The sequence below is a fragment of the Glycine max genome, chromosome 7 (assembly GCF_000004515.6).
Source record: "Glycine max cultivar Williams 82 chromosome 7, Glycine_max_v4.0, whole genome shotgun sequence".
In the NCBI taxonomy this organism is placed as follows: domain Eukaryota; kingdom Viridiplantae; phylum Streptophyta; class Magnoliopsida; order Fabales; family Fabaceae; genus Glycine; species Glycine max.
The window spans coordinates 40559139-40611604 of record NC_038243.2 but is presented as its reverse complement, the minus strand read 5'-3'; the positions used below and the strand labels follow the sequence as shown (position 1 = coordinate 40611604).

At 32.4% G+C, this 52466-nt stretch overlaps 4 protein-coding genes and 2 pseudogenes across 6 annotated transcripts; 3 read left to right on the top strand and 3 right to left on the bottom strand.

Moving 5' to 3' along the window:
- Positions 1-3119: 3119 nt before the first annotated feature.
- On the top strand, positions 3120-5422 carry LOC100811705 (X8 domain-containing protein). The gene is made up of 4 exons (NM_001255703.2): positions 3120-3297; positions 3688-3927; positions 4024-4060; positions 4879-5422. Exons 1-4 carry the CDS (start codon positions 3246-3248, stop codon positions 5099-5101), a joined length of 552 nt encoding a protein of 183 aa, NP_001242632.2. The 5' UTR covers positions 3120-3245; the 3' UTR covers positions 5102-5422.
- Positions 5423-8709: 3287 nt separating this feature from the next.
- On the bottom strand, positions 8710-14585 carry LOC100797859 (uncharacterized; annotated as a pseudogene).
- A 4247-nt stretch (positions 14586-18832) lies between these two features.
- Positions 18833-22580, top strand: LOC100797312 (erlin-2-B). Of its 2 annotated transcripts, none has more exons than XM_041017395.1 (9): positions 18833-18945; positions 20300-20423; positions 20502-20569; positions 20658-20717; positions 20816-20974; positions 21301-21447; positions 21754-21968; positions 22084-22192; positions 22267-22580. In XM_041017395.1, exons 1-9 carry the CDS (start codon positions 18844-18846, stop codon positions 22357-22359), a joined length of 1077 nt encoding a protein of 358 aa, XP_040873329.1. In that variant the 5' UTR covers positions 18833-18843; the 3' UTR covers positions 22360-22580. The 2 variants fall into 2 exon arrangements, with proteins under 2 accessions (XP_040873329.1, XP_003528559.1); XM_003528511.5 differs by lacking the exon at positions 18833-18945 and adding an exon at positions 19065-19314.
- A 2768-nt stretch (positions 22581-25348) lies between these two features.
- On the bottom strand, positions 25349-29667 carry LOC100811177 (nuclear transport factor 2-like; annotated as a pseudogene). Its single transcript, XR_415288.3, has 9 exons — positions 29509-29667; positions 28711-28886; positions 27836-28142; positions 27463-27701; positions 27224-27374; positions 26985-27106; positions 26825-26890; positions 26154-26208; positions 25349-25866 (listed from the first exon to the last, which is right to left on the bottom strand). The product of XR_415288.3 is annotated as a nuclear transport factor 2-like (transcript).
- Positions 29668-36316: 6649 nt separating this feature from the next.
- On the bottom strand, positions 36317-38816 carry LOC100810636 (L-ascorbate oxidase homolog). Its single transcript, XM_003529409.5, has 3 exons — positions 38531-38816; positions 37025-38134; positions 36317-36903 (listed from the first exon to the last, which is right to left on the bottom strand). The coding sequence occupies exons 1-3, from the start codon at positions 38779-38781 to the stop codon at positions 36606-36608; spliced, it is 1659 nt and encodes a 552-aa protein (XP_003529457.1). The 5' UTR covers positions 38782-38816; the 3' UTR covers positions 36317-36605.
- Positions 38817-45671: 6855 nt separating this feature from the next.
- LOC100810107 (L-ascorbate oxidase homolog) lies at positions 45672-48057 on the top strand. The gene is made up of 3 exons (XM_003529408.5): positions 45672-46354; positions 46444-47450; positions 47550-48057. The coding sequence occupies exons 1-3, from the start codon at positions 46010-46012 to the stop codon at positions 47848-47850; spliced, it is 1653 nt and encodes a 550-aa protein (XP_003529456.1). The 5' UTR covers positions 45672-46009; the 3' UTR covers positions 47851-48057.
- Positions 48058-52466: the final 4409 nt, after the last annotated feature.

The following is a 52466-nucleotide window of genomic DNA, read 5'->3' as shown; positions in this document are numbered from 1 at the left end:
TCGATTACACAAGTGTTTATAGCTTGCAGAAAAGTTTCTTGTATCGGTTTAATCAATTACAAGGTAATCGTAGTCGATTACATAGTTCACATGAGACAATGATTGGTTTTTTAGGAGTATATGCTTTAATCGATTAAAAGGGGATTGTAATTAATTTTCTCTTAAAAGTGTTTCAAAAGTGATCTAGAACACTTTAATCAATTACATCAAGAATCTAATCAGTTACATTGTTCTTGAAAGTTTTTCAAATTTTGAGAATAACACTTTAATCGATTGAAATGATAATATAATTGATTACTTTTTTGAAATAATCGATTGCATTGTATATTTAATCGATGACAGGGCAGTTATAATTATTTTCTCTATAAATAGTTGCCTTGTGTTTTCACTTTGGTGTGTGCAAAAAGTGTGAAGTTAGTATGAGCTGAAGTAAGTAATACAAAGAGAAAAGATAAAGCGCTTAGATACGGTGTGACTCACAACTTCTAAACTTTGATTATAAAGATCATAATGTGAAAAAATGGGTTATAAATTTCTCTTGAGTTCAAGAAGACACTCATTCGTTCAAGCAAGGTTCTTGCATACGATTGATTAGGTTGTGTCTTTCTATAACTCTATTTTTCATGTACATTGTTAGTATATACATGAATTTTTGAAGGAATGTTAGAATAGGTTTTCTAGTTTGAACTAAGGATACGTTTCTAGTAGGCTCTTATTCACAGAGGACCCTAGGGTTGGGTACCTTAGTCTCTTTTTTATGGTAAGAACTGAGATTGTTTGTGATTGCTGGTAAGAATTTTATATGCATAGTAAAAAATCTAATTCAAATTAAATTAGATAACTGGATTAACTTCTCTAGAAATAGAGAGTGAACCAATATAAAATTTGATATACATCTTCTATCGGATTAAATAACATGATTAACATTTGTTTATTAATTATTTAATTTCAATATATACACTATTAAACTTGGAAAATATAAAGAAAGAAGGAAATTTGTAATTAAATAATTAAATTTACATTTAATAATTTAATTATTTAAAAAAATTTATAATGAATTTTTAAAATTTTAAACTTTAAAATTATTAGTAATTATAAAATCTTATTAGTGGATTAACTTTTTGAAATTACAAATAGTTAAATTAGTAATTATAAAATCTTATAAATTACTTTTTTTTATTATTGGGCCTAAGGCAAAGACCTAATTAGCCTTACTATAAACACGACATTTTTCTATACCTAAGGTTAAGATTTGAACCCTAACATATTAAATTCAAGGACACAAGTTTTTAATACTTGTGTTAACCATTGTTGGTTCTAGAGAGTTACAATTAATGTAGGGTCGGCTTGAAGGGTTGTCTAAAGGTGTGATGACACTAAGCCAGTGACCAAAAAGGGTCCAATTTTTTTTAAAAATTATAGTTTTGTAATTATTTTTCTATATTTTTTTATAAATAAATTGAAGTTGCTATTTATTTTATGTCTCATTTTTTATTCAAATTAAATGTGGCATGTTATTAAAAAGTGTCACTCTTTTAATGAATTTTCCTAAAGTTTTACAATTGTAGATTCACATTGATTGAATTTTCAACTCTATGATATACTAACATATTGAAGAAATACAAACAAAAATTAAAATTATAAAAGAAAAAAAAATTAAAATTTATTTCAAAAATATAATATCGTCTCTTTTAAAATATTCTTACCTTATGTACAAACACGAATCAAGAGAGTTAAATCCATCCCTAATTTGTCCTTTTGACATGCCTACATTATATATAAATATTTATGTGTATATAATTTCTTTGAGAGATATAAATTAAAGAATAAACAATAACATAAGAGTAAGTTAAATAAAAAAATGATATATATTTTTCAAATTTATTAAAATCATTTTATTTGTTAGTGAAATAAAATATATTTTTTATGATATTATGTATCTATTTTTAAATACTTAAATATAAGAAGATCTTAATTAATATTTCGTGGTAGACTGATAAAATTTCAGTATCAATCCTTAGTTAATGTTAAGGAATAGAAAAAAATTGTATGATTTTATGAAATTTTAGGAGTGATTAATGTACAGCTGCTGAGGTGATGTTGCCAAGCCAAGCCAACGCACAACTTGAAGAAAGGATATTATGCAATATGCCCTACCCTTGTGATCATAAGTCTCACATGGCATTTGTTCTGTACATTACCATTGCCATTACCCCTTCCACGTTGCCAACTTAAACAATATTGGCTTTAGGTAGTGTTTGATTTAAGGGAATAAATTTAAAATGAAAATGATTTGAGTTGAATTGAGATAAAAGTGTGATAGAAAAGGATATTTGGTGGGAATGAAAGGTAGATGAAACTTTTGAAGAAAAAAAAAAGATGGATCTCGTTTATTTTTTTAACTTTCATGTCAAAATGTAATGAAAGTAAAAAATGGTGAGAAAGAACACTATAATACTAATATATTTGTCGAAATTAATCTTGAAAAGATTCTTATGATGATAACATAATTGATTATATTTATAACATAATTGATTACGTGGTCACTAGTTCAGATTTTGTTTTCATGTGATCTTGGATGAAATTGAATAAATAATTATGTAATTTGCATAATCAACTATTAGCGTTTAATTAATTAAAAGATAAATAAAATTATAACATCTTTTAAGAGAAAACATGCATTCTTTTAATAAAATGAAAATGATATATGTTTCATTTCTACTTTTTTTTTTTACTTCTTTCATTATTTATCTACTATTTTAATTTAAATTTTTCATTTCTTTTACACTTTGTTTCCTTTCAATCAAATAAGTTAACTTTTTTACTCTCTTTAGTCTTATTTCATTCCTCCCACTTTCATCTCAATTTATCGCAATTCATCCCTCTTAGCCAACGATTAACTTTCAACCACACGTGTATCGTACCGTTCAAAAAATATGACAAAGACAGGGCCATTCAACAACTTACAACTCCAAAAAGCTTATGTGGTATGTACACAATTCCCCATAACAGCCCCCCCTATGTTTGTAGCATATATAATATAATTTAATAACGTAAATTAATTTAATATTGGAGTAAAACACAAGCGAGTTAAATAGAGTCAGAGACAAAGACTAGTCCTTTCTTGTCCTAGAAAATACGCATTATTCTCCTAACGCTTATTCTTTTCAGCTCTCTGCCTCCGACAGAAATAGTTTCATCAGGCTCATTTAATTTACCTCAAAATAAAACAATTTTATCTTGTTATGGCTCTTTTGGTGTATCTTGTGCTTTTCCTAGCCCTCACTGATCATTCAAGTAAGTACCCTGCACTGATTTGTGTGTTTTATCTCTCAAGTTTCAACATTTAATTCAAAAAGTTTTCTTTTTTAAAATTATGATAACTCACCCTTTAATTTTCTGAGGTGGGTTCATATGATTAGTTGTGGTTCCTAGTTCCATGCTTTAATTTTGGGTCTTTTCTATAAAGGGTCGTCTTTTTCTACTGTTCTGCTGAAAGATGAAAGATTTTATAGTGATTTTAAAGGAAATTCTGAATGATATATATGTTTTTTTTAATGTAATTCTGATCTCTTTTGCATAGAAAAACATGCTTGTCATGTTGTTTTACTGATAAGATAGGATTATGGTGTGAACTAGCTAATTTTTTTTTTCCGTTTCTTGTTTATTTGATTTGATTTGCAATAGGTGCTCTTTATTGTTTATGCAAAGATGGTGTGAGTGATCAAACCCTTCAGAAAGCAATAGATTATGCTTGTGGAAGTGGAGCTGACTGTACCCCTATTCTCCAAAATGGAGCTTGTTACCAACCCAACACTGTGAAGGATCACTGTAACTATGCAGTTAATAGCTATTACCAGAGAAAGGGCAATGCTCCGGGAACCTGTGATTTTGCAGGTGCTGCCACAACCAATGCAAATCCACCTAGTAAGTATAACTCCAAACCTATCTATTTTTTGGTACATATTCTAGAATTTCACTTTTACTAATCTTCTTCTCTTTCTTGTGTGTTTTTTTCTACAGCTGCATCATCTGGATGCGTCTACCCCTCAAGTCCTAGGTATGTTTCTTGATTATCATGGGTCTTATTTGATTTTGTATTGGTTTACTAGTTATGCATATTCAATGAATTTTTAGCCTATTGAGTGTGAGGTTGGAATCTTGAGGAAAATTCCTCCTCTCTGCTGGACATTTTATTCTTCCATCCTCAAATAAATCATTTTTCTTGTACAAAAATGTAAATGTCATTTTTTACCCAGTTTTTCTATTCTTTTATAGTCTTTTTTCAAGTTTCCACTTTTTTCTTTGAGGTGATGGAAAGCATTGGTAATTTTCAGCATTATACCCTATTTTACTTAATGTCTAATTTTCACTTAGCATAATCTAAACGAAAATTTGAAAAACTGGGATTCATTTGATTTAATTTCAAAACTGGCAATGTAGCTCTGAAACTAGTTTGTTTTATACACAAAGCTAAAGCCCCATTTTCATTTGGGTTCATGTACTCACCTTCCTGAAGGGGAAATGCTGAATTACATTCTTACAGAGAAGTTATCTTATTACTAGCAATGTCACACATGCTAATTCTGTTGAAATATGAGCTGGCATTATTTGGATGTTTCACAAACATTTCCTATGTCTGTACTTATGTATAATATGTAATTTAATCAATGAAATTGGTTATTCATCCTAATTTTCTTCAAGACCTATTACATATATTGATTGTTTTATCGGCAAATGTTAGTTTGACAGCTTTAGAAATGTCAGTAGAGGGATTCAAACCCGCGACCTCTTCCTTCACCCTTAAGTTTCATTGCCAACCACCAAGCCAACCTTATATTCCCATATATTGATCTTTTTGTTTTGGCTTTCTTGCAGCAATACAGGAACAACACCATCTATTGGTTCACCACCAGGCACAACACCATCAACAGGTGGTACAACTCCAGGGACAAGTACAACACCCACCACATTTGGAATGAGTCCAACATCTACAACTGGTATCAACAATGACAATGGAGCTAATTCAAAAGGCACCGACGATACTAAGTTGCTATTGCTCTTTTTTGTTGTAACCCTTTGGTTAGCAATCAGGATCTAGACTAAAAGGTACAGTGCCACCACTGGACTAGGAAAAAAACTCGTGCGGGGGTTTTCATGTAATTTTACTTCTGGGAATCATCCACAAACAATTCAAGCAAAACCGTTTTTGTTTTTTGTTTTTCTTTCCTCTTCCTTGTGAAAAAAGAGTAGGGAATTTGGTTTTCTTGTTTAGTGGTGATATATTTTGAGTATGAATACTAATGGGGGATTTGGAGGAAGTAGAATTTGATTGATCATTTTCCTCTTGGCTTTTCTCCATTTGTACATCTAAGACTATGACAGACACTATTTTTTAATTTAATGAAATCCGGCTACCCCATATATATACTCTTATTTTATTCATCATTCAGTTTCATGTTAGCTGGCTACTGTACGTCTCTCAAATATTTCTTTTTTCCCTTTTTTAACTCTTCCCTTCTTGATTTGAATTTGATGCCATTTTTCATTCATTATTTCCCATTCATTTTCTCTAGTTTTAGTCCTTTTTAATTTCATGTTGGGTGCGCAAAGACTAACTAAAAGCTCTTGTGCTATACTATTTGAAGTTGTTTCATTTTAGCAATTTAGGACCTCACAGAATGTGTTTGGATTAACTTTGAACTCTAGCAAAATCAGTTCCAAAATCAAGTTGAAGGTCAAAGCAGCATATAGTTGATTCGATTTTTTTTTAAAATTTTCCACCATGATTTTGAGGGTCAAAATTGATTCTCCTATATATCCAAACACATTATATATATGTTTGGATATGCTAGAATTAATATTGATTTCAAAATATGGTAAAAAATTAAAAAAAGTTAAAACAATTATTGTTGTTTAGACCTTCAGCAAACAAATATATATATATATATATTATAAGTATTCTATCATTTTTCGTTTTTAGAAGAATTTTAGAAATAATTAATTGAATTTTATTTGATTTTGGAACTGATTTTGATAGAGTTGAAAGTTAATTCAAACACACACTAATATGATTTTTAATGTTATTTTGTGGTATATGCGTTGAATGTTGCAATGTATTTTGCTTAATCGCCATTTCCCCCTCAAAATGTAAAGGGAAACTTTATTATATTATATTTCATTTCAATAATTTATGAATTATTTACTTGCCTAATATTTTTAAATTACTATTAAGCTTTATATCTAAGGAAAAAAAAAAAATTGGTGCCGTGGTACTCTTTTTACTTTAAGAGGCTACAAGAACCAGTGCATTAAAGAAAAGTAAATGTGGTTCAAAGGTCACTTGTGAATTTTGTATCACTTTCTCTTTCCGCTGTGGCGTTTCATTCATGCTGTGGAACAATTTTTCCTTTGGACGTAATTGCCTATAAAAGTCAATAAAAACTGAGAATAATTTTAGTTTGACATCATGCCATGCATAGCCGACAAATCTGAAATAAAAAAAAAAAAAAAATCTGACATGCTTTCATCGGCATTTTTTTAATTGCAAAAGACATAGGGAAGAATTGTTAAAATATACTTAATATTAAATGTTGTCTCTAAAATAATAAATAAATAAATATTTAAATTAAATAATGAACAACCATAGCTTGCTTCTTGTTCACGATTTTGTTAAAAAGCTAATCCAAAAAGTTGATACTTAAAATTTCAGAAATTTGGTCCACTTAGTTTGTTTTGTCTATTAATGGGAAAATAGATTTTAATTTTCATGTACCAAGGTTAAAAATCATAATTATTATAAAATTCAATAATTTTTTGTTTTGTTTTTTTGTTATAGGAGGGACATAATAATTTCTTATTGATTGATAATGGGAAAATGGTTTATATTATCAACGAATATACTTTTTTCTAAAAAAAACATTAGCCTAATCGTTTCATGATTTTTTTCCCTATAGATACTGTGCATGATTCCTCCAATAAATTTGAGTTTGTACTTATTTATGCTTAGAATGATTCCTTTGAATTTCCAACCTGTTTGAGACTATGTGCCTGTTTGTTTTTTCTTGGCCTTCAGGAATTGATTCTTAGTTTAGAATTAATTTTCGATATATTTTCATATGTTTGATTTTAAGTTGGAGAAAAATTTAGAATTGATTCTAAAATGAAATAATTTTGAGTGATTTTTGCGTTAAATTCAAATTTTGTATTAAATTTTACTCATAACTTAATTTTATAATAAAACATCCAAACATAAACAATATCACTTTAAAATCAATTTTAATTAAAATTAATTTTATGAACATTCATCCAAACACATATTACACATATTATGTAACTTAACATCCTAGCCAAAAAATAACTAAGGGAACATTTTACAGAAGAGAAACACATATACCTGGAAATCATAAATTTTGAAAATCATATTTTCAAGGAATGAATAAAAATTTGTTTAATTGATCATTGAAAATCTCTGGATAATTTTTTTAAAAATCAAAGAGTTACACATATTTTTATTAATTATTTTTAATTATTTATCATGTTATATAATTTAATAAAAAGTAATATGATGTTTTTACTCAGTAAAAGAAAAAAAAAACATATTTCCATCTCGAGAGAATAAAATTCTCATCTCTCCCATGAAAAAATTTCTAGAAAAGAAATTGATTAAAAAATATTTATAAAATTTCCTCAAAAACATCCTTTGTTAGAAATATTATTTTAAAAAAATGCATATTAAACATGTGATTTTCACGAAATAAAAAATTTATTTCCTACTAAACACTCCCTAAAGGTAGACAAGACAAGCATGATTCACAGCAATTTGTAAAGTTTGCTAGGTTACCCATCTCAATAATCATGTTGCCATCGTCACAAATATATTCTCAATGACGGATTGCTTTCGAGGGTCCTTTCGTCCAAATTAATGACATAAAAAATGGGAGTGTCATTCTCAACAAACTCTTGAAAAACAATTATTAAGAATTAAATCCGAACAATACGTGTCAATTGAAAGTTGATATTCCTCAATGTGAACTATCTCCGAATAATACTTTTGCATTGAAAGTTGATATTCTTTCAATATGGCATATGTTAGTATTTTGGGTCAACAAGTAAAACTCATCAACATTCAAAAGAATCGATGAATGCACAGCATATCAAATTATGAGGCTACCCCTCTATATGAGGCTACCCCTCTATACTTAGCTATATAATTGATGGCTCCTTTTTACTGTTCTGCTGTCTTCTCTGATAGAAAATCACAAAAAGATGTTAAACTTTTATACTTTTTTTTAACCACCTTAATCAAAGTCTCTCACTCTTCAGGACCCCAAAATATTTTCATAAGTTTTGATTCTTTGAATGGATTATAAAATTAATCTTCAATCCAGAACTTAATCACTCATAAAATTCCTTGTTCCTTCTTAAAAATGTATTATGTGGATATTGAACTCAAATTCTCCCACAACTTTAAAATTTATCACCAACTAAATTACTCCTATTAACACATGATATTGATTATTGATATGATACCACGGACACATCATACAACATATTTTAAAAAGTATAGGATACAATATGTCTATAATACAATATATATAAACATAAACACAAATCTTAAATCAAAAGACAGAATTGATGTTTCAAAAGTGAGCATGAATCATTCAAGACATAATAAAATGCTATGGTATAACTGTTTTTGTGATTTCTATTTTGTATTGGAGTAAATTAAGTAGAGAACAATAACAGTGAAAAAAAATTAAAAAATGCAACTAGAAATATTTAAAGTGTCTAACATGGATAGTGTCCAACACAACTATAACATGGACACTGCATGCTTCCTTGTCATACTGGTTAAACACATTCAGTTCCTGTCTTGGTTTTGCTCTGAACAAATTCAACAATGAATTTGACCACCGAGTCGGGTCTTTCAACATGAGGAAGGTGACCACAATCGGATATTTGGCGTATAATGGCATCAGGCAATTCACAATGCAGTCGCTGAAAGAGTAAAAGTTCATAAGTCAACTGCAGTCATAGTATTAGCAGGCAATATAAGAGAATCATATTTCAAAATCAAGATTTCCCAGCATGTCAAGTTGGATAAGCAGAGATCCAAGTTGGGTAGTGTGTACCTATAATGCTTGGTCATGAGGTTTAAGAACTGATTTGATAACCTATAATGTTTGGACTCAGCAACATCAACTCTCAACGAAAGCACCAATGATACGTATTGTATCAAATGGATGCTGCAAAAGAAAGAAAATAATAGAAAGACACAGGTAGAAGATGAGAGCAAGCTCCCCCATATCAGAGTATATCCTCTAGACTCCAAATGTTTTTCCAAATCATCCATGAGGCTAACGAAAAGAACTCCCCCCAGCATAACAGACTCCTACTCGCCCAATCTCTCTCCTCTAACTAACTTAGGGCACAATTGCCCTTTTATGCCTACAAGTGTAATAAAACTTAAAAGGCTTAATTTGTTCGGATAGGTTCCTATCAGACACACTAGCAGTTCAGAAGGGGTGAAGGAGGAAAGAGACGCAGAGTACGTCAAAGGAATGCAGTACCTCATGGAATTATCAAAACGTATATGCTTCATAGGCATCTTATTTCAAAGTATTCATCCATATTAAAAGGGTATCTATAGTTTAGATGCCTTCAAAACAGTATAATAAAATAACAATTTTCAACATGTAATGCTGGAAATACCTTTTTTATCTGGGAGGCAACATTATAACCACCACCAGTCATAAAATCAACTGTAGCGTCTTCCCACCAAGGCAATAAACAATGCAAACGTCCAATCTATATAAGATTATACAAAGACCTGTTATCCTAACTTCATTCTACAACATCTAAAGATGACAATGTATGGGTGCCATTCAGTGTGATGCACTTTATATAGCTATTACATCCAATAAACCATATACAATACTCCTAACAATTTTAAAACAAATATATTATGTCTGGACTCTGGCTACCTATAAACAATAATATGGTTCAGCTTGTGATGCTGAGGTGTCAAAGTGTGCATGTGCCAAGTGGTGTATTATGGACTTGAAAGTAAATACAGAACATGTACACCATATTATCTAAAGTGATAATGTTAGGATCTGGAAACTCACATTAGTCCCATCAAGGCTGGTACTAAAAGTGAATTTAGTGAAGCTCAGATAGTTAGCTTATAAGCGTAATGGAATGCTCTTCAATACATATACCTGATTCAAAATAGAGCCAATGGTGAGCACAACTTCCAACTGGATCTAACAGCGACTGATGTAACAAATTTTAAACATAAATAAAAATGATAATATATTAACGCCCACTCAAGATAAAGCTTGTTAAAGACAAAACTTCTCAAAGAAATTAACCTAAATATAACAGGACATCCATAAACCATAGTTTGAAAGAGAATTCAAGGATGTTGGAGACACTACAGAGGCATATGCAAGAATGTTGGTTCATAAAGCTCATATGCTCCAACTTGAAAGAGTGTAAAAATAAAATCAATGAACAATGTACAAATAATGGTACTAAACTACTAATCAATTCCTATCTAGTAAAAGGGAGATCTGTATTGATAGTAGATATAAAAAAAAGTATTGCAATCATGTAAGAGCAATGTTTGCTCCCAACCAAGTTATAAGCTAAGAAGCCGATAAAAGAATGTGTCCTACCCCTCCCCCCACACGCACAGTATTTCTTTGTATATCATATCTAAATATTTTTTTCTCTCTAACTAACTTTCCTCCACTTACCTATAGGCCTATGCGCAATTGTTTCCTGCACTTTTCATATTGCTTCCGGAATGCAGGAAGCAATTCCAAAAGTGCAGAAAAAAACACCCACCTATGAGTTTAAACTTGTAGGGCTTTTTTAGGCCCAACCTTAACCTTCTGTGTGTCCAAAGTACAATCAATGCTATCCCCGCTAAAACAACTACCTCTACCTCAGATTTGATAAGGAGAGTAGAATCTGTCTATTCAAATCTGATTATTCACTTTCTTGCTTATTTTTAATTCATTGGGCTCCATTTCTGTGAGTAGAACTTAGTCTATACGAGTTCCTCCTTGAGATTGATTATAATTTCAGCATATTTCAATTTGAAATTAAGTTAACAGCTCTTCATTTTAGGTCAAAATATGAAATGGCTCAAAGAGGTCAAGAGCCATCCAAGCTCAATTCATTATGTTATATTGACTTACAAGATGGCAGAACAAAAATAGTTACTTGAAGGTTTACCAAGAACCAAAATAAAATGAAAAATAAATTAAATTGAATTTCATTTTAGTTGGGTAAAATGAATTATGTCAAATAAATTTCTCTAGAAAGAATATGAAATGATATTCTAGATAATTAAATATACACATGAATTTATTCAGTTTGGGCTAGAGAACATTGGTAAAGATAGAGACATGATTTTCTAGAAAATTGCATGTATATGTGCCCATGGTCTAATCCTTTATTAAGTTGGATATCTTCTCACCCCAGCATAGGCTGCAGCTCTGGGTAAGGTTGCTAGGTTTCCTGTTCCTTCTGCATACACACTAGCATCAATCAAAACAAGCTTTTCTACCTGAAAAAATGAACGGCATATAAATGACCAGATCACAACAGAATCACTTGATAGAATTGTTTTTTAATAAAAAATTCCTCGCAAAATAGGTTAAATATTCAGAAATTAAATTATTGTATAGCACGTGCAGCTTCTGGATACCGCAAAGTCACTGGCAACTGCAGAGTCAAGGTTTGGGCCTACCAATATCATTGCCCCTTTGATGTGAGACTTCCAAAACTGGTAGATAAATCCAATTAACCCTCAACACATACTGAAACAATAGGAAGTAAAACAAAAGAGGTGCAAAAGAAATTTGTCAATCTGCGGAGAAAACCATTTCTTCAGAAGATAGACTGATGAACAACAAGTCAAAGCATATTGTATAAATGATTTCTTACTCCAATTCATAAAGTTTGAAGAAGAAGAAAAAAAAAGGATAACAATTTAACAAGTCTACTTTTTAGAGTTATACTACTTTACAATAGCCACACTGGCAACAAAGCTGACAAAAAATATCATTACAAAGCCCAGGATTCAAGACATGCATTAATTAAAACTCAAGTACCTGATAACAGCTACCGCGTCACATGAAGAAGGAAGTTTTTCTGATGGATATAAGAGGAAAAAGAGAAGAATGCATGATTAAAGTGAAGAAAGAAAGGAATGAACATGACATAGGAGAAGTAATAAAGCATACCTAGATCAGAGAAATCCCAACCAAGAATGTCAACTGCCCATGTCTCAAAACCAGCTTCCTCAAGCAATGAATATGTGTATCTCCATTCTAAACATGAGCTGAACAATGAGAAGAAGTGAAATGAAATCTAAAGGTAACTTGAGCATAAAAATGTACAAACTAATTCTGTCTCTTGCATGTTTTGAGCACCTGTCAAAACCATGTAGAAGGACAACTGGATTCACCATGTTCTGCATCAACGGCTTCACACAACTACTCATGATAGGATTTTCAGAGAACCTAACCTGATTGGGTCATATGGAATTATGGAAATAAATAATGAGCATTTAAAAATTAGTAGAGTAGGTTTACACATATCACCATGGGGTGACCATGAATCCATGATCACCACTTATAGGATCAAAAATGTTTTTCTCAAATATTGAGCAATTTTCTCAATTGAACAAGCCTAAATAACTTGCCAAACTTTTCTGCTACACTTGGAAATTTGGAAGATAAACTATATTTTGAAGGCAGAGAAGAATTAAAGAGAGTTCATACGTGTTAGGAAGCAAAACTTCATCTAATTCTACAGGTTTAATAAGTTAGGACTGGTTACAAAATCTTAGGATCCTGGAGACCTAGCATGTGAAATAAGAAGACATTCTCCAATGATGAAATAAACTTGTCTATGTCTCATGTGAGACATAAAAGAAAATAAATAATCCACAAAAAAGAATTATTTAGAAAAATCATTGCTGCTATTCAATTTAAGAGTTGGTTGGTAGGGAGGGAAATAGAAACAACAACCGTCTAAAGGAACATATTACAATGGGTAGCCTGTTAAGAGCTGGATTAGAAAATAACAAAAATTAGAAGAATGAAAAGTCTTTATTGAAGATAACACCCTCACTCTTTCTCCGGAACAGAGAATTCCAACAGAAAACAGAAAGGTGAGATAAAAGGTAACACAAACATTACAGGAACTTCTAAAGGCCTGGTCTCTCCTCACTTCTATGAGAGAGTTTCTACAAATTAGCTTATGCATAAGCTTTTTTTTTTTTCATTTTTTCTTCTTACTTTCCTTTGCTAAATTGCTAGTAGTGTTGATTGAGAAGTTTATTCAAACAGACCTTGACTCTTCTTTCTGCCACTTCTTTATTTATAATAGACTCTTCTCTCTCAGTCTCTCCTCCTTAAGTTATAACAGACTATTACTCTCTCACTTCCTTATTCATAGCAGTATATAACTTCCATCTCACCGTCAAAAGAAAAAAATAAAACAACTTCATCACTAATTCTCCCTATTACAAAACCTCATTAACAGGGGCAGGCCCACATGAATTTGACCTAATTCTATTTCTCCTACTGTACACCTTAACTGGAGGCCTAACATAGCCATCACCAGTCTCAGGTCTCCAAGATCTTTGATTGTGATAAATACCCATTGAATTAAAAATCCTATCTTTGGGTCTTCAAATTTAATTCAGCCCAAGACCTTATGCTTGGATATCTAATGATGAGTGAAAAATAGAACGAAATGTAAGCAATTATCATACCATTATTTGAATATTTTATAATGAAATGAAGGAAAGTTTCCATTGATTAGAAAGTGAACATATGGTAAGGAGATAAAGGTATTAGATGGAAAGAGAGGAAATTACATTACATTCCATCCTATTTTAAGCCATCCAAAATTCCAAATTAATGTCAATGCGTTCCATTAATCCAAACACACCTGGTTCAATTTCATTAGGGGATAACTCAACATGTTAGCATAATGCACCTAACTACAGGCCCTGATAAATTAGCTTATCAGTAGAAACTTTTTCATATAACTTATATAAAAAGATGGTTTTTAACTTATGCATAAGTTAAATTTAGCTTATGAAAAAACTCTTATTTTTTTCTTCTCCTAGAAGTATTTTTGAATAAATTTATCCAAATAGACTCAAAAAGCTAATGAATGAAGAAATTCTGTGCATTTCAAGAGACCAGAGTGCTTCCACTCCCAGTCCACAAAAACCCATTGGATGAAATTGAAAAATTATATTAAAGAAAAAACTATATAGTGTACTAGTAACAGCAGAAGTAAATAAGAAGGACCACACATGCATAACAATAACATAATGTAAGTATTACAGAAACTGAAAGTCTGTGAATCCGCATAGCAAGGCTTCGAGCAAAAGGGTCTTCAATTCTGTGGACTTCTTTGGGAAGAAATGAAGGGAAGGCATCAGCTTCGGACACAACCTTCAGTTTGACTTTGAGTTTGACGGTACTGAAGGGAAGAGGCAAGCGCGTTTGTGAAACTAACTGAGACTGAGGTGGCAATAGTAATAGCATTGTAACTCTAATAAACAACTGAAATTGAAACCGATGAGTGAGAGGGAGAGGCTAAGGTGAAGGTGGCATGTGTGAGAGTGAGACAGTGGATATTTCAGCCCTATCCCATGTTCTTCCAGGTAACTGCCACTGTGCCACTCAATGTTCATCGCCACTTTTAGCAACAACTTAGACGCCAATTTGCTCGCGTGACATTAACACGCACCTTTTTTAGTTTACCACCGTAAAATACTAAATAGAGTCTTTCACTTCACTCCCTGATGGAGTCCAAAATATTCCAATAGTAATAAACTTTCATGCTTTGACACTGGTAGTGAACTTGTGATAAAGTGCATTTAAAGTTGTTAACTAGTATCTTCATTTTCTGATGAAACATGTTCACGTTGGAGAATACCAAGGAGAGAGGGCGGAGGACTCTAGCTAAAAGTCACCATCAAGTTTCTCCTTAATTCTGTTTAATCATGAACATGAAATGAGCCATGCAACTCACCTCTATTTATGCACGGGTCCTCCATGTGTAGTTCTCTCATTGGTCCCTTTTTACCATACCATTGTGTGGATTCAGTCTTGTCCTCTCATACGTAGTACAGGTTGTATGGTGGTGTGTGTCTGACATGTTACATCGCGGTGATCCTCTGATCCTTTCACCACATCCATGGGATGCCTTTTGGTACAATACTTTCTATCGTTTCCCTTTCTCAGTCACAGGGTTAGTCGGCTGTCGCGTTGACTTCCCAATACCATCAAGCCTCTCCCGGGCAGTGCTTGATCCTACAAGTGGTGGATCCATAGCCCTGATGTACAAGAACAAGTCGTCCTCCCACTATAGTTGGATATTTCCCAGGTACCAATCCTGAACAGTGTACCACCCTTCCAACATTGAGTCTGGTGGCTTAAATGCTTAAAAGTGACTCAATTTTCCCTCTTGGTTCAACTTGTAGTCGATAAGCATTTAAGACTTCAATTAATATTTTAGGCTTGAGATTTATTATGTAGAGAATGCCTTAAATCATTCTTCCTAGGATTTGTCGAAGGCCAATGAAGTAGGGAAATTATCAATCTTAAAAGAACAATGTTCTCCTCTTCTTGAAAGACATGTTTGTTGTACCTATTGTGGACAACACCTTTTCTAAGCAAAAGTGTTTGACCTTTACTGAAGTGTGACTCAACCAAGATAAGAGGAGTGATGTTTCAACATGAAATGAACATGCATTTAATGCTTCAAGGGATACATCTTCAAATGCAAGCTCACCTCGAAGAGAAGAAGATTGTTTAGAGACAATGGACACTTTTTAAAGATAATTTTTTATAAAAGTAGACTTTATTAGAATTATATTGTTTAAAATCAATTTTTTAACATTTTAATACTTTATTAATAATATTGTTTTAAAACAAAAATAAATTCTGTTTTTCCTTTATAATTTTTCTTAAACATTCATTTTTAAAATTTATGCAAGAAAAATTTAGATATATATGTCTCTCACTTACATGATTACAAAGCATATGATGCAAATCATATCTTCTAACTATAATTGATAAAATTTAGACTCTATTTATTGGGGTTTCACTGCTATACAACAGAGTGCGTATAATTTTGATTTTTCTTATCAACTTTTGTTTTTTTTAGAAATAAACTTTTGTTTAGTAACAAAATATTTTAACTATAAATTAAAATAAACAATGTAATAGTTTATTGAAATAAATAGTTTGACATTCAACAAACTAATAAAAGATAAGAGCATTTTTCCAGACAGAAAATAAAAGATGATGAGGGATTTTTAGTTGAATGAAATGATAAAATAAAATTTCAAATAAAATAGATAAAATTGAGAAGAAAAAAACCAGTAGCTTATAACTTATTTTTCATAAGTTATTTCAAAGCAGTTAATGAAAATAAGTTATTTAAAGTAGCTTATGAAAAACAAGTTATTAAAATAAGCTTGTGTACCAAACATACTAGTAGTAGCTTGTAACTTTTTTAGTTATTAGCTTATATAAGATATTTTCGATAAAATTAGCTAAAAGCTTAAGCTAACCAGAAATTGAAAATTTAAAAGCTGAAAATGTAGCATAATAAATTATAATTATTCGATAAAATTAATTGTTAAAGTAACTCAAAAATATAAAATGACAAGAAAAAACATAACCGTAACTTATAAACTTTCAACTAACTTATCAACTAATTTTATTAAACATATTTTTTTCAATGTAAAATATAATACACAAAAAATTTATTTAAAGAATAAATTACAAGTACACTCCTTATTATTTTTTTAGATTGCACATAATTTTTTGTCATCGGTTCAATTAGTATTTTCTTTTATAATTCATATTTCATATTGGGTTTATATTATAGTAATCATATTATAATTAGGTTTTGGAAATGTACTCGTCAAAGAAAGAAAGAATAGATTCCTGATTAGTTTTTTCATAATTTTAATTTTTTTATTCATATAAATTATTACTTTTTTATATTTTACAAAACTTCATGTCTTTTTTATTAAGAAATTAAATGTGGTTAATCAAATTCCCCCATCCCCTCCCCCTCTCTTTTTTATTTTTTAGCTACATATTATATGTAATAAAATATTATATGGTAGAAAGATTTTAATTTGGAAAAAATCTAGTAAGTTGTAGGATTCTTGGCGAACAAGTTAAGAAAATTATTTTATTTCTATTTTAACACAAACTTTTGCTGTAAAAAAGAATAGGATCAAATTTTGGAAAAGACAAATAACCCCTAGAGTACCTTTTCCATATTTTAATATATTTGCTTAAATATAATTTTGATCTCCTATTTTGTTCCATATATATACAACTTTGTGCCAACATTTAAAAATAGAAACTTTTGGTTTCTGTTTTAAAAAATATGTGATTTTAGTCCATTATTTCAAAATAGAGATATTTAATTCTCCTATTTTACAATATTTTTAATTTTTTCTATATTTTTTTTTATTTTGATTCAACTGAATCATAAAAAATCAAACATATTCATTTAAGGTATCATCAAAAAATAATTTAGTTAATTATAATATAAGAAATAAAAGAAATGAAACATAGATAAAATTAAAGATTGAATCAAAATTGTTGATTTTTAAAAAAATATGAGGATCAAATTTATGAATTTTTTAAAATAGAAATACCAAATGTCTCTATTTTAAAATATGAAAACTAAAATCATAAGTTTTTTAAAACACAGTGACCAACTATCTTTTTTAAAATGAAAGAACTAATATTATAGATTGAATAAAATAGAAATACGAAAATTGCATTTCAACCTAATATATTTTGTTTACTGGAACTTTCCTTTAAAGATCACATGACCTAATATTTTTTTAAACAATTAAATAGTGTAAAAATAATATTTTTCAAATAATTAAAAAGAGTTAGTGTAAAGCAGAAAAAAAAAGGGATATCAAAAGAAATTTGACAAATCCTCAATACTAGTCAATGTAATTTACTCCGATAAAAGAATTTAAAACAATTATATTTTGTTGAGTTTATAAATTAAAATATTTTTTATATATTTCGCAATTAAATTAGTTATATTTATATTTTAATAAATATATCTTATGAATTTAATTGTAATATATCATCAATATAAAAATCCCATTACCATATAACTTTTTTTATATTATCAACCAATAAAAGTATTTTTGACATAACATTTAAAATAATTATTATAAATTATAACGTTTAATAAAGTTATCACATATTAGAGAAGGTGTGAAAAAAAATGCTCGTGTGTAATAATCATCTTGTAAATTTTTTTTAAAAATTAATTATAATTTTAGGTTTTTAATGTAATATTAATTTTTTTACTTATATTTCTTATAATATTAATTAAGTGAGCTACAAAATTAAAATAAAATAACTTAACGATGATAATGTTGATTTTATAAAATTGTTATTCTATTTATTGATTGGTTTGTATTAATACGTGTAAAATAACCTAAGATTACGACAATTATAATAAAACGAAAAATATAACTTATATTTAAATTTTATGTCATATACTCCTTTCATCTCAAAATAATTGTTATTCTAAATTATTCTACACACATTAAAAATAAGCAATAAATAAATAAATGATAATTTTATAAAATTATCATATTATTAATTTATTTATAGATTTTATTGAACATTATTAATATTACAAGAAACATAAATAAAAAATTCAATAATATTATACTAAAAACCTAAAATGAGAATTGTTATGAAAAATAATCTCTTCCACAAAATTATAATGGGATACAGTATGTTTAATTCAACAGTGGTAGTTCAAAAGTTGGTTTTCGAATTTCCGGTCTTAGAAGCTGGAGCGATCAGCGGGTACAGAATCTGGTTTTCCATTGAAACAGTAAGATTATTCTACATTCAGTCTAGATCAGTTGATATGATGTGTTACATATTATAAATTTTTTTACTATATTATAAATTTTTTGTACTATCTTCGTCTTTGATTCTGAATACAAAAAAAAATTACTCTACACTGTCTTGCAAGCCAAATTCATTTTCGTATCCCAAACAAACCGCAAAGCATAAAGGACATACTCGTAACTCTACTATAAAAAATTTATAAAAAGAGAAAAAAAAATTCTCCACCGCCATGGATTTGCAGCAACGAACAACGGCTTCTCCTCTGTCGCCGCCGCCGCCGGCGCGACAAAGCCACGATTCCACCTCCATTCTCTTCACCTTCCTCTCGTTCTTCGCCATTGTCGCTCTGGTACCTGTCCCTCAATCTCGGCTTCTTTTCCCGCTTCTCGATAAACGACAACAACGCCTCAGTTCATTGCACCTTCGTTATTTCGTGTCGTTTGGTAACAGATAGTGTCGTAGAACTGCAATGGCGTTGCGCTGAATCTCATTCGTGTATTTAATCCTTTATCGATTGATTGATTAATCACTTGCCTCAGTTTTTTGATTGTGATGTTTTGTTTAACTTGTATCAATGTGTTTGGAATATTTATAAAATTTTTGTTTTGTCGTTTTTTATTTTGTTTGTGTCATTGCTAAAAGTGTAACGAGCATTCATTTCGTGGATTAATATTAATGAAACAAGCAAAGTGGAGTTGTACGTACTTGTATCAGTTGTTACGTGAAATGCGATATTCTAATTCTTTTCTTTGATCAATTTTGGATAAATTGATTATAGGCCTCATTTGTAATGTGATCAGTAATCACAAACATTCGCTTGCCTGAGATAACCTTTTTGTATTAGTTATGAATTTCACATACATGAGGTGAATGCTTGGAATATAAGCATTTAATTATCTGCTTACACTTTTTAGATTGAGAAATGGTGGAAAGTTTTAAATTACTGAAGTTAAAGGATAATGAATAGGTTTGGTTTTTAAGGGTTTGTCATGTCTCGAACCTAAGGCCAATAATATGATAATGAATAGGGTATTGGTCTTGATTCGATGTTGCTTTGGCAATAATTCTTGCTTACTACTTTTTGTGACGATCAGTTCATAGAATAAAGGTGTTCTTCTTACTATTTTCATCTTTGACTTGATTATCAATGTTGATTATGTTGGAAATTATACTGAAGCAGGCTTTCCAAAAATTTAGTTTTTTATAATGATCCATGTAGCTGAACCACATACTGAGATAATGTTTAGTTGTTGTACTAGTGCTTACCATTGGCAAATATTTAAATTGATTCTTCTCCAACTTTGAAGCTTAAAAACATGTGATATCATCTACAGGTTTTGCTTCCTTCAGCGTCACCATCCTTCCAAAATAGCTTATCCATTCTGCACCAAGTCCCTGAAGGCCATGTGGGGGTATATTGGAGAGGAGGTGCCCTTCTGAAAACAATTACAGAGCCAGGTGCTAAATACTCCTTTGATTTCTTCAATGTATACAAGCAAAAGCGTTTGCTTCATGTTCTTCGTATTAATTTTCCAGGCTTCCATCTAAAGATGCCTTTTATAACTCAGTATGAACCTGTTCAAGTTACACTTCAAACAGATATGGTAACTTCATTAGAGCAAGTTCAGGATGGGAATTTCAGTTTCTTTTGGCTCCGTAATTCTTATTTTTGAATTATGGTGACTATTGCAGGTGATAGATATACCCTGTGGTACTAAAGGTGGTGTTATGATCAGTTTTGGGAAGATTGAGGTAATAGCAAATATTTTTTATGTAATCTCAGATTTACTAGTGTTTTCTTTTTCACATCTTCAATAATTTCATAGCAGTGATGCATATTCTTCTTTTAGGTTGTGAATCAACTCCATAAGGAATTTGTCTTTGAGACATTGCTCAACTATGGTGTACATTATGATAAGACATGGATATATGACAAGATTCATCATGAGATTAATCAGTTCTGCAGTTCTCATTCTCTGCAACAAGTCTATATTGATGTCTTTGATCAGGTTATATTTTATATTTTTTTGAAGTACAATTTTGCAGCCATAGTTTATTTTATACTGGTAACTCCCATTTATTAAGAATAAAATGATAGTTGGACTTTTTGAAACAGTTTGATGTATGCTTGGTAACTTTTAGCTTCTATTGTCATCCACTGAAAAGGAGTTTATGCAAGTCACAAGCTTTTATTGTTTCATTTCATACCTTATGATTCTTTTCCTCCATTGTACCAGATGATTTACCCCAATATGCATCTTTTGGCTTCTGGTTTTTCTCCTTTCTTGTTGTCTCAATAAATATGTTAACAATGCTATCATTGGGGTCCTTGCAGATTGATGAAAAGATGAAAGATGCTCTTCAAGTTGACTGCACTCGCTATGCTCCAGGAATTGAGATCTTAAGTGTCCGTGTCACAAAGCCAACTATTCCAGAAAGCATAAGACGCAATTTCGAACAAATGGAAGAGGAGCGTACTAAGGTATATTTCCATTAAGAAGAGCTGTCATGTTAATATGTGTGGAGCTACATATGTAAAACTTAGTTGAGAATTTTATTTGAAGGAACCAGGGTTATTAAACATGGGTGAGCACATGCACATATCAGTGCATTTTTCACCCTTATGATTGATTTGCATTGTCATTTCTCTGAGATGTGTGCCTTTTGTTGAGTCCCATAAATGCTTCTAGCAGGATTTTGTGTGCTAGACTCTCCATTTTATTTTAGTTTTAGTTCTTCTCTTTTCTAAATGATGTTTAAGCAAGGTGCTTTGGATGTTTTGGGATAGGTCTTAATAGCTATTGAGAAACAGAAAGTATCCGAGAAGGAGGCAGAGACTATGAAGAAGATGGCCATTAGTGAGGCCGAGAAGAATGCCAATGTTAGCAAGATCCTTATGGAGCAAAAATTATTGGAAAAGGATAGTGCTAGACGACAAGAAGAAATAGAGAATGCAATGTACCTGGCACGTGAAAAGAGCCTGGCAGATGCAGACTTCTACCGGTGAGATTTTCCTATTCCGAATGTCTTTGCTAGATGCAAGTTTACGAATAAGATATTATAATATATGGTCTTGGAAAAAAGAAAAGATTGATTTTATTGTTTTTGCAATTTCAAGTGTAATAAAGGAAGCTGAAGCAAACAGGTTGAAGCTCACCCCTGAATTTCTTCAGCTTAAATTTATTCAGGCCATTGCTAATAATACGAAGATTTTCTTTGGAGATAAGGTATTCCCTTCCTCTCCTATGTTAATATTTATCTGTCCTTGTGCACAGACCTGACATTTCAGCTTGGTCTCCAGGTTCCTAATATGATTTTGGATCAGAGGCTGCTTGGGAACTTACTTCATGATGTTTCTAGAGGGAGAACTACAACGGCCAAAGCAGATATCTGAATTATTCTTAGATGTCAGAGGTCTGAGCTCAGATGACTCAAAATGCATTACCAATATTTTGGAGGAGTTATATCTTCGTAGTTATCTTTACACAATGAGAATGAAACAAGTTTACAAATTTCCTTGTGTGGGGAGCATGTAGATAATAGGTGGTCCCTTTTGATGTAGTGGAAACTGGAACACTCATTACACAATCAGAGATCAACTGTTACATCTAGGCATAAAGGACGCAACATATCAGCTTCTTGTTAAGTCGTTACATTTTCCTCTTATACGTATTATATTTGTAATGGATTTAGATAAAACGCTATGCGTTGAAAAATTATTTACCTTCAGATCAAAATTACGACTTTACAAAGAAACTGGGATTGCTTTAAGGTGGTGAGGGTGCATTTGGATTTGTTTGTGGAACTGTTTGTGTTTCCATTTGAGACAAAATGCATTTTGTTAATTATTAATAAAAATAAAATAAAACTGAATGTGTTGATGTGTTTTGAAATGTTGAGAGTTATATTGTACAAGCAATAGACTTAAAAGGGGAGTCTAATCACATTTAAGAGGCAATGTTCCCTCAATCAAAAGGTTTTAAGCACTCTGTTTGTCATATCTCATTGTGTCTTGTCACACTAAGTAGACTTAACAACAACCATGATTGTTGATCCTAGATGTAAATACAAATATCCTACGATCCTCTGCATTTCACATTAAGATGTGGCTATAAATAGCTATCAACCCACTATAGTTAGTACAGCCACGGGCCCTTAGGTTAATCGCTTTCCCTTACAAAAATTGGGACTTCTCCCCCATGCAAGTACTTCTTCCTTTTCATTTTTGCTACTTTACCAAAATCCTTTTCTAACTTGAGCATTGAAGTCTTTTGCAAATGTCACTAGTTTTTTTCACACTCCATTACGCTAAACTATAGCTATAATAGCAAACCATAAGGAGAACCACTTTATATGAGCATGAATAACATTGTTTTAGGCTAACTTAAATCAACTGTCGTAACTTTGAGACCAGGACTTCATAAATGCGCAAACCCAACACAAACCACCAATAAATATTCCATATGATTATAACTATGCAAGCTAATTATGCGTAAGTAAGATGTTTTCATTACTCCAGTCATTTACTTTAATAGTGAGAACTCATTCCAACTTTTCTTCTTTAATAGATAGTACCACAGCGGACATGCATTTGAATATGGCCGGTGGTGAAGGAGTAGCTTTGAAAAGCACTACAAAGCTCAAATTAATAGGTATCCCAAGATGGAGGCTAGCCTTTTGTTATCCTTTAGTAATCATATGTAACTACTTGTTTGGCAGAAGATTCTATTTGACTATGTTGGCTAATTTCTCTTTTATTGAGGGGAGTTTTGTATAATTTAAGTCAAAATTAAGCCTTGTCTAAAAGGTTGGACCGAAATAATCGCCTCACAACTTGGTATCCTACGAGCTGTGTGGACATCAAGGTAAAGTTTCCTTAGGAAATTTTTCTTTTTTAAAAAATTAAAAGAAGTAATTCATACTTTATTGGTTAAAAGTATCTAAAAGAATGTATGCACCTGTAATGTTGTAGCACCTATTCCCCTAACCTTTTAGGATGTGTTTGGTTGAGAACACAGAAGAGAAATAGAGAATAAATTATGTGGGTCTCATTCCTCCTATATTTTCCTACACTCAATTTTAAAAAGAAATTTTATTTTTCTTTTTTATTTCTATCTTTTAAACCAAACACATCCTTAGCTTTGTAACTTACATGCAAACATTCAATGGGGGCAAGGGGGGAGATCCTTAATATTGAACATACATATACTATTTTGATAATTGGTCTTAAGAATGTCATCCTTTCCACCACACATGGTAGTTCTCATTTCTCATTTCTTTAATGATGTTGGAAAATAAGAAAGCTAAGTTACATTGTTGGAATGCTTAATTGGATTTCTCAAAGTAATGGTGAGTTGCTTAATTTGATTTCTATTTAGACTTGCTACTTAATGATTTAGAGTCATAAAATTTGATTCCCTTTCAAGTTGACACCTAATATGCAGGATCAATTCCAAATTTTCTTCAATTCTTTCACTTGTGATCTAATTAGTTATACTTTAATATACTTCAAAGATATTCATAATCTTTTTCACTTAGTTTTACACTAAAGTGTTAATTAACTATTATTACTAAAAGAAAAAAATAGTATATTTAAAACAATTGTGTAGTCTTTTTTTCGGCAAGAGTATATTCAATCAGTCACCCAAAAATTTTATATCTCTAACAGCGCTTCCAATGGAACATACTCACAATTTAACTTAAGTAACATTTCAAGCATTTTAAGATCTGCAAAATTAAGTTAAGTACCCACTTTAACAACCTTAATACATTAGAGTGGTGAATTTCGGTGTAGAATGCTTAAATCTATGACATTATTGACTACAAAATTAAGACAAACAACTAATCTAGTCAACTATGCATTACCAAACAAATATTTCTCTTATAGATCAGTCAGATTCAAACCCTTAAGGGACCTGAGCTTATTGCCACTCACCACTTGGCCAATAGTGTAGTGTATTAATGTACAATACGATGTTATACTTTTTTCGTGATACTTGTAAAACTTTCACGAGGAAAACATAAGTTTTTATCTTACATGCATAAGATTTTAATTTGGATTTCTTAATATTTAAATCAAAGTTTTTCATTTTAATTTAAGAGGTAAGATTAATCATTTTAATTCTCACAAAATAAAAATTCTCACAATAGTTGTCCACCATGCATCTACAAAATTATGCAAACCACGCCAGTGCAAAACTAAGAATTTTTGGAGTGAATTAAAATTAGTATATTTAAATTTCTATGTTAAGTGAAATTTGGTATTAAAATATATAAATATTTCCAAAAAAAATACAATGTAACAATTCTCAACACCCAATAAACATCTAATTGACAGATGTAAAAAACAAAAACCCACTTGCAAAAGACAAACAAGAAGCATATGACTTCTAAAAAAATGGCATAATTGTGGGCAGTTCCAAAACAATTATTCCGGAATATTAGATACAAAATGTGATTTAAAGGAATATAGGGAATGATGTGATTTAACCAAAAAAACTCTGAAGCAAAAGGATCATGACAGCTATAAAGGAATAGAGAAAAAAAACTCTTAATGCAGTTGCAAACCAGAATCCCTAGATGCCGCTATCTATAAGAAAAATGCCGTTGTCACTCAATTCCCAACAAAATGAATCACTTTACTGAACTTTCACTGGTTGACAGTGACTTTTGCTCCTCCATTCTGATAACTCCTTGGAACAGCTTCTCCATTGCTACGCCCACCATTGTTGCCACCACGAGGCCGGCCAGAGAACTCGCTTCGCTTCTCGAAACTATCATTTCCTGTTTCCATAACCGCCACCATGGCCACCACCGAAGTTGCCACGGCCCCTGAAGTTATCGTTTCTGTCATTCCGGTAACTGCCCCTTCCTGATGAATGCCTCCCCCTATCATTATTTGCTGCAACAAACAACAATACACTGTATCAGTCCAAAATTTGACACTAAGAAAGTGTTATGAGCACCGAGAGCATATGACATGTCTGCATTATCACACAAGAACCTATCTCCCAAGCAAGTTTACCTAACATTTTCATTTATTTTATAGAATTTACACGGGATGCCAGCAACTGTTATACAGCATATCTGGAGCATAAATTGGTTTGACATTGAAATCGCAGAAAACAATAAACAAAACTTGCCAACTTAATTTCAAAAAGTTTATATTCACAATACAATATGACTTACCTCGTCGCTCTTCAATTGAAAGTCTACGTCCATCCAAGGTAACAGGAGGAGAAGCCTGAAATAGAAATATGGCAGAATGGCAGATAAATGTAGGACTCAAATAAAACAAAAGTAACCAAAAACATGCAAAACTAGCCAACAAAAAGTTTAAGCACATGAGCTATATCGAAAACCGATAAAATTCTTCTATAGAAAAAGCAACCACAGCAACACATCCCAAGCCCAAGGATTAGGGGGAAAGAGCATTGGTTGTCATATCAACACTAGTATTTATAGGGCCCAAGCTACCACGACTGTTGACACCAAACCACATCTAGAAACCCACAATTTTTTCCATATCTATTTCACTATAATTACTTGAAGAGAGCTCATCAAAGTATAACACTATTGCAAAAAAAAAAAAACACTGAAGAAAGAGGTCATGGGACGAACTATAAAACACTTGTAATGATGTTTTTGCCTAAGAAACAACTAAAAGATTGCAGAATGTCAAAGGAATTTCAAAAAGAAAAACAATTTAGTCATATGCAATGTATCACACCTCCATATGAACAATTGCTGCACAAAAGGCAACATCATGTCATCATCATCGAGAAACTCAAATGATTGAACAAAAAGAAAACAAAATCAAATTAGAAATCCAAAGAGGGAGATATAAGGCATGTCAATACCTCAAGTGCACTTTGCATTGAAGTAGCAGATTCAAATTCCACAAAACCAAAACAAGATTGTTGTTGCTGGAAAGAAGAGAAAAGCATTGTATCAATACTTGAAGTTGTTAAAGTACATTATATATAAACAAAATTGCAGAAATGCTTGTAACAGACTAACCTTGTTACTTCTAACTTGAATGCCATCCCGTTTAATGGGCCCAAATTTCTGGAAAACACGTTCCAGCTGTTCAACTGTTGCATTCATGGGCAAATTTGCAACAAATATTGCATAAGCCTTACCTGTGGAAAATAAATTACTGAAGTTACAACAAAACATCCAGATCAAATGAGACAATTTATAATAAACTTTGTTCATAATTAACCATTCTAGTCCCAAGGACTAGAATGGGAACCCACCTCCAATCTCATTATTCTTTTCTGGTGGACTGTCAGTGCTAGGAGCTGGTGCTTCTGGTGCAGGTATACTAGAAACACGTGGTTGTTCAAGAAGTTTCACAGGGGAAACCCTCACATGGAAGGGAGCAGCATTTTCTTTTAGTGCATTCACCTGACACAAATAAATGCAAATAGTCACATATGGTCAGACACTTAAAAAAAATACATTGAAGGCATGTAAACAAATGAATAAAACTTACAATGGATGCAAAAGACTTCTTTGGAGTATCCTCCAGTGAATTATTAGAAGCAGCTTTCTCAGCGTGTGAATGATGTTCCTGATGACTGCATTCTTTAACATGATCAACAGGCACCACCTTTTCAGTAACTGATAAATTTCCATTCTCTAGTGGTTGACTCACTTCTTTACTGACACCAATGTCAGCATCAACAACATCAGTTTGACTAGCGGGAACATCTTCAGCAACATGAATGGCCTCTGTATTCATAATCAAAGTAAAAATTTCAAAACTCACACTTACAAGTTACAACAAGAAAAGCAAAATGTTAGAGGAAGAAAATGAAAAACAACAGGAATACGATCATATATAACCAGCAGATGTAAAGATTTACCAGGCTCGGGGACAAAAGCATCTGTTGGAGCACTTTCATCAGCAGCATCGTTTGCAGGCACAGACTCAATATCAACTGACTTATACTCATCAACATATCTGAAAACATCATTCAAAACAAAGTAGCCTTTGTCCTGGGGAGCTAGGAAAAAGGACTGAGTAAACTTCCTTTTCAGATTGTCACTTCCAGTTAAGCAGCCAGTCACTACAACAATTACCCCATCCTTGTAAGAAGGCTGTGCATCAGCACTCAGAATTTCCACCCTAAAGCTTGTGTAATCCAGAGAGAGTATCTTTTTATTAATTTCCTGCACCAAAGCAAAAGGTAAGATCGTTGATTTCAGCAGATAATAAAACACAAAAGACTTGGACTTGTGCACCCAAATAAACTCAGATAGACATGAGCTTCAGCAGTTAAAAAAGGAATTGCTGTAGACATGATTTCAAATGCTTCAAAGAATGAATGTTAGCTACTCTTGTTGTCTTTTACAAGAAAAGATGTAAAATTAACACTGGACTGGGGGCAATAGTAAGTTACACTCACCAAAGAATGTTTCCTGTTGACCATGCATGCTATTAACTAATAATTAATAATATACTAAAAAATTTCAAAAATAAGTCACCACCCTTCTCTCATGAAAAGCACATAAACCAGGGTGATTTCCATATATTTTGAATTGAATCATGTTTAAACCAATAACCACTTTTTAAGAAATAAAAAAAATGCAAATGGCTACCCTCAGCATTAACAATTCAGGACATGAGAAATTAAAAGAGCAGTTCAAAACAAACTTCGTTTAATACTACCTAAATCTGCAATCATGTAACTCCAAATGCCATTGTGATAATCAATACTCCATCGTCGCTTGTACTTACCAAAGTAGTAGTCACCATAGTCATGGTACCATCTTCTTCAGGTCGGCTTAGGATGCTAGACTCGTGGTAAAATCTGTGAACTTGGTCTGGCTTTTGATGCAGTATGGAGTAATACTGCTCAACAAAAGCATTGCCAACCGTCTGAGGGGTTGGTGATCCTTCCGACACTGCCATCTCTGCAACACGACAACAACACAAAAATCAGTCTTAATAACGGCACATACACGGTCATTCCCAAAAAAACCCAATTAAAGAAAACAAAAACAATCATTGAAAGAATATACACACAACCAAAATGCAATAAACCATAGCCCTCCCTTAATAAAAACCAACACCTTCAATAACCAGCCATTTGTCAACAAAGCATTCCAACACCCAATCTTGCCTTTGAAACAACCCAACATCTAGAATAATAATAATAATAATAATAATAATAATAATAATAATAATAATAATAATAATAATAATAAACTAAAAAAACATTATTTTAATTTATTTGAACCTTTTTAGTTTCAAAACCCTAAATCCCATACCTAACAGATTAACAAACAAACCCTAAATCCCATACCTAACAGATTAACAAACAAACCCTAATCAGCCATCACTGAAACCGTATAACAATAAAAACAATACAGACAGAGGTAGAAAAACAAGCAAAAGATTAATCAGCGAGAGAAAGTAAAAATCGATCAAATAAGAATTAGAAAACGATATGCTGAAACTTAAATTAGAGAAAAAAAATTAGAAATTTATTTAAAACGAAAAGAAAAGAAAAGAAAGAGGCTTTGAGGTAGCTACCTCCGAGGCAGCGATGAAAGGCTCAGAGGGAGAGAAAGAAAAGAAAAATGGTTTGCGTGAGAGTGGAGGCGGTTGAATTGAGTGAGATCTTTGTCGATGGCGAAGGCGAAAATATTGACTATATATAGCCCAACTTTTTTTACCGCTATGTTTTTGTTAGAAAATTAAAATAAAATGAAAGAAATAGATAAAAAGAAAAAAAGCCTTGAACTAAATAACAAGAATAACATAGCAAAATAACTTTAATTAAAATCAACAACCCACCCTATCATATAATAAACACAAAAAAAATAGGAGAATAAATAATTAGTCTGAATTGAAGCGTGCAAACATTATTCTTAAAAAGAAAACATTCTCACTGCACATTGGTAGTAAAATTTGCGCTCCTCTCCCACCCAATATACAACAACATGTTGACTCCAATAGTGTGCAGCGAAAGTAGTTTTATAAAGAGAGGGAAGATAAAAACTTCACGGAAGAAGAAACGAGATTGTTTGCTTGTGTGTCTTCTAAAGAAAATGAAAGATATATATATATGCATAGACCCTCTTATACAACAATCTCATATTTGGAATCAAATCCAACTTACCGATATCAAAACAAATGTAACAACTAATATATGTGAAAACAAACTTAACAAATTGCATTAACATATTAAAGCAAAATCTTAGAAAAGATAAGAAATCTAATTTTACGTAACAGATTCTAAAATAAATATTTTATTTTATAAAATAAAATTAATATAAGTAATATATATTTATAAATTTTAAATTATAAAACAAATATTTACTAATATTCTCCCACATAATTTAAAATTTAAAATATTTTTTTAAAAAAAATAATTTGTATAGAAACATAAAAAAAAGAGCATGTGATATTGTATTTCAATATAAGGAACCTTTTGGATTTGAGCCTTATACCTAGTATTTATGAACTTCCACCCGAAAAAAATGTAGTGACTTGAACTACACATTTTTTAACCGGACTTTAGTACACAACTCCTACAATATTGACGTTCAATTAGGTTCTAATCAGTAGTGGCACGTTACACGGTCTTGCACATGTATCTTGTTTCGTGAATATCACTTAGAGATTAGCCCATATCTCATAATGGTGGCCCCACCATCACACAAACTAGGTGAATCCTCAAAGAGTGGTTTGTGATCTCATCCCTACAATAATTGTCATCGGATTCATTAAGAAGTATTTTTTTTTTACCAAAAATACACATATATAAATACCTCAACCTTAATATTGTCACAATTTATAATACACCTCGTTATAGGAATGGAAAACGGAACAATTCTGCCAAATTTTATTTTGGTGTACTTTAGTCAACAAACAATTTCTTTGTTACCCGTTGAACTCCATTCATGGGATCACTAATCACACGAAGACGAGTGTCCATTGTTATAACTAAATAATGGGCTCTAGTCTCATTCCCCTCGACGATTCAAGTACTTGTTGACGCGTCAACCCTTTTGTAAGCGGATCCGCTATATTGTTTTGTGACCTGACAAAGTCAAGAGAAATAACACCATGAGAAAATTAAATTTTTGATAGACTTATGTCTCACTCTTAACTGTCTTCTTTTTTCATTAAAATTTTTTTTAGTAACTTTAGATATAGCAACTTTACTATCACAATGCATTAGAATTGGAAGTATAGGCTTATTCAACAATGAAAAATCGCATAATAAATTTTTAAGAAATTCAACCTCACTAGTAGCAGCATCTAACGCAATAATTTTTGTTTTCATGTGAAATAATAGTTTGTCTAGTAGTTTTTCATAATACTGCACAATCAGCTAAAGTAAAGATATTATCACTTGTCAATTTTGTTTCATCAAAATAAGAAATTTAATTTGCATCACTAAACCCCTCAATTACTTTCCAATCTACCAACTACATATGCAATGTTAGGCAGGCTTATAGAAGATTGTCAAGTGCTACAAAAACTAATAATTTGAGAATATTTATGTGAAAAAATTCATTTACTCAAATTTTTCTTTAACTTGATGGATGAGTCATAAAGAGTAGAAACAGGTTTCACATCAAAATAATTAAACTTCTTCAATAGCTTTTCAACATAGTATGATTAGGTTAAAACCATGCCATCATTTTTCTTTATAAGCATAATACCTAAAATCACATTTACAGGACCAAGGTCCTTCATATCAAAATTTCTAGACAAGAAAGACTTCACATCATTTATGAAATACATATTACTATCAAATATCAATATGTCATCCACATATAAACATAAAATGACAGATCCAGTATCATCAAATTGTTTCACATACACACATTTATCACTATATTTAATTTGAAAACTAAAAAACAATTTGATCAAACTTTTTGTGCCATTGATTTGGAGCTTGTTTCAAACCATATAAAGATTTAACAACCAAGAATTTATAAGTAGTACTATGCAAAGAATATCCAACAAAAACATAATCAATAGTTTTTTTATCCAATTTTCTTTTCTTATTAATAAGGATGTTAACATTTACTAGACACTCTTACACTTTAAGATATTTCAGATTTGGTTCTCATTTTCTCCATAGCTCATAAGGGGTTTTTTCAAAAAAAAATTACAAGGTACCATATTAAAAATACAACATGCAGAATATAAAGCTTCATCCAAGTGTTCCTTTTATTGCTTTGCGTGTGGTATTTTCACATGTTTATTTGTATTAACAAGGAGCTACATATATAGAGGCTACTAGTCACCAATGTGTAGAAACAAAATACTTATAGCAATAACAATAACGTTAAAAAAATATCAAACAACAAACGTCCTAATTTTAAAGACGTGTAACATTCATAAGAGAATTTGACCAAGTAAAAGATAACTTCCTAACATAGGATTGAAAGTAGTGGGATGCTTTTAGTTTTTCACGAAATCTAATTCTAAAAGCATTTTATCTTTAAAAAACATAATTGACAAAGAAAATATATTTTAATTTTAAATTTCAAATTATAAGAAAATATTTTTCAACAATCTACCACTAATTTAAAATTTAAGGAAATGAAATAATATAATAAAAATATTTTTAATAAAGCATAATACATTGTGTTTTCGTCCATTAATTTTTCATGTTTACTAAAAAAAGACTCAATCATATCTATGACAGACATCTTTTGATAAAAGAGAATGCTACTGTAGAAAAGACTATGCAAAAAGAAAGTAGTTTTTCTCTCTAAGATTGTTAGAAAATTAAAATAAAATGAAAGAAATAAATAAGAAGAAAATGCAAAGCCTTGAATTAAATAACAAAAATAACAATAACAAGATAACTTTAATTGGCAGAACATGAATCAACAACGCACTATATCATACAATAAATACAAAGAAAAAAATAAATTAGGGGAAAAAATAATTAGTCTGGGTTGAAATGCACAAACGTTATCCTTAGAGAGAAAACGTCTCCACTGCACTGGTAGGAAAAAAATCTGATTGTGCTCATCTCCCAATATACAACAACCTATTGGTTTCAATCGTGTGCAGCGAAAGGATCTCCGAATCTTCTGAACACCAATGTTCTTGCTCTCAAAAACAAGTTTTTATAAAGTGAAGGTGTTAGACAAGTGGCCTCAGATATCTTAAGAAGTGGGGGTTGAATTAAGATATCACAAACTTTTTATAATTAAAAAATCCTATTTTGATTTTAACCCGTAACCCTAGATTCCTTAACAGTAAACCCTTAAGAAAATATGCAAGATAAACTTACTGAAAAGAAAGAATAAATAATAAGCAATTAAAGGAGTTTAAGGGAAGAGAGATTGCAAACTCAGATTTATACTGGTTCGGTCACACCCTTGTGTCTACGTCCAGTCCCCAAGCAACCTCCTTGAGAGTTCCACTATCTTGTAAAAGTTTATTACAATATCTGAATCACACAAGGACAACCCTTCCTTTGTGTTTAGATTTCTTTACAACAAGAGATCCTCGGTCTCTTAATCCCTTTTCAGAATAAAGAAGAGAAGAAGAAATCTTGAAAGAGATAGATTGAACAATTTGAGCACTCAAATAATTCCTTATTTAATCACAAGTGTTTTGGCCAAGGAATTTGTAAGAGAATAAAACGATTTTACTTTTTAAGAGGATAAGACCTTTTTGTTATGAAAACTCTTAGCAAATTCGTGTCTCAAGTCACATATATATAGGCCTTTGATGGCCATTCAAGAACCAAATGAAAAGATGTGACTGTTGAGAATATTTTCTGAAAATCTCCTCTGGTAATCGATTACAGTATGTGTGTAATCGATTACAAGCTTTAAAATTTGAATTAAAACGTTCAATAACTTCTGGTAATCGATTACCATATATGTGTAATCGATTACACAGTGCAAATTTTGAATTCAAATTTTAAGCTGTTGTAAATCATTTTTGGCCACTGGTAATCGATTACATCCTCTGGTAATCGATTACCAGAGAATAAATCTCTTGAAAAAGACTTTTTAACTTAAATTTCTTGGCCAAACCTTTTGCTACTTCAATTAGGAATTCCCTTCCTATTTAATATACCCTTCCTAAGACTCTAGAGTCTGTCTTGATCATCCATCTTGAATATCTTTGATTTCTTTGTCTTGAATAAAGCTTTGAGAAGCATGTGATCCTTTGGCATCATCAAAACATTCAGCTTGATCCTTTGTCTACAGAAGGAACATAAAAGTGGGGATTGTATTTGAACCCCCCCCAAATGAAAAATAATTATATGCACACTCTAGAATCTTAACCTCCTGATGTTCTGAATATAAAAGGCAGTTTTTCAGAAACTTTTTTTTACCAAATTATAACCTTTTCTGTTGCAAGTTCAAAAGAATAAAAAAATAATCTCATAGTTAATGTATTTCTTGAAGGTTGCTGAATTGCTTGGTTTATATGAAGCAGCAGTTCTGCCAAAACGAGCAATCCTGGTGTGCATCTCTGAAACTTTACACTTGAATTTTACTTGATGTAAAATGGACTGTGGGGTTCTAAAACTATGCAAAACCATTAAAGGAAGTAAATATGCTATTTGAGGGTTTTCAATTTTTAAATAAATCTACTCTTTCAGAATACAGTTGTTCCATTCGTTCAACAACAGTGTTTTGTACTCTGCTGGTTCACCTGTGTACTGGAACCATATTGCCTTTTCCTTAGATCTCATGTTAGATGTCAATAGAGTTTTGTTATTGCTGGAATGCATTGAAGAACTAAAATGTATAACTGTTATGAGTTCAGTGAAAACCTATTATATTTTTCTCACAAACTGTTTTATTTTTAACTTTAAGAAACTAACTTGTGTATTAAGGAAATAATAACCAGAGGATGCAACTTCACTAGATCAGGCAATGACTATAATTTGTTTATAAGTTGCACATATATTTGTAGCTTGGTTAATTACCACTCTTGCATAGTGATTAATGCGTCTTTCTGTTATATGTTTATTGTTGTAGTTTGGTTCAAGAATTGCTAGGGAATCAAATCGGAAGAATTTTGGAAGCAATCGAGCAGCAAATCAGGCATCGGCTGGCAGTGTAAGGATTCATAGGAAATCCAATTTTTGTTGATTCTTTTTCATATTTTAGCACACGGAGTGCATTATCCTTTCTGATCCAGATCATTAAAAGACATAATTGTTTGAAACCGTGTACCTATATATTTGATCAAGAAATTGGACAGCATTTTGGAACTACTTGAGATGTTATGCTTGATGGTACCATTACTATATCTGAAGGGTTTTGATCATATCTGTAAGGAGGATTGGGTTCCCAGAGCTCCCCCTAACACCAGAACTTCCGCGAGCTTGACCTCAAACGTGCTTGTAAACCATTTTGAGTCTTGACTAGATACTGATTTTGAGATTAATTGTATGATACGATACAAGTTTATGGTGTTTTTCATGAACAACAGTGTAATTATAATTTAATTAATTTACGCATTACTCTTTTGAAGTTTCAGATATATAGCTAATATTGCTTTTGTTTGGTGTACAATGTTGGCAAAAAGATATATATTCGAAAGGCTTGTTTGCCATTCAGTTTTTAATGAAGAAACAGAGTCCTTCTAGAGGATTAAATTCCATCTATTCTTTAGAGAAATGTGCTGTACTCATCTGCAGCTACCTTCTGATGATATCGTGTTTTGTGACTGGTTATATAAGTCGGTCTAGTGTCACGAAATTATTATTCTCATAGTCATGTGGGTTTTATAGTGTGCCCAAAAAAAGCTTTTATTTGACAGTGTTTTGTTTTGATTTTGACTTTTCTTTCAGATTATTGTGTTAGCTAAGTTGAAAAAAATAATATGTGGAGCATACGGGGGTAAAAGGCCAACCAATATTGTTTCAAGGATCGAAACAAAGCTCACCTCCAATGATCAACACGAAACAGAAACAGTAACGTTGTGAAACTATCAATTTAAGAACTCCATATAATTACATTGTCAATGGCAGATTTTAAAATGAGAAGATGTTGTTCGAGGAAAGAGAACATGGGGCACATTTTTTTTTCAGAGGAAGAATAGTTTTTTTTTTAAAATTGTTTAAAACCCCCTAAAATTCATAGGGGTACCTTGATATGTTGTTAGAACTCATGTGATACTGCATATTCATGAACACCAGAAGAGGCTCATTCTAAACTACACTGGTGATTCGACACGTTCTAAAGAAGTTGATAAAATTGATTGAATTTCTTATAGAACCGATGAAAAATGTATCAGTATCACGTTACTGTAGGCACAATTATTTGGAGCTTTTGCAGTATCAGAAGAGACAAGTAAAAGAGCAAGAGGAATGCAAAGAGAAAGAGAGTGACAACAAATGAATAATTTTTATGAAAAATCAACAACAGTTTAAGAAAAAAGTAGTACAATTTTTTTAAATGTAAAATTGTAGGATTCATGCACCCACAAACAAGAAACAAGAACAAATTGCTTATATTTCTAAACGAGTTGACCACAATCCGGTCAACAAACTGGATGCCCCAAGGCCCTACGTTATTATTCTTCTTCTCTACTATTCCATATAAAAAAAGATCACCACACAAAGAACTCCACGTTCTGATGGCATATATATATATAGTCTATAGGCCCTTCATAGTGGCCCAACATCAGTGATATGGCTCTGGCTTTGGCAGACCCTTCACTACGCCACAAAGCAACGCGTACTCCGGGATGTTGTACTCGTCCCTCAGAGAACGCTCAGGAGTTAGAACACTGATGTACAATTGTTGTCCCAAGTAGCGATTCTCAGCAAGCTCGGACCTCAAGTTCCACACCCCAACGTTATCGAATGATAACAGAATCGCCGCCCACGATTTCGGGAACACTGGCATTGTGTGTCTGCTCACTGCATCAAGAAGGTTGTAGTTTTTCCTCTTCTCTGGAGTCCAAGTCCCAGGCTCAATCCTATAATACACACAATATTAATGAATTTGAAGAATGAGAAAATATGTTATGCAATGAAGTGTAGTCTTATCATCAAAGTCACATGTATGATAACACATGCTTTTTATGAGAGAATACTCACGCGACTGCGAAGAATGCATAACCATTCAAATGGTAGGACTGAACGCTCTTCTCGGGGTTCTCGAAGATGATCTCGATGAAGGTGCGGTGTTTGAATCTGATAACATTGGGCTGCAAAACAACATTTTTTCCAACGTCTTGCGACGGGTTATCGGAAATAATGTCGTACTTAAACACCTTCTCAGGAACTCCAAAGTACTCAGCGAGCTTAATTGGGGTTTCCCCATCAACATGAGAAACGCCGTTAATAGCGTAACGGAGCTTCCCACTATCCCTGCTAACAGAGTTAATGAACTTCACAGTGCGGGTGATGTTAACCTGGCCGTAATGGTACGAGCCCTGTGGGTTGGGCCGGGCTGCAGAGGCCGTTAGGTTCCAGCGGAAGGAGCGGAACTGGTTCAGCGACCAGGCCCAGCCCACGGGGGCCTCGGGGATTTCCGGGCTCGGCGGGGCCTTTCCGGTGGTGTAACGCATGATTCCCTTTCCGGTGAGAATGGATTTGGTGAAGCGTGTGGAGGCGACCATGTAGTAGTCTTTTGGTTCCTGGTTGGCGGTTACGAGGACGCCGAAGCATTGGCCCAGGTGTACGTCGAGGGAGTTGTAGGTGTTTTGCACAGTGTGGGACCCTTCCATTTCAACGAGCTTCATGGGGTGGTTTTGGATTCTGAAGTTGATGGTGTTCTTGAGGCCCACGTTGCAGATTCTGTACTTGTAGGTCTTGCCGGGGATCATGGTGAAGAGGGGCTTGTCGGTGCCGTCGCCCTTGGCATTCTGGCCGTTCAATAGGACGGCCTGGGGACGACCGAGGGAGCGGCCACCGTCGAGCAGCTTGCGGAGGGTTGAGTGGCTCTTTGTGAACCAGTCGCCGGCGAGGACGGTGTAGTCATCCTCGGGATCAGCATAGGGGACTGGGATGAGGAGGCGGCTGTTGATGCGGAGGCCGCCGAAGCCTCCGGCAGCACGCTGCAACCCTAGGCTAGGGTAGTAGAAGAAGCTACCGATTTGGTCCTTCACCTGGAAGTGGTACGTGTAGTTTGTGCCTGGTTGGATAGGGCAATTGGTGCCGGCAACACCATCTTCCCAACTATTCTTCCTTTGCTGGACTCCCGCCCTATCAAAGGCCAAGAAAAGAGAGAAAATGATAAATATGATAAATGATATAACAAAAAAAGAAATATAGTAATTAAAATTTCATCTAGTTAATTAGTTTTCATGATAAGGATTTGGGTGAAAGGTGAAACTGATTGATAGTTTTGAGACCATATATTCGTCAAGTATGAGTCCCATCACAAAATGAAAAAAGGATTTTTGAATGAATCAATAGCTAGTGTCATGAATATGATTATGGATAAAACATGCATGTAATTTGTGTAACAAATGTCTATAACATATGTACATGGTCGAGATTGGAATCTAGCTAGAGCTAATTAGACATCATGAAGTTGTTTGTGCTGGAAAAGGATATTGATAAAAAAGTGTTGCATGCATGCATATTTAATATATATACCAATGGAAAAGCAAGGGCTCGTCAAGGTTGTTGAAGACATTGACGACGATATTATTGTTGCTGGTGGAATTTATGTTGGGTCCAGGGAATTCATTGTTGATTAGAATAACCTGCTGGGGCACACCGGCTGGAGAAAGGGTGCCATAGGTGACATTCCATGTGAAAAAGAAGTAAGGGTCTTCACCCTTCACAGGGGACATAGCCCCTGCGAAGAGACATAGCAACATTAGTAACGATGTTACCCCACCCATGATGTCTTGTCTAAATTTCGATTTTATTTACTTACAGTGTGTATAGAACACTACTATATGCTTCCATCTTAATTCTAACTTGCTGTATATATATATTTCACTTGTTGCTCTTCAACCACTCAAAATCTCCGCTAAAGTCTCTCACCATTTCCCTTTGGTTATGCTCCTTGGAATGCGTACTTCCTCTCACTTCGCTATTTCCATGTCAAAGCCGTTCGCGATGCCTATTGTTAGAATGCTCAGATCTTGAATATATAAAGTCACGCTTTTATGGGTTTTATCACCCACCATCTAGTTAACTCCATTGAATATGCATGGCTTAAATTTTTTTCTTCTAAAAATGCGATTTGTAATTGTGTATTTCTTATATATATATATATATATATAAGAGTAAATTACATAAACTTTCCATGAGATTTTAAAAAATTATACATGTCTTTTTTCATTTTATAAAACTTACACAATTTTTTCTGGGATTAAAAAAAATTACACGTCTCTTTAAATCTTAAGGCATTTTTTTTAAATCAAAATTTGAAGCAATTACCCTGTATTATAAATTTTTATAACATTAGTTCTATTTCAAAATAGGTAGGACGACATGTATCTTCTTGTTTCTCAATTTGAGAAAGGTTTGACTTATCCCTTATTGTGTTACATCATAATATATTTATATATTATAAGTCTAAATATGACTTATATGTTTAAAAATATTATTTTTTGTGAATTTAATATGATTTATATATTTATTTACTATTTACTATAAGTTTTAGTTATATAAAAATAAGCCCGTGTATATTTATTAGGTTTTAATTAAATTCCAAATAATAAATAATACTAAAAAAAGAAACATAAAAAATGGAGTGAAAAAATTTATAAAATATTATTTTTAATGCTGAACATTATTATTATTATTATTATTATTTTACCTTTCCTTTTGCGGATTTGGTTTCTCTTTGCAATTGTTGCTCAAAATCATCACCATTGACTTCTTCCTTAATCGGTCATCGCCATACCCTAGCAAACGTAACAAAAGTCTATTCTTGATAGAATCAATCACTTCTATCCAGGATTGACATTGATTGATTATTAGAACTTCTAGAGTGACTTGAATTCAATTGCAGAAATAATGTTGAAAGTTTGATAGGAAAAAAAAAAAAAATTCTATGCAAGTCCCAGCAAGACAGTTATATAACTTATATTGCGATTAAAGGTTATCATTTAAAATTTATATATATATATATATATATATATATATATATATATATATATATATATAATATTTAATTATTTATTTTGATAATCTATAATTTTGTTGAATCGTGAATATATACTCATCTAATTCTCACCCGAATATTATATTTCTTTAAAAATTAATAGTTATATGACTCCACATTATATTATTTGTTTATGGTAATGCTTAGCGTAAAACAAAGAGAAACATAAGAAATGAGATTGAATTGTGTTTTAAGAAAAATCAGCAAATATTTTTTCTTAAACTTATTTCATCTTATATAGGACAGTATATATGTGATCTTGTAAAAAGATGTTACTTATGTTAGAAAATGTGAACATGATTTTGATATGAAAATATTGTGTAAGAACTTTTATAGCACAATATAAGAAGCTAAAGGAAGGAAGATAGTTCATATTGAATTCACATTAAATTAATTGCACGAGATAAAATTAAAATTTTCGGTGTTCACAATAATGAATAAAGAACCTACACATATTCTAATATACAAGGTGTTGTGATATCCCTAAAGGGGAGAAATGACGAATATATATATATATAAGTTAAGAGTGACTTCTCTCGTTAAAACATGTTAGTGTATCTATAATATATAACTGAATAATTTAAGATATATACATATTTAAATATATGAATTGTTAAGAATTCTAAATATATTAAAAAAGTCTTGCAAATTACATTATAAATCCCCAACAACTAAACATTTAAATTATAATGATTTTTTTTCTCCTTCAGACTCATTTTATCATTATGACTTGGACATCGTGTCATAATTAAGCAAGGAATAGGAACAACCAACCTATGATTCAAAATAGGATAAATATAATTTAGTTAAAAATATTAAATAAAATTTTAAGAAAATTGACGGATCATTTAACTTTGAAAAAAAAACTAGATTTATGAACTATATTTTTAAATATTATAGAATTTCATTTTGAAGTATTTGCTAAGTATTCATAAAAAAGAATACTTTATTACTTCTAATAAATTTACTAGCATGGACTGTAATATTTTTTATCACGCACGTTTCAATCTTAATAGTTGTACTGTACTCATCATATCTATTTAGATCTAAAACTCTTACTAAGGAATGGATTCAATTTGACAGCTCACCAATGAAGTGGATCAGTTGGTCATTAAAAGAGTGGTTGAACAGTGACATCAAAATTGATTTTGATTTTTTTTGCATAAATAATACATTGTTTCTTGTTGGAACCAAAGACATGGAAGTAAAACATCTTACTTTTAATGATAATAAAAGATATTAAACTTTGATGATGGACTAATAAGTTTGATGAGTTATGCAAGATATTATATGTGTCCACTGCTTAAAAAGTACAATAATTCTAACCTTATATTGGCTAAAAATGTTTTGAATAAGCTTGCATCCAATGCGCATATATGGATTCGTCCAGTACTTCATAACAGCTTATGCATCCAAAGCGCTACACAATTGACCTGGCCGAAAATCTTTTATAAAAATATTCATCAGCGTCCAACACATCTTTTTGTCCAACTCGCTAACAAAACTTGTGGAAATATTTTATACTTTCATTTAAGATTTCTTCATCCAAAAATGAACACTTGATATAGTTCTTTTCTCTATGTTGTTCGAATGCTAAGGTTTATTTGTGCTTACATTCTTCATTGTATGAACCTTAGTCTGATATTCCTTTTTGTTTTTTTCAAATATGCTCTAATGTTTAAATTTCAAACATGAAAATAAAAAAATTGTAAATATAAGCACAACCTCTGATCAAAATTAAAGCTACACAACGAGGTTCAGGACAAGGAGAAGAATTGAAGTGGGAAGATGCAGAAAAATTGTATAGACCTTCAGAGGGTGTCTATACTTTTTAAGAAAGAAAAGCTAAGACACCTATTGCTTCTCTCTCCTCATGAAAAATAGTCACCCCAAAAGCATTTACGTGCCAAGTTTTCCATGCACTAAATGAAGCTCATAGCAGGAGGAAATGCAAAGGGCTAAACACACAATGAATACTTTTAATTTGAAGTTTATATAAAGAATGAAGAAAAATTCAGAAGAAGTTATCGAAGCTATCATTGGATGAAACATTATTATGATACTTATAAGTTAAACAGTTCATCCTTTGTTTCGCAAAAATATTTGTAACCTGTGCTAAACTTTTATATTCTTACGTTGTGAGTTAATTCTTTGTAATCCTCAAACACCTTAATTTGTGGTTATGAAAGTTAACAGTGGCTTGTATTAAAGAATATTCGGGTTTTAATCTCAAGAGGAGATTGTTTGTTTGTTGCTAGCAATGACTTACAAAATATTTGATGTATCCAAATTATCAAATTAAATGTGACAGAAAATATTTGTTTGTAATAAAAATCAGATGCAACTTAAGTTGAGTGAACTTATTATAAAATCTATTGTTCTTTATTTTAGTTTATCCTTCATATTTTTCTTAGACAAATTTTGCTTGTTTAACTAAATAAATTTTTAGGTCTAATTTAAGCATGATGTAAGATAAATCATAGGGCCTCTATCGAATGATTAGACCTATTTTTACTCATAAATACAAGATAAGAGATCTATACACCCGTAAAAAAAAGGCTCCCTTTCTTTTTCTCAACCATTAACCAACGCCAAGAACGAACTTAATTTGATCAAATCCAAAACTATATTATTTCTCAAGAGTCAAAATGAGTAATTAATTAAACCACTGAATTCCAAATTAAAAAGGAGAATTTCTTTAACTTTTGTCTTACGCCAAGGATGTCCAAAATGAGCACACAACTCCCTATCAGATGAAAGCAACGCAAAGGTGATTTTGACATGATTGAGATTATTATAATTTGTTTCTACTTTTTAATTCGTTGCTTGGTTTTGTTTGAGCAATGAAACAATTTTGGTGCCATTTTATGCTTACAGTATGGCATAATATTGGTAAAGAAACCAAATTCTAAAGTTAATGTTTAAAACTAGTATAATACAATATTGCTTTAGTAATGTTGTCAAGAACGGAGCCAGAATTTCAGTTTATAGACGAAAAAAAGTATAATTTAATAATACACACACACACACATATATATATATATATATATATATATATATATATATATATATATATTGAGTACAAAAATAATATTTTAAGAGAAAAGAAATAAAATGGATGATATTTTTTTAATTATACCTAGACACTTCAACATCGCATTTCCTTAATACCTATAATTGTTAAGGAGGTTAACTTAGTTGGTTGAATAAGATGTGTAAGTTATTATATGTTTTCTAACATTATATTTGATATTCATACATAAAAAAATACTTATAATTTCTCTTTATAGGTATGAGAAAAGAAATAATATTATATAAGAAAGAAATCAACTAAATAATACTTCCTAGGTTCCAAAATGACTCATGCTTAAAGATTTTTTCACACAAATAAAGAAAGTATATATTTGAAGAGAACTGGTATTTATTATGGAACAATTTTACTAATATTCTTGTTTTCTCCTAATTTCAATAAATATATTATTAAGTCTTTTAAGACAACAATATTTATTAGAGGACAAAATTAAAACTAATATTTGAATATTTCATTAAAAAGTAAGAATATACTAATCAATTTGATTTTTTTTTTCGAAATTCAGAACTGTATTCACTTTGAGACACATGAATAACTTTTTTTTATTTTTTTTAATTATATGGAGACATCTCAACATCACAAACACTCTATAAATACTTATAATTTTTCTTTTCCTATCACATCATGTTATTTACTATATCTGCTATTCTATTTTTTTTTCTCTCCTCACTTATCAACTAACATAGTAATTTTCATGTATATTTTTAATATGTTTATTTTTTTTAAAAAAAAATTAAGGGGCCATAAAACTATTTTTATTTTCATTTAAATAGACTTAAAAAAATAGGGGTGAGAGATGGGGGATGACCCTTCCAGGAGCCCTCATTCCCTTCGCCGTGAATGTTGTTATTGTGTTTATATTAAGATGAAAAGTATCTTTTTAATTTAAAATTACCTTTAAAATAACTTGATTTCTCCTATAATTATATATATATAATTTTGTATCAAATAATAACTTTTGTTATTGAGAAAAAAGAATAGAATAAATATAGATTTTTAATATATAATAATGGAAACAAAATTTAAAAATAAAATATTGGAATATGCATGACTTTTGTAATTTGTCGTGTAAAAATCACCAACCAAATTCCACACTTTATAAATATTTCTCACATGTGATAGAGTTTTCACTTACTATATCAAGCATGCATAAATCCTTCTTTATTCTAATCTATAATGTTAACGATATATAATTTTTTTTAATTCTTGTTATATTATACAAATTTTATTTCTACTTTTATTAATTTTTTTGAATTAAATAATACTTTTTTGGTTAATAAATTAAATAATATCTGAATAATAAACAAAGTTTAAATTGCTAAATTTGTAAATAGTAGTCCAACGACATTTTAAAAATTTGTGATTTTTTTTAAAGAATATACATATTATAGTGGAAAAGCTCAAAATTCAACGGAATCTTGACGCAAGGAAATGCTAAGCTTCTAATATTCACATCATAATTTGAAGATTTTTTTTTATATAAATAAATATAGTACATTTCATTCCGAGACATTTAATTAATCATATACAGTTCTTTTTTTCTCCGTCGATATCAATCTTTGAGCAATTATATGTTTTTGCTTTCATGATTTTATATAATTGAATTTTTATCTGTGATAGTAATTAATTTTTTTAAAATCATTAGCTTTCATAACACAAATTTTATTGGTTAGCTTCTTAGTTATAGAGATTGTTTAGCTTTGTGAAAAAGAATAAATTTGTACTAGAATTTTCCTATACTCAAGTTATTTTTCTATATCATTTTTCAAAAATTAAAGAAGTCTCATATAACTTAATTTCTGATAAAAGAAATATGACTATACTAATTAATTTATATGATAAATTCATTATATTTTATTTTTTAACTGAATGGTGCATGTAAAATTAAAAATAACTTAGCTTTTTAAATATGTAAGTTTATAATATGTAATTTTTAAAATTTTAAATCATAATTGTGAACAGTGGCACATCTAGGTCCCAGGGGCAAACTATTTTAAAAAAAATCTAAGAAAATTATACGTGTGACTTTATTAAAATAAATGGATGTATTTATTTATCCTACATGAGAATAAGTCTAGGGGTTTAAAAATCACTTATTGAAAAATTTATGAAAAACCACATGAGAATAAGCCAGGTGTTCAAAAACCACTTATATTTTCATCGTAAAACTTTATGAAAAACCATTGTAGTTTTTACAATTATGGTAAATACATGTGCTTGTTCGTTAAATTATTATTAAAGTGGTTTTTTTTTTACAGAATTATTGAAAAACGACTGTGATATCATCACTGTTATATATATATATATATATATATATATATATATATATATATATATATATATATATATATATATATATATAACAGTCTTTATCAAGAAAACTGTGATATCAGCGTTTTTTTTTTGGTGTCATGGAAGCCTGCGTGCCCTGATTGTTCGGTAAATTCTCCAATACAGTGCCTATTATACAGCTATTATATTTCCGAGAGAGAGGGGGAAAAAATTCTAGCTTGTTATTTTTCTTCCCAACCCAAACTCCCAAAATTATGGTCCAAAGAAAAATTCTAAACCATAAAAGGGGAAACAGAAAGACAAAGAGGCAAAACGAATTAGAGACATGCAAGGTGCACCAAAGAAGCATAGTGAGGTTGAGAGACAACTTCGGAAAGAAAAAAAAAAAAGAAAACGAAGAATTCACGGTGGAAATCTTTGGCACAATGGTGTATAAAAGGGTAAGGTCCCGGGTCAAGAAAAGAGGCAGAAGAAGACAATAACTATCTTCTTCCAAATAAAAAAAAAAAAAGAAAAAGGAAGGAGATAGGAAAGGGTTAATTGAATCCAAAAAAAAGAAGAGAAAAACAAAATGGGCAGGGTTTGGACTTCGATGATAGCATTGTTGCTTTGCCTGATGACATCATCGGTTCGGGGCGAGGACCCTTACATTTACTACACATGGAACGTGACCTACGGCACCATTGCCCCATTGGGTGTCCCCCAACAGGGTATCCTCATCAATGGTCAGTTTCCCGGCCCCGAAATCAACTCCACCAGCAACAACAACGTGGTCATCAATGTCTTCAACAACCTCGATGAGCCTCTCTTGTTCACATGGCATGGTGTCCAACAGAGGAAGAACTCTTGGCAAGATGGCACATTGGGTGCCCAGTGCCCTATCGCCCCAGGCACCAACTACACCTACCGCTTTCAGGTATATTCTTATATTCTTCCATTTGCATCATCGTCTTTTTTTATATATTTTAATAACAAAGTTGTCCATGTTAAAATTCTATTCTTCAGGTTAAGGATCAAATTGGAACTTACTTCTACTACCCGACCACCGGCTTGCAACGCGCAGTGGGTGGCTTCGGGGGTTTAAGGATCTTCAGCCGTCTGTTGATCCCAGTGCCCTATGCTGATCCCGCCGATGAGTACTGGGTGCTCATCGGTGACTGGTTCGGCAAGAGCCACACTGCCTTGAAACAAACATTGGACAGCGGACGCAGCATTGGCAGGCCCAGTGGGGTCCACATCAACGGCAAGAACGGCGGGCTCGAGGCCCTCTACACCATGGAGCCCGGAAAGACCTATAAGTACAGAATCTGCAACGTTGGGCTCAAGGAAGCCCTCAACTTCAGGATCCAGGGCCACCCCATGAAGCTCGTTGAGACCGAAGGCTCCCACGTTGTTCAAAACACCTATGACTCCCTCGACGTCCACGTCGGACAGTGCTTCACCGTCCTCGTTACCGCCGACCAGGAGCCCAGGGACTACTTCATGGTCGCCTCCACGCGCTTCACGAAGAAGGTTATAACTGCCACGCGCGTGATTCGTTACTCGAATGGCGTCGGGCCCGCATCCCCTCTTCTTCCCCCTGCACCCCACCAAGGCTGGGCCTGGTCTCTTAACCAGTTCCGCTCCTTCCGTTGGAACCTTACCGCCAGCGCTGCAAGGCCCAACCCTCAGGGCTCATACCACTACGGTCAGATTAACATCACCCGCACCATCAAGTTGGTCGGCACCCGAAGCAAGATCGGCGGCAAGCTCCGTTACGCACTCAACGGTGTCTCCCACGTCGACCCCGAAACCCCTCTCAAGCTCGCCGAGTACTACGGTGTCGCCGACAAGGTCTTCAAGTACAACCTCATCTCTGACGCCCCAGACGCCGCCATCGCCTCCCGCGACCCCATCATCGCCCCCAACGTCATCAACGCCACCTTCCGCAACTTCATCGAAGTCATCCTCGAGAACCCCACCAAGGTCACCCAGTCCTACAACCTTGATGGCTACTCTTTCTTTGCCGTCGCGTAAGTCATTAATTAAGACCCTAAACAGCATCTCCTCTTATGTATATTATTGCATTGATGTATTGATTTGGTCGTTGTAATGAATGAATGCCGTTGTAGGGTTGAGCCGGGGCAGTGGAGCCCAGAGAAGAGGAAGTGCTACAACCTTCTTGATGCTGTCAGCAGGCACACCATCCAGGTGTTCCCAAAGTCTTGGGCCGCAATCATGTTGACTTTTGACAACGCTGGAATGTGGAACTTGAGGTCGGAGATGGCAGAGAATCGTTACCTGGGACAGCAATTGTACGTGAGTGTCTTGTCTCCCAACAGGTCCCTTAGGGATGAGTACAACCTCCCAGAGACCCAGCTTGTCTGCGGAATCGTCAAGGATATGCCTAAGCCACCACCTTACTCCAGTTAAGAGATTTTTCTTCTGCGATCATCATCAGTGCCACCACGTCGTAGCTCCAAAATTGTTCCATCATGAGATTGAGACGAGGGGTTAATTAATTAGCTCTAGTTCATTTCTCATGTTTCTTGCGTGGTCACTGATGTACAACCCTTTCCTATTCATTTTCTATATCAATATCACATAAATATATATATGAAAGTCTCCTTCCTTTTCCTATAGTATCTTCTTTATAATCTCCTTTTCCTACTATCTTCTTTCATTCTTCTACTTACTTTTGACGTGAAATAGTAATAATAAAATACATGCAACTTCAACTATATCAGATAGAAACTAAGGTGGCACTTGGGTGTCGGTGTTTATTTTTTTAAAAATAATTTTCATTTCAAAGTTTTTAAGATTAAAAAAATATGTATCGAAAAAAAATATTCTAAAGTATTATTACATTTTCACTTCTTTAAAAAAAAGCTAAAAATGTTGATTTATTATTTAATTTGTTATTTTTAATTTTGAGTATGTTTTTAAAAATATTTTTAAAATTTTAAACAAACATATTTTTACTCTTATTTTTTATTTTTATTTTAAAAAATAAAAAAATACTCAAATCAAATTAAGCGACACCTAAATTTAACTCCAGGTTAAGCACTTCCTGCCCTTATTAACTAATTGAAATTAACCGGAAGAATCCTAAAAAATGATATTGATGGTAAAGTAAAATGTTATAATATTCTATTGCTCGAGCTCTTTATTAAATTTAAGATGTCAATTGGCACAATATGTTAAACAAGAAATAAGAAAAACAAATAAAAATAGATCAAGAGTCTAAATATTAAATGAATAAAAGAGTTGTTTAATTAGTATGCAATATATAGTTGTTTATAGAATTAATTAAATTTTTAGTCTCTTAATGTTTTTTAAAATTTAATTTTTCTTTAGACAAAAATTTGATCGAACAAAATTCCTAAACTTTTCAAAAATTTGATTTTAAGTTCTTAAATTAATGAGATTTCAGGAAGGACGAGATGTACATTCAGCATATTAATTTATGTGAGAGCAGAGATGCAGTTGCAAAGCAGCAGAGGGTGAACAACAATGGTGTCTCATGAATATTATGTCTTTGAACATGAGAGGGTTGGGAGACAATTCAAAGAGAAGGAGGTTGGCCAAAATCATCAATTCAGGTAATTTTGATCTTGTTTGTCTCCAAGAAACTAAGAGAGAATTTATTGAAGATTATGTTGTTGAAAATATGTGGGGTAACCAGTTAATTGATTGGCTAGCTCTGCCTTCGTCTGGGTTGTCGGGTGGTTTGTTAATGATGTGGAAAAGGGGATTATGGGTGGTTAAGTCTAATTTTTCTGGTCATGGCTTCATAGGTGTTTGTGTTGAGTTTAAGTCGAAATTATTCTTCTTCGTTAATGTTTATGCTCCATGTAATACTGCTGGTAGAAGATTATTGTGGGAGACTTTATATAATCTCAAATATGGTAGCTCTGCGGGAGAGTGGTGTCTGGTGGGGGATTTCAATGCGGTATCTAATAGGGAGGAAAGGACGGGCAGAAGCGAAAATTGGGGGTATATTGATATGGTGGATTTTAATGCTTTTGTGAATGAAATGAATCTTATTGATCCTCCTTTGCATGGGAATAAATTTACTTATTTCTGCTCTGATGGTATTGCTGCTAGTAGACTGGACAGGTTTCTTGTTTCGGATGGCATCATGAATCTATGGCAAGTAAAGGGGTAGAGGGTTGGTAAACGAGACATTTCTGATCATTGCCCCATATGGTTGGAATGTTCTAATCTTAATTGGGGTCCTAAGCCTTTTCGTTTTAATAACTGTTGGCTTGAACATGATGGTTTCAAGTCTTTTATTGTTGAGGAGTGGAAGAAGATTCAGATTACTGGAAGAAAGGCATATGTCATAAAGGAGAAGCTAAAAATTATTAGAGAGAGTTTGAAAAAGTGGAATAAGGAGGTGTTTGGGTGGCTAGACCTTAATATAGAAAATATAGTGGCTGAGATGAATGAGTTGGACAGAGGCATAGAGGAGGGGTGTAATCTTAATGTGGTGGTGAAGAAGAAAGAAGCAAATGCATTATTTTGGCAACAACTAATGATGAAGGAGAGCTTGTTGAAACAGAAATCTAGGTTGCGTTGGGTTAAAGAAGGAGATTCTAACACAAAATTCTTTCATTCTTGTCTTCAAGATAGGAGGAGAAAGAATCAAATTTTATCCTTACAAGTGGAGGGGCGTTGTGTGGAACAGGTTGGGGAAGTGAAGATGGAAGTGCGTCGATTTTTTGAGGAAGGATTCAAGGAAGCTTCTTTTTCTAGACCAGTGTTGGGGGGGATAGAGTTTCAGACTTTGGGGTCGAAAGAAAATTCTTTCTTAGTGGCACCATTTTCAGAGGAGGAGATAAAGGATGTAGTGTGGAGTTGTGATGGTAATAAATGCCCTGGTCCGGATGGTTTCAACTTGCGCTTTATAAAAAAATGTTGGGAGTTTGTCAAGGATGATATTGTTGAATTTTTACAAGAATTTCAGATCACAGGTGTGCTTCCTAAAGCTATTACGGCTTCCTTCTTGGCTTTGATTCCAAAGGTAAATAACCCCCAAAATCTAAAGGAATATAGGCCCATTTGTCTGATTGGGTGCCTATATAAAATTCTCTCCAAGGTGTTGGCGTCTAGATTAAAGAAGGTAATAGCTAAACTTATATCTCCTTGTCAGTCAGCTTTCATTTCAGGAAGACAAATTTTAGATGGTGTCTTGATGATTAATGAGGCAGTTGATCTTGCCAAACGTAGAAAGGATGAATGTTTGTTGTTTAAGGTAGACTTTGAGAAGGCATATGACTCGGTTTCCTGGAGTTTTTTGACTTACATGTTGAACATAATGGGTTTTGATAAGAGATGGATTGGGTGGATACAGGCGTGTGTTTTTCTAGTTCTATGTCAGTCTTGGTTAATGGGAGCCCCACGGATGAATTCACAGCTCATAAAGGTTTAAGACAAGGAGATCCACTATCTCCATTTTTATTTCTCATTGTGGCACAGGGACTTTCTGGTTTGGTACAAAAGGCAATTCAGGTTGGAAATTTTGATGGTTATCAGGTGGCAGATGGTTTGAACTTGTCTCTATTACAATTTGCTGATGACACAATTTTATTGGGTAAGGGGTCTTGGAAGAATCTGTGGAGCATCAAAACTATTTTCAGAAGCTTTGAGTTAGTATCTGGTCTTCGGGTCAATTTCCACAAAAGTAAGTTGATTGGTTTGAATATCAACGAAGGTTTTCTAGAGTCAGCATCAATCTTTCTCTCTTGTTGTATGACTTTAATACCTTTTAAGTTCTTGGGTGTTCCGGTTGGTGCCAACCCGCGGCGAAGATCGACTTGGAAACCGGTGGTGGATTCTATGAGGGCTAAATTGTCTTGTTGGAGGGGACGTAATCTATCCATCGGAGGAAAGGTAACACTTATTAATTCGGTTCTCTCGAGTTTACCTCTATATCTTTTCTCCTTTTTCAAAGCTCCTAAAGTGGTTATAAAGGAACTAACACAAATTCAGAGAGATTTTTTGTGGGGATCACATGAGGAGGAAAGGAAGATTTGTTGGGTGTCATGGGAAGACATTTGCAAACCGAAGAAAGAGGGAGGGTTGGGTGTGAAGAATTTAGAGGTTTTCAACATATCTTTGCTTGCTAAATGGAAGTGGAGATGTATTGATGATCATAATGCACTTTGGAGGGATTTGCTAGCTTTTAGATATGGTAATTTAATAGCAAAGCAAACTTGTAGTCTTGATCGATCATGGGGCACAAAAGATTCAATATGGTGGCGGGATTTGATGTTGTTGGAGAAAGATTTGTCACAAAACCAGAATTTTTTTCAAAGAGCAGTGAGTTGTGATGTAGGAGATGGACAATCAATTCTATTTTGGTATAATAAATGGTTAGGGTCCGAGCCGTTGAAGGATGCTTTTCCGGAGCTGTTTGCAATTTCATCTCAGCAGTTGGTGTCTGTAGGAAACACAGGTTCATGGAGGAGAGACCAATGGACGTGGGGCTTGACTTGGAAGAGACAGTTAAATTCGAATGAGGAAGAGTCACTTCACTCTTTGGAGACCATTCTGGTTGATGTGCATCTAGTGGCAGAATCTCATGACAGGTGGAAGTGGTCCTTACACAACTCCAAATTATTCACTGTAAGTTCTTGCTATTCTTTTGCCATGTCTTTGGTAAATCAAACACAAATGAATAGCGATATACTGGATATACTATCTATAGTTTGGAAAGTTCATGTGCCATCCAAAGTAGCTTTGTTTTGCTGGCGGTTACTATTGGATCGATTGCCAACCAAGGATAATTTAATTAGAAGGAATGTGGTCATTAATAATAGTAGGTGCTCTCTATGTGATTCTTGTGATGAAAATGTTGTACACTTATTCTTTCACTGTGATTTTTCTAAATGTATTTGGAAAGAAATTTTGAGTTGGATTGGGATTGTCGATGTTATAGCAGTGGGGGGAGTTTAACATTTTTGGGAATATGATAGGCTCCTCAAATACAACACTAGCAGAAACAAGGTGCCCTTTATGTTTTGGTTGGCTACTTTGTGGATCAT

What these genes read in the sequence shown, in the direction of transcription:
- LOC100797312 (XM_003528511.5), top strand. Translation starts at nt 19,195, where the DNA reads ATGGATTTGCAGCAACGAACAACGGCTTCTCCTCTGTCGCCGCCGCCG. An exon ending in TGGAAGAGGAGCGTACTAAG is followed by an intron (nt 21,448 to 21,753) that starts GTATATTTCCAT and finishes GTTTTGGGATAG; the next exon opens with GTCTTAATAGCTATTGAGAA. An exon ending in AGATTTTCTTTGGAGATAAG is followed by an intron (nt 22,193 to 22,266) that starts GTATTCCCTTCC and finishes CTTGGTCTCCAG; the next exon opens with GTTCCTAATATGATTTTGGA.
- LOC100810636 (XM_003529409.5), bottom strand. Translation starts at nt 38,781, where the DNA reads ATGGGTGGGGTAACATCGTTACTAATGTTGCTATGTCTCTTCGCAGGG. An exon ending in GAGCCCTTGCTTTTCCATTG is followed by an intron (nt 38,135 to 38,530) that starts GTATATATATTA and finishes GGCCTTTGATAG; the next exon opens with GGCGGGAGTCCAGCAAAGGA. An exon ending in TATGCATTCTTCGCAGTCGC is followed by an intron (nt 36,904 to 37,024) that starts GTGAGTATTCTC and finishes TGTGTATTATAG; the next exon opens with GATTGAGCCTGGGACTTGGA.
- LOC100810107 (XM_003529408.5), top strand. Translation starts at nt 46,010, where the DNA reads ATGGGCAGGGTTTGGACTTCGATGATAGCATTGTTGCTTTGCCTGATG. An exon ending in ACTACACCTACCGCTTTCAG is followed by an intron (nt 46,355 to 46,443) that starts GTATATTCTTAT and finishes TCTATTCTTCAG; the next exon opens with GTTAAGGATCAAATTGGAAC. An exon ending in TACTCTTTCTTTGCCGTCGC is followed by an intron (nt 47,451 to 47,549) that starts GTAAGTCATTAA and finishes ATGCCGTTGTAG; the next exon opens with GGTTGAGCCGGGGCAGTGGA.
- LOC100811705 (NM_001255703.2), top strand. Translation starts at nt 3,246, where the DNA reads ATGGCTCTTTTGGTGTATCTTGTGCTTTTCCTAGCCCTCACTGATCAT. An exon ending in AGCCCTCACTGATCATTCAA is followed by an intron (nt 3,298 to 3,687) that starts GTAAGTACCCTG and finishes GATTTGCAATAG; the next exon opens with GTGCTCTTTATTGTTTATGC. An exon ending in AACCAATGCAAATCCACCTA is followed by an intron (nt 3,928 to 4,023) that starts GTAAGTATAACT and finishes TTTTTTCTACAG; the next exon opens with CTGCATCATCTGGATGCGTC.